This window comes from Hypanus sabinus, chromosome 3 (genome assembly GCF_030144855.1).
Source record: "Hypanus sabinus isolate sHypSab1 chromosome 3, sHypSab1.hap1, whole genome shotgun sequence".
Lineage (NCBI taxonomy): Eukaryota > Metazoa > Chordata > Chondrichthyes > Myliobatiformes > Dasyatidae > Hypanus > Hypanus sabinus.
The window spans coordinates 85006620-85078708 of NC_082708.1; the positions used below are offsets into that span (position 1 = coordinate 85006620).

Consider the following 72089-nt stretch of genomic DNA (forward strand, 5'->3'; position numbering starts at 1 on the left):
ATCAGTCTTGATCCGATGAAATAACAATGGGGAAGCGTATAAGACATGAATGACACTTCACGCGGCCAATGAGGAAGCGGAGTTGCCTGTCAGTCAGGTGGAGCTGCAGCTGCAGGTGGCCGAAGAAGCCAATGAACGGACGGCAAGCGCCGGCGCGCTCTCACGGGTGGGTTAGTGGGAGGTATAAAGCTTTCATGCAAAGAGCAAGCTCATCACGTCCTGGATCGTGAAAGTGACCAAGTGGCGAGTAAAGCGACTTACCCAACACACGCATAACACATAGCGCGATTGTATGCGCGCACATCGTCTCGTACCTCTGTGACAACCTATCGGGTAGACTCGGCCATCGCGAACAGCAAAGGTTAAAAGGAAAAAAAGGGTTGCAACTGAGATTTTGGCTCGTTCTGCTGTTGCAAGCAAGTGCCTCGCTGCAAAAGAGTTGCAGCAATTTACAGGAACACAAGGGGAATGAGGAGGACAGTCTGCCGGGTGTGAGATCCGGAGCCCCCGCTCAGCGAACAACCCCAGTGGATCAGTAGCGACAGGAACGCCAGGGTTCATTTCAAGTTTCGACAAGGCAGCCTCGGATCAAAAGTGTGCTTATGGTAAAAGGATACCGTTGAGACCTTTGCACGGAATCGCGCCCAGGACAAGGACGGACAAAAATATAAATTTATCCCAGTATAATCGGAGACCAGTGATCGGCGACAATGGCGATAAGAAACTCGCTTTGGAAATACTATTTGGGAATTTTGTGCGTTTTCTGCAGGGTGGCTGTATCAAACTGTGAAATTTTGGCACCTATATATTGGAATTCCTCAAATCCCAAGTAAGTGAAGGGTCCTAATCAGGCTCCACACCTGCTACTTTGGTATTTTATTTCTCAGGATTTAAATGTACAGACAACTTGGAGCAGGGTGGAAGTGACTATAGTGGTCCCGAGCTCAGTGCTATTTTAATCAAAACAAAATATGATTTTTCACACATGTGCAATACATCGTATTTAAAGAGTAACTGACGAGGAGGTTTGAGCAGTATTAACACAGTGGTTGCTTGTTTCGACGGAAGCCAGGGGAGAATGCTAGAAGCGGGGATTTCAGGGACACGGTACAACCGTTCACCATAATTTTTTTTGCGGGTGCTGGTTGCTGAAATATTATTGTGGAAAGGGAAGTGTTACCGTGCGTGTGTTGAGAGGCGAAAATTACAAACGTGGTAAAGTACACTAGTGTTTACAGCGGCATAGATTCAGTTTATCGGGATGACTGGGCTGCGAGAAAAGGAGGAGAGAGTGACCAGACAGAATAGGATACAGTTGGGGTCAAAATAGCGACTAGACCCGGAGCGAGCCCAGAGAGAGGAATGTCTGTTCTGAAGAGCGGGCAAACGGTCAAGGAAGCAGGTGGCGTTGGCGCAGTATTCGGGCAGAGTGTTGCGATCTTACCTGCTTGTGTGTTGGGTGAGACTCTGCAGGCAGTAAAGATCAGCATCCGAGGCTTTGCCGGAATTCTTGCTGCAAGGCGATTATCTCCAGAAAATCTAATCTGTTACACAGACTTCATTCCTGATATATTGCAAAGGCAGGTTCTAGTCGGTGTGGAAGTCCCGGCTGAATAGATCACCCATCTCTCCGACAGGGAGAGAGCGCTCGTATTAAATAAAGGGAGAGAATATATTTAATCTCAAAATAAAGTGATCGCCCCTATTCACTCTTGGCCTAAACTCTCCTGTCAGTCTCTCTAAAGTATACTATAATTTAATTCTCAGCTTGTTCTTTTGGTTCCTTTAGTAAAATGTGCAAAACATTTCCTCTAAGGATTTTGACTGGACTGCCAGCCTGTTTTTGTTTAGTAATATTGTTGTCTCATCGGTTCCATCCGGTGAAGAATGATCCTTTTAAATTTTCGAGCACACTTTCTCACTTTACGGTAAGGACAAGCACAAATAATTAAATCTCAAACTCTTAACCTGGGAACTGCCTTATCAATGAATCACCATTTTATCTGGAATTTCGTTAAACCTTTGGTTTGAAACTCATTGAGTAAATGTTTATTTAAACTGTTAGATTAAATGAAGTGTCTCAACTACTAACAACAGGTTAAGATAAGAAGCTTGATGACAAATCTAAATATGCTCAGTTTTGGTCCCATGTTAATTATCCACCCTTTCTTGCTCCATTCCTTCAAAGTTTAATCACTTGTTAGCCTCGCCCGGTCACTGAAGTAACCCATAGAAATTTCCCGGGCATTTTTTGCACCGGTTCACAAATGAGAGTAGAATATTTCATATGTACACAATAAATTTCAAAACACGCGTTTAGTATAATTTAAATCGCAAAGTGTTAAACCGCAGGACGTTATGCGCTTTTAAAGGCCCCCGTAACATTTCATGGTCCTTGTTTTCAAGATACAGAATAAAAGTAAGACGCGGTTAAAAACAAAATATCCTTTGCCACGGAGAGCGGGGGCACCTACATTATCTCGGGGAGTATAAAATGCAACCTGTTCTTTGTTTTGGGGGCTCTTTCTGAAACAGGAGGCCGTCGTTTGCTTGTTTAAAGAAGCATTCAGGCCGGAACGAAGTGGGAGAGGAGAGCTGCTGGTTACGGCCTGTTCGCCGGTGTCGATCAGCCATCAGACTCGCCCACATTTCCATTCGAAGTGGGAGCCGTATAAAACACTGCAATTGATAGAGAAACAAGTGGCACTTTCGTTCAATAGCAATTGCGTTTTCCTAGGCACGTTGGAGTGAAATAGTAGTGGAACTTGCCATTTATCGCGCCATATGCTCCAAATGAAATACTCATAAAATCCGGAGAAATGGGTATTGCCCGATGTGGCATCAGTTTAATTTGGGAGCCAGCCGGCAGGTGCAAATTTTTGCTGAGATTTAGCCGGGCGAAATGGTCAATTAAAATGCAGGGACATATTGCGAGCAGAAGGCGCGAGCTAACTAACTTTGCTCCACAATTCGCCAGAGAAACGTTTGTGTTTGCCAGTTAAAGGGGAACGTTTCTATCTCGAAGTCAACCCAACACCCTCTGCTCGGTGGATTTGCAGTGAGCTTCATTCCGATTACCTGCCCACGGATTTTCGCCGGTTATCGTAAACAAAACTGTGAGGGCACTGCTAGTGAATTATTCTTCAATCTCCTTCAAGGTCACCCCAGCCAGCGATCACTGATTTAGAAAGTCGGCAAGACCAGTGGTGTATTTCTAACCCTCGGTGGTTAAAGGACACCATTCGTTAAAAAGACAAATACGACTAAGCTGGTGCAAAAACTGCTCGAGTCAGCCAATACTTTAAATTTTTCAGTTTCTATGTTCTGGGACAGTCTGTGGGATGTAAAGCATTCAGCTAGATTTGGAACAGTTTAGGTTTTTTAAAAGTCTGTAATGAATGTAGCAGACCGCTGTGTGGGCCTAACACAACAAAAGGGGATTGTGATAACTAGATAAAATTCTCAGTTCTCTTTTTAAAATAAATAAACCACAAATCATTGCCAGTAAGGGTTTTTCTTGAGTATGCAAGGGACATTAAGCAAGCCTTTTTTTTGTATTGTACTTACAAAATTCAAAATGTAGCTTGTATTAGTATTTGCTGTTAAATATTCATGTTCGAACCTATCTGGATATCCACTTTTAGTTCTGTAAGTTCAAGCACACAGTATAAGAAGCAGTAACGTTAGGCATAGGTGACGCAGCTCATATCAGTTTGCAAAAATGAAAATTAAACTTGTGTTTTGTAAAGTTTTACATTTTCTAATATTTTTATTCAAGAAGTACTGAAATTGTGGCACAAATAAAGAAAAATCTAGATGCCTTTTTGTGAAAAAAGTAAGGAAGATGTTCATCAGAAGGCAGATGATTGTTTCTAAGGTTTAGCTTTTAATTTACCATAGGAAAACATAATCTCTCCAAGCGCAGTAGTCCTACAGAGGTCACTCTTCAGATGCTTAACACAGCCAAACCAGAAAGACGTCTCCATGAGTAGCTGATGGGAGCTTTGATTTTCTTCATTGTGGTTTATTTTGATATTTTCTAGGTTTTTCTAAAACTATATTTTCTGAAGTTTGTAGGTGAAGTTGACTCTGCTGTAATATATTTTGCCATAGTTTGGAATAATCCACAATCTGATTGTGGATACAGTCAGAATCTATATAATGTTACGCCTGATTGCACATGGTTGTTTTCAGTATATTGCTGTGTTCAGTATGGAGCCGTTGAGAGGTGCATTGTATTGGTCAAAGATAATCATTGTTAACCGGTTAACTTACTTAACTTGTATAGGAGACACCCCTCCAGCTTTGCCCCAGAATCTCACAGAATTGAGAAGTAATCTGGACACTGTTCTAGAAATTTAGAAGAAATATTTTGGAGCTTTGAAATAATATTTTCTCTTTTATTTTAGTAATCTGATTTATTAGTGAAGGTGAGTGTGGCAGTTTATTAGTCTGGTAGGAGATGGGAAATCAGATAATGAAAACTCCAAGAAATGTCTAACAAGACTGCAAACTAAAGGACGTATAAACTTTCTTTTGCAGTTTTTAATTTTTCCTAAGATACAAGTGTGGCAGTTTACTGGACTTTTTAACCTGCCTGACAAGGATGTGTCATGTCTGGTTTCTGAGGTGTCAAAGTGTTTTCACGCATTTCAAGGAGCTGATCGTTTGCTACACCTCATTGGGTTGATGCAGTGAACTCTCATCGGAGAATATTCGTGCGGCATGTTGAGATTAATGAGCATCCTGCTCATAGACACATTGGTTTAGATGGCACATTTGCTCAAGAATTGCTTCATTGCCTGTTCACTCACAGGTGAGGAGAGAGCGGCACAGTTTTGCTCGCTTGCTGAGATATTAATCAAGTGGTCTAGTGTAATGAAAGCAAGTATCAATCTAAAAAATTCACTGATCAATCTCGGTAAATCCACTATTTAAAAAACAATTTTAAAATTCATTTCTTGGGACCCGCCAAGACTAGTATTTATTACCCATCCCTAGGGTGGTGTTGACACCCCCCCCCCCCAAACTGCTACACTGCTGACTGTTTTAATATCCCCAAGGTGTTGTTGAGTAAGAAATTTCAGGATTCAGTCTCAGCAGTGCTGAAGGAACTGCAATATAAAGTATTGTACTTTAGCTGGTAAAATCTGTAACTCTTTTGGAACTCCAAAGGATAAAAATATGTTTCTCACTTCCAGCCCACACTGTGATCTGATGGTTTACTTAATAACATAGTAGAACAGCATGCATAAAATTGAACAAATCTTCCTTTGCCTCAATTGTTTATTTTAAATTTTACACATGGGGGGTTTATGACAAACTGTTAATTTCACCCCCACTTAATATTTTCTCACTTAAGCCGTAACTCAATTTACAAAGAAATGATATACCATAGCAGTAAGGTTAAAGATTCACTAATTCATGAGCACCAATATTATTAAGTGCTCAATGTTAGTTGAAAGTAAAGAATGATAATATGTAGGGTGTTTCAGTGAGTGCTGCTCCCAAAGCTGTACCTAAGCAGAAGTCCTGTGCCATTCAATTGCTTATTTTTGCAACAGCTCTCTGGTCAAGAAATAGGCTAAGTCCATCTTCTAGAACATACGGCAGTTATTTTTTTCCAGACAAGCATGCACCAAAAAAAAAGTTTTCTGATATAAAAAAAGGCATGAATGTGATGGCAAGTTGTTGTTCATACAAAGCCACAAAGATACAAATTTTATTTCTGTCCTTTCAGTTATGCTTAAAAATAAGTTATTCCATTCTAATTTGTTTTGGTGTACTGTTTTGGTGTAATGGATTATAGAACTATATACAATTGCCCCATTACCAATGTACTTGCTATTCTCTTGGGGCCATTTATCCTAATCTAATTTCTATGCCTGTTTCTCATATCCTTTGATTACTTTCTTTTCTTGTCCAATTCCCTGACAACTGATATTATGACCTCTGTTTCAATGGTTATCTTAAGAAGGCTATCCATGTTCCAATAACTATCTGCTTAAATATTATTTAGGTAAGGTGTTTCCTCCTTGTTATCCATTCACCAGTCAGTTAAAAGATTGTTTCCTCACAAAACCTTTGTAATTCATTGTCTCTGTTAGATTCTCTGTTTAATCTTCTCGGTCCCAAGGAGGAAGGCGGCTCTTTTTCATACATTACCTTTCATTTCTGCTGTCATTCTTTAAATTCTATTGTGCCTTGAATATCCTCTCCACGATGGGGAATGATAATAAAGAGGCAGCGTCTATTATCAAGAAATATTCTTTCATTTTCCCTTTGAAATAAGTTTTTTTTACTGCAAAATGTGTTCCTGGTGCTGATCACTGTGTCCAGGAAGTAGATGAATGAAGAAAGCTCAGTGACAAAGTCATTCAATTATGATCAATCAAAAGGGCTGTAGCAGTTATTCACAATTTCTTGAAATGAAAATATGTTAAACCGTAGGTTATTTTAGGAATGGTAGCATGCTTTGAAGGCAAGTATATTGAAAAATGAGCTTGATAGATTTATAGAAATTAAGGCAGCAAGGGAATATGGAGTTGGTAAAGACGAGTGGTGCTGAGGTAATAGGGCTTGGTGTTTTTGAACAGCAGCATAGACATGAAGTGTTAAACGGCCTGTCTTTGCATCTGCTTCTTAGTGAGAGTTTTGAAAGAAGTTGCTCTGATAACACTTCTGAATCTGACTTAATTCCTTAAGTTATGAAAGCTACTTCGTTCAAGATTTCTGTCATGAGAAGTGTGTGAAGAGAATGCTGTAAAAATTGATCTTTTTCTGTTGAATTTTGTTTTACTTTGAAGTCTGATGAAAATTCAGAGATGAGAAGATTTTCACATGTATCAATGCTGAGCAGATAGCATTTCAGCCCGTTTGTTCAAATCAAATAAAGAAGAAGAGGGGTAACAGCCCTATAACTCGTGAGAAAAGTTAGATTCAGGGCATGGTCCTGTTTACATGATTATAAACCTAACCGTAAAGAAATAAAAGGCTGGCTTGTATTTTGGACTATTCAGCCTTTTTCTTTCAAAGGGTATCAGAGCAATGAGCGAGCCATAGCAGCTGAAGGCACCTAGAACATGAGAAACAGACACACCTACCCTGGTGCTGGGTCAATAGACCGTGTCTGCTCACATAACCCGAATGGTTAGGAAATTTATTGTACTTCATTAAGAAGCACAACACTTCACAGAAGGGATAGTTTTTGGATGATAAGCTATTGCGCTTGCAGTTTGAAGACAGGTTAGCATCTGTGCTGTCGAGTCCTTTTTTAAGTCGATGGGCATAATTCACTCTGTTAATGGTAGGGTTCACAGCATAAAGGTTGGAAAACCCTGATTTAACTAGAGTGTGTCGTGTTGTGATGTGGTTTCTCAGTGGCAGAATAAAACACTGTTTTGGTTTTGGTCAATGAATTACCTCAGTTACCTCACGCCGACCAGATGATTCATTCCTACCCGTTTTATGTTTAGCTACTGGGCAATAAAATGTTTTTGTACTCTCGTGCTCTGGTGGTTTGACTAAGTAAGTAAAGACACAACAGGGCACAGGTAGAGCAATGAGATGTTGCAATTTGTTCTGTGCCACAGGGTCAGGAGGGAGAGAACCAGAGTCCAACTCTTGGCAAAGATTAGACTATCAGGGTCTGCACTTGAAGATAGGTTACTTAAGCATGTGACTAAATTGAAAAGTGACATCCTACTTCTGCAATTTACAGATGTCTCTTTATGAATGGAGATGTAAAATATATCAGCTGGTTTGGGATATATAATTTTTTTAAAATTGCAAGTGTTTGATGCACATGTTTCTAGTTTTTTGAGAAGGTTCCTTTCTTTGCTGTCTTAATTAAATAAAAGTTCGAGTTCCTGAATGCTAATAACTTTTGTACTCGATCTCGTTCTCTTCATCAAATGTTGTTACTTTGCTTCATTAAAAAGTTGCTTAAGGTACGAGTAGTTCACTGGGCAAGTGAATGGGCACGTGACAATGGTCTTCATGGATAGGTATCCTTTTGAACTTGGAGTGAGAGGGGACTCCATGGAAACATAAAGGTGCCAGAGATTCCTGATGGAATAAATGTGGTGAAGATACTTTGTCTGATGAGAGAATGCAGAATTAGCATCACATTAAAATGAAGGACTCACCCATTTAAAACAGAATTGAGAAGTTTTTTTGCAACACACACAAAATGCTGGTGGAACACAGCAGGCCAGGCAGCATATATAGGGAGAAGCGCTGTCGACGTTTCGGACCGAGACCCTTCTTCAGGAGTTGTAGGGTCTGGGCCCAAAACATCGACAGTGCTTCTCCCTATAGATGCTGCCTGGCCTGCTGTGTTCCACCAGCATTTTGTGTGTGTTGCTTGAATTTCCAGCATCTGCAGATTTCCTCGTGTTTGCCGGAGAAGTTTTTTAACCACTTAGGAGGCTGTGAGCGTTTGGAACTTTATTCATCAAAGAATATTTTTTAAAACAAAAACCCAGAAGTACCCAGAAGTAGAGTTAGATTACATTAAGATCAGGTATGATTTTATTGCATGGCAGTGCAGGCTTAAAGAGGCTTAATTAGCCTACTCCTACACCTGACTATGTATATTGTGCTTTCAGTAAAGCCCAGAATTGAGCTTTGCAGTCATATCTGGGATTATCTTACTTTACTATTTTGGAAATGGAAAAAAGAAGAAAAAGTTGCATTTATCTGGTATAATTAGAACAGCCCTACATATGGACATTACAGGCCTGCATATGGAATTTTAGCGAAATTGAAAGTTCTGGGAGGTAGAATATGGCAAGATAAATTCCTTAATTTTTTAAAATGAGTGATTTAAGTTAAACTGCAGGTGAAGTCATGTTCAATATGTATTGAGGACTTGGGCATTCGTCAGTGCCCCGTTAGTGTGTAATAGTTTGACATACATTTAGATGTAAAACAGCATTTTATTGCCTTGACGCTTTTTGATGGTCTCAGAGAATGACAGGTTTTCCATTCTGCAGAGACTTGCATTGTATTTTGAAAGTTGTGCTTGTTAAAATCAGGTTGATGTGTTACTGTCAGGAGAAACTTAAATTATTGTACTCCTGTGAAGAAGGCAATAATTTGATAAAAATAAATTGCTACAAAGTACTGTACGTGGGAATCAGTAGGAAGTGTTAGAAGTAGTCATGAATACTAATTAAAGGAGTATGACAAACAGCCCTGTACTTGCTAAACTAAAGCCTCCTTGCAGTGGATTTTGTCCCATGTTCTCTGTCAGACTGCATGGGAATATAGAACATAGTTAATCTTAAAGCAAAAGAAAAACAAGAGAAGCCTGTTTCCAGACATTGCACCCCCACCTTTATGTTTAACCCCTGAGGAATTTTAATGTTGGCAAATATGAAAACACATTTGTCAATCCTACCTACCTGAGATCAGTCATGGAAAATTAATTGTACCAATCTGCTTACTGCACCAGATGTAATCTGCATATATTAAGCTGTCCCCAACAACCTGTTGATTGATGAAGTTTGTCTACTGAGCTCTCATTGGGTGCTGCACCAGGTAGTTCCTTCTGACACAACCCCCTACCCGATGAAAGAGTCCATCATCTGAATGTATGAAATTAATATAAAGTACCCCATTAACTTAATCAAATTTAAGTTCATGCACACAACCCTGTTGAAAAGGAGAACTTGTTAGTCAACTTTTTACTGACGAGGTTTGCTTATAATTTGTGCATCAGGGTTGGTTCTGATTGTGTAATACTGAAGGAATGCAGACAGTACTTGTATGGTGCAGAACATCATATAATTTTGTTTCAGCTGACAAGGGAGAAGAGAACAAAGGAAAGTGCAACTTCAGTAGCTTCATTGTTGAATTTAGATTTGGCTAAAACTGTCTTTTCATGTTGGGTCATTTTGTACGTGAGTGATGAACAGGAACTCTTTGGGAATGACAGCTGAGTCTTCATAAACTGGCGATTCTTGATTATCCATGTGTGTATTAAACATTTTGTTGAAAGTCTGTATTTCAAACCAAATATTTATCTGCAAGCCTTGTACAGTAGAAGAATTGTTGCAGAAGCACTTGAAGAATCTGGGAGATAAATAGGAGTAATTCATCCCTCAGTCCCTGCTGATGTACTTTATTTTCCCTTCTATGACTTACTGAAGCAGGACTGAGAAATGTTTGACTAAAATATAACTGCATACATAGAAACATATAAAACCTACAGTACAATACAGGCCCCTCGGCCCACAATGCTGTGCCGAACATGTACTTACTTAGAAATTACCTAAGGTTACCCATAGCCCTCTATTTTTCTAAGCTCCATGTACCTGTCCAGGAATCTCTTAAAAGACCCTAACGTATCTGCCTCCACCACCATCACCGGCAGCCCATTCCATGCACTCAACACTGCGTAAAGACAACAACAATTTACCCCTAACTTCTCCTCTGTACCTACTTCCAAGCACCTTAAAACGGTGCCCTCTTATGTTAGCCATTTCAGCCCTGGGAAAAAGCCTCTGACTATCCACATGATCAATGCCTCTCATCGTCTGATACACCTCTATCAGGTCACCTCTCATCCTCCGTCTCGCCAAGCAGAAAAGGCTGAGTTCACTCAATCTATTCTCGTACAGCATGCTCCCCAATCCAGGCAACATCCTTGTAAATCTCCTTTGCACCATTTCTATAGTTTCCACATTCTTCCTGTAGTGAGGCGACCAGAACTGAGCACAGTACTCCAAGTGAGGTCTGACCATGGTCCTATATAGCTGCAACATTACTTCTTGGCTCTTAAACTCAGTCCCATGGTTGATGAAGGCCAATGCATCATATGCCTTCTTAACCACAGAGTCAACCTGTGTAGCAGCTTTGAGTGTCCTATGGACTTGGACCCCAAGATCTCTCTGATCCTTCATGCTACCAAGAGTCTTACCATTAATGCTATATTCTGCCATCATATATGACCTACCAAAATGAACCACCTCACACTTACCTGGGTTGAACTCAATCTGCTACTCCTCAGCCCAGTTTTACATTTTATCAAGGTCCCACTGTAACTTCTGACAGCCCTCCACACTATCCACAACATCCCCAACCTTGGGTCATCAGCAAATTTCTAACCCATCCCTCCACTTCCTCATCCAGGTCATTTATAAAAATCACAAAGAGTAAGGGTCCCAGAACAGATCCCTGAGGCACACCGCTGGTCACCGGCCTCCATGCAGAATATGACCCGTCTACAACCATTGTTTGTCTTCTGTGGGCAAGCCAGTTCTGGATCCCCAAAGCAAGGACCCTTTGGATCCCATACCTCCTCACTTTCTCAATAAGCCTTGAATGGGGTACCTTATCAAATGCCTTGTTAAAATTTATATACACTACATCAACGTGTTTAGTCACATCCTCAAAAAATTCTATCAGGCTCGTAAGGCATGATTTGCCTTTGACAAAGCCATGCTGACTTTTCCTAATCATATTAAGCCTCTCCAAATGTTCATAAATCCTGCCCCTCAGGATTTTTTCCATCAACTTAAGTAAGATTCACTGGTCTATAATTTCCTGAGCTATCTCTACTCCCTTTCTTGAATAAGGGAACAACATCTGCAACCCTCCAGAACCTCTCCTGTCCCCATTAATGATGCAAAAATCATCGCCAGAGGCTCAGCAAACTCCTCCTTCATATCTGACAGTAGCCTGGGGTACATCTCGTCCAGTCCCAGTGACATGATCCAACTTGATGCTTTCCAAGAGCTCCTGCACATCCTATTTCTTAATATCTACATGATCAAGCTTTTCAGTCCATTGTAAGTGATCCCTACAATCACCAAGATCCTTGGTATGGCTTCCGTAATTCAAAGGTCAAATACTGGAAATAGAGTAAAAAAGCAATTAATGATCAGTCATCATTTCTAAATTTTACACTTGTCTTTCCTACTTTGATATGGATGTGAATTGTTTGGCACATTGTATGTTTCCTTGTAGATACATATGTGTGCTGCTTCAGGAAAACTTAAATATGGAGTAGAATTAAAGAGACAGTCGTAATATAGTCGTGTATTTTATATAACATTGAACCAAGTTATTTGACAATAAAATATTTATGTTGAAACTAAACTGGCAATGTACAGATAGAGTATGGAAATTCAGTCCTAGCAGAAATCAGGTCTGCTACCACAATATTTTTTCCAAAAGAAAAGCACCAGTCCATTCCTCTCGGAGAAACGTTAAGGTGATGCAGCCATTTTGTGTACAAGGTATAAGTGGGAACTCATGTTGCCAAGGCAACACATAGTTCATGTCCAAAATGACACATCTAACACTGTGATTTGAAAAGGAAGGGAGGGAAGTGGTGTTCAGAGTTGCATTTTGCTCTGTGGAGGGAGGTTAGGATTGGGGTATATAAAGGGCTTGTGTTTTTGGGCTTGTGCTGAAGGATGGTAAAGAAAAGCTGCTCAGTCCTTGTTCATTCAATGTGTGTAATATATAAATAAAGGTAGATTTAATTTGCTGCTTTATTGAAGTTCCATATGCCTGAACCTCTAGCTTGTAAGATGGGTTAGTAAAGAGACTTTGTTTTCTTCCCCTGGCCCAGCAGTAGCTATTCTGTTGGCTTAAGCTCACTTTGAGATTGTTTCTTTCATCTGTTTATGCCACAGGGAGATACATGCTGAGTATCAACAGAACATCGGAGAACTGGTGGGCCTGAGGTTATCAGAAAGGAAAACACAGTGCTTTTGATGCAGCCATCTTTCAGGCTCAGGGTCCGGTCTGTCCCTCCATGAGAAAGGCAAAGATAAACAGACACATTGTCCCTGTGCTGCTCTGATAACTATGCCCTCTGAGTATTACTTCCCCCCTGACTGAACTGCACTGATCTTTGGTATTCAAACCAATAATTTCTCCCTATGATCCTCAAAGGTATGCCCAGCTGTCTCAGGAAATGAGGAAAAAGACTAAATGACAATTGCATTCATAAAATATATTTAAATTCTGTAACAAATAGATTTTGAAGTTCGGGAAGTGCATGAAATCTCTGTGGGAGAAAAATGTCCTTTTGATATTGCTTAAGTTTTGTCCCTTGTTTAATCAGAGGAAGCTTTCGAGAAAATAAAGGAAATACAGCTGGGTTTTGGTAAGTAAAAGCTGCTGTTGTATTGGCTGATAATGAGTTTATCTGTAAGATGATCCTATCTTGTGTCAGTTGGATGGAGGTTTGTAGAATAAAATTTTTAAACAATCACATCATTTATTTACATGAATATTCACATTTATAAGCAAGTTGGAAACTAGTACAGCTCAACTGTTTATCTAATAATGAACCACTTAAGTTAGAATCAGAACACTTCAAAATTTCTTAACAAATCAATCTCAAGAAGTAATATAACTATAGCAGTTTGTTATATATAAAGAAAGTTGTTCAGACTATTCTGTGAATATACCTTATAATTAGAACAGTTTGAAGCAAAACCCATAAAGCAATTTCTGTAAACCATTGCACAAACAAAAAGATTTAAGTTCTCTGGTTGTTGTTCTGAAGTTTAGAGGTTTGAGGATAATGTTGGAATCTGACAAGAAAGTGCTAACCGGTAATATTGCCTTTCTGATATTGCTCTTTTTTTTGAAAAATCTAACAGAAATATAATGCCGTTGTGAAAATGACTTGTGAAGTGATTTTATTAGGAGCAATGAGGATAGGGCCAAAAAATGTCATTGAAAATTACAGAGTAAGTTGGTTTCACCAGAGATTTTCTGACAAATTATTATCACAGGTGTAGATGGAGGCTTAGCTTTTGATTTAGTTCCATAACTTCAAATCAGACATTGTTTTCCAAAGGAGCTATAAAATTAAGCATAAGAAAACTTGTAAGCATTTGTGATTAAGTCTGTTAGTGAAGTGTTTCTGGTTGATTTAATGTTGAAGACTGCTTACTTCTAGAGCAGAATTACTTTCCTGCTCGATAGCACCCAGACAGCAATTATTTGGAACTCTCCTTTAAACATTATAGATATTAACAGTTAAGATTACAGTGTTCCGGAGAAGTATGTATTATGAATTGGATGAATTCTTTCTGTGTTAACTGATCATCCACTGTAGAACCTCTCCCAAAATCCATCTCTAATCTGAACTCATTGGAATCAAATCTTCCTTTTACTCAGTTTGTTTCCTGAAAGCATTATAAACATCTTTCCCATTCCGAGAAAATCTTGTCCAAATTTTATTAACCATATTGACTGCAATTCGGTCGGGGCAGCTCACATGATATTCAACTTGTACAGGGAGCAAACTATAAAGATTAACTAATTTTACTTCTTGAAGTGGACATATTTTAGCAGGGCAGTTTGAAAGTGTAATCTTTGAACAGCCCGACTGCAAAGGTTAAAATAATTATCAATAGACTGCTCCCCAGGCTTTGTTTGATTATCTTCAACAGATATATTATCCTAAAGTATCACTCTGTGATCCAGTCAAGGAAACAATGGAGATAACATTATGTACATCAGTGCTATCTCGGTGGCCCTTTGTAACCAAAGCAGGTGATTTGCAGATGCTGTGTATGTATAGTTTGAGTTGATAGCATCAGCATGTTATCAGTAACAAACCAATTAAACTTGGCATATACAACATCCAAAATCTGAAGTAATCTAATTCAATGTAATTTGGCCAGAATGCTATTTGAAAGATAGTAGTCATTATTTTTAACTTGTACTCATCAACACTATAAAGAAAAAAATGTTTGTACCAAACGGAAAGTTTACCCGTTTAAAGTCAAAATTAGCAATTATGATTCAAACTTTGTTTTATGTGTCATTCAGTTATTAAAATACACTAACAAGCAAATTGTAATTGAACACTAATTTTGGAGAGTAGAACCCCCCCCCCCGTGAATTCCAAGCATTTGTCCTGATGAGCACACTAGAATGAACAGCTTAGTTTGGTAGATCAAATTAAGAAAGCATCTGCAGGATTTTAGGCGGAGTTATGCCTCTGCTTATTTAAGAGTTTAATAAGTTTGATTTCCTTCATTCCATTTGGCTTTTGATATGCTGTAGAAATCCTGTTGTAATAATTTATCTAAATGATTTGTATAAGTGCATTACTTTGGATTTTGAGGTCTTTTTGTCTCATCACTGGAACTTATTTGTATTCTAACTGTAGACAGTTGATGCATGAAGTAATTGTATCATAACTCAACAAGGTAAACACAGAACCATTTCAGCAACCACCACTTAAAGTCTAGGGCTTGGGACCTCTGCCAGACTTGTAGGAACAGAGTCCTCATATCATGTCCTTTTCCCATCAGCTCAGTAGGCTGATTGTAAGCCTACAGAATACTTTCACTAAAATCCTAGCTCTAGAATACTAAGTTGTTTTTTAAAAAGGAAATCACATTAAAGCTTATTTGGCATTGTTTGCATGTCCACAAGGATTGTAAGAAAGCATCTTTCTGTTCTACTTGTAAACAGCTACATATTTTTATTTGATTTGACAGCAATTAGCTTAAGTGAGACCTTCACTGTGGAATGTCAGATTTATTTCAGAACCCCCTAGCAATCTGCTTCAGCTTTCTGGAGCAGTTTTGAGTGGCAGTTGGGTTGATGCGACTCTATTTTAAACCGTTCCATTTTGTTTCACCTTTGTCAGCTCACAGTTCTTACAAACTGGAGCAAACAAAAGGAGCAGGAGAACAAAAACTGGGATGATAGCCAATATAACTTCAGATTCTTGTTTTGTACAAGGTCTGAAAGTCTTTTACATCAAAGCAGTGGCTTTGAAAGCTCCAAATGTACCTGTTGAAGTCTTTTATCATGGTAAGTGAAAGAATTTGGTTGGGTTCTCTCAAAAAGTAGTTTTCAGTGCCTTTTCAATTGGCCTTTGGCCAAAAGGATATCTGAGAACATGACTACCCATGAGATAATAACTACTTGAGAAATGTGTATTTGTGGGTTCTTTTCTGGTTTTGATAGACATAGCTTATAACAGAAATGACATGTATTGCACTTTATTGCTTTATCTTATTATTTTTTTCAATTTATGCACATTTCAAAACTATTTTCAAAAATTTGCTGTCATGGATATTACATAGAACCATTTTACAATTTAGTCATACAGTGAATATGAGTGGAATGCATTAATATATTGTTAGTGCTGGGAAAAGTTTGGTTCTAACCTTTTTAGAATTGGATCCAAACACTCTTCCAAACATTTACTGCCGTCAGTGAACTACTTTGTGGGTTCTGTTTAATTGCACAACAGTGGAAGTTGGAAATGTAATATCTACATTTCTTCTAAATTTAGATTTACAAGCAGGAAATGGTAAGTTAGTGTGATATCAGAACCATGAGTCTGCAAAGCAGAAGTGAGGAAATTTGGAAATTGGGAAATAACTGAGAAATTTGCAGTCTGTGGGCCTCAGTCCTTGTTCGCAGCTTGGAGACAGCTGGGCTGATACAAATAGAAATGTATGCCAAGGTAGATGCTGCATTGTTTGCCAATCTGTACATGTGCTCAAATTGCCTGCGTTTTTCACTAAGATATTGCAGATTATTTATTAGTTGTGAAAATGGGCCTGCGGACCCAGGTCTAGACCAAGGAGAATTGCTCAGGTTTTTCATTACTATAAGACAATTATGGTCTGAAGTAATCAACCCAGTATATTTCTATACCAGTCATGTACAAATAAATGTTTGTCTTTCTTTACACTGAGTGACAGAGAATTAGGCGCTCACATATTTTAGAAAGCAATATAAAATCCTTAAATTTCCTCATTTTAAAAAATAATTGATGGTAAACTTTACAACATTATTTGGGTGTTAGCTCGTAACAAAGCCTGAGCCATTAAGTTTGAGGCGTTATTGCTATTCAGAATCGTTTGTGCTCATGTGTAATGATTGCCCATTGCAAGTACAGTTCATAAACCTGCATTGAACAGCTTTTAGAGCTGCTGATCATCTAGTGCACTGCTTACTTATCACTAACAGAAACGACTGTATGCCTACTCTGCCTGCTAGGATCAGTGCTGAGGTATTTATTGGCTACATTGAAGAGAACGCGTCTGACCTCCATGAATGTAAATGCATAATAAGTGAAATATCAGGAAAGATATTTGAGCACAGTTGAGCACAACTCACTCCTGGTAGCTGTGAATCTGTTAATTTTCCGCAAGAACACTAGCTGTTTTATCAACCAATTCTACAATTAAAATTACTTCATCTAAGATTCTAAAGAAAATGGACATAATAATTATGGATTTTCTTTTTGCCATAGACAAATTTGTCAATTTGATTAAATCAACTAAAAGTAATTGCTGTGTTCAACTTGAATTTTTCAAAGCATCTTGAAAGCAAAAAGGCAGACTAAATTGTCATTGAGGAACAGTTAGAGGAATACTAGGAACGAGAAAAAAAATGACCAGAAATGTATTTTTTAAGTTTGTATCGTGTGAAAATGAGTGTTCTGATTTGTGGCTGGACTGTCACCAAGAAACTGTAAAATGTGATTGGCTTTTACATGTCAGTCTTAAATAACTATAACAGATTGTGATTGTTTAAGTCAAGTCATATGTTGACAGGTTGCTGATCACAAGTGGATGATGTTACTGGGTGAAACAATCTCCCACAAATGTCAGGTTCACTGATCAATCTTCATTTGCTGCAGTCAGAATTTAAATGGAGGCAAATTTTCGCAAATAATTGGTTTGTGCACAACTTACACTGTAGGGTCAACAGTTGAACCTTCTTTCAAAATGATATTGCAAACTACCCAATGAATCAAATCCTTTAAAACGGTCTCAACAATTAAAGGCATCTAGTGATAGTCAAAGGGACTGTGTTGACTATATATTATTTAAAATGAAACCTCCGATAGATTGGTAATCAAATTACAAGTGTTGCTTTAGTACGAAGTGAATATAATAAAGTGATTGTACTTGTCAAGCCCCTAGAAAGTGGTGGTCTGTCAAAAAATTGAACTGAAGCAATCAGAACCAAGGTCAGGAACGTAGAAAGTGATTTGTTTACAGGGTGAGGACCAAACACTGGTACAATTGCACTAATAAGTAGATTTAAGAGGGGTCTGTTAAGCTCAGAAAAATTCTGATCAAATCTAAGTTGACAATCGGATATTAGCAAACCAAAAAAGCATTTCCATTAATGATTTTTTTGAATTTTCCTGTGTAGGATGAGAATGGTGTTATTCAGACTTGGCTAATCCCAACTCCCTTACTCAATTCTCATTCTCTTTGTAACCAAAAATGCTCCTTTAAGGAGTAAAATATTCACGCTGTTGTGTGAATGGAGATCTGAAGGTTAAGTTTTTCACACAGAAGAGTTGCGTTTATGGAATGAGCTGCCCGAAGAAACAGTGGCGACAAATGCTTTTGGAAAATTTTAAAGGTATTTGGACAGGTACTTGGATAGGAAATGAGAAGATGGATAATGGCAAGTAAGATTAACATACTGTAGACGGGCATTAAGTTTTTATAGTATATGGTGGGCTTCAACGCCCCATTTAATTATATCTCACATGATTTCCAGTGAAGTTACGATCAGGTCAAAATCTGAATCTTGCAACCAAAGAATCCAGATGATTATCATCCTCTCTTTGAAGGCCAGTTCTATTTTCTCTTTTTAACTCAAATTGTGCTTTGCCATGTGGTTGTTGTCTTGCAGACCAATGAAATCTAATGCCAGAATCATGGTTCCAAAATTGGAAGCATGGTTGTTTGTAAATTAGGTTACAACTTTTATTTAGTGCCGATGGTCACTTTGCTAGTGCAGTATGAATGTCAGATAAGATTCTTCTACTTATAATGACAGTTTAAATTTTAGCACTAGGATTTTAACTTTTGACCAACTTGTCAGTATGTTAATATTTTGGCAATTGTTTTGCATCAGCCAGTGTGAGATTTGTAGAACACTTTCTCCAGTCCTCTTTGAGTGTATGTAATTCCTGTGCCTTTAAAATATAAAGAGCACTTCCTACTTTACGAGCATGGATTTGACACTTCCCAGAGTTGGTTGTGCATTTTGTTTCCTTAAGTTTGCCAGTTGGCAATTTATTGCCAGTGTGTGCCAGCTCTTAGTTCCATGTCCCTGTGACTAGGTTAAGTGTGTCCAAGCTCTATCACATGCCACTTTATTTTCAGTAGAGACAGGAGACTGTTGAGCAAATCTCTTCAATTTGGTTTTAATCCCAGAATTCATGTATAAAATGTCAAACATTGACAATCCATGGAATCACTCACTTGCTGGAAGAAACTTGTCAGCAAAATAATAAACCAAGAATGATAAAATATAGGTAAATAGAAAATAGTGTGCTTCTGGATATATGTGTGTCTTAGTGAATGAAGGCAATATAAAAGTTTGGTAAATGCAGACATAATCCTGTTAATGTGCTTTTTGGATATATGTGTGTATCAATGACTGATACAATAACTGTGATCCAATTAAAGGAGTTGAGATGTTCCAGTGAATTCTGACAGAAACTTGTAAGCTTTATAAACCCTTAGTTCTGTCACTGCAGCCCCATGTCCCCACCTGGAGCCCTGAATATAATCAGGGTCAAAGGGGAGGTATGGACCGATTAGAACTTCCTCACTCTGATTTTTAGGCTAACACATCCCAGAATTCCTTTTGTCTGAGGTTCTTTGAGTAGTGCAGCTGGCTAGAGTTTTGGTTTGCCATTGTACCATTGACAATCTATGTAATCGAAGTCTAGAAGGAGTGTTGGAGGGAAAAAATTATGCCTACAAATGGGTAAGAAAATATCTTGTGCTGCTATTGTTAATTTATTTTTACTTTGCTTGTTATTACAATTAACAATCTCCAGTGTTATTGAATGAGTTGGATTTAAGCAGTCCGTGACTGCATTGGAAATATTTACAGTCTGCTTCCTGCTTTTCTCATTTTATTTATTTTACTTAGTGATAGAGCAGGAGACAGCCCCTCTGGGCCAGTTAGCCACGCTACCCCAGCAGTCCCCAATGAACCCGGTTAACACTAACCTAATCACCGGAAAAATTACAATCACCAGTTAGCCTACACAGTATGTCTTTGTTCTGTGGGTGGAAACCAGGGCACCCAGAGAAAACCCACTCATTCCAGGGGGAGGTCATACAGAGATTCCTTACAACACAGTGCTGGAATTGAAATGTGAACTCCAGAACACCCCAAGCCATAATAGTGTCACACTAACCACTACACTATTGTCTTAATAGTGTCACACTACCCATTACACTACCATGCCATTTCCATATTTCTGATCAAGGTAGTGCTGATAACTCAATGCAATATATTCTACACAGTTAGAATACCCCTTTCTTATTTTGCTAACTCAGATGTCAAAAAATACCATTATCCAAATATAATTGGTCAAATAGATTCATCCATGTTGTAAGGTTCTATCAGTGGTTTGCTTTCTGTCAGCATGCGAGTCCTATCATCTTTTCAGAAACTGACCTGGAGAAGAGCAGATTATTTCTTCCACATAAAGTACAGGATTGTATCAAACTATGGGAGTAATTAAAGGTGTTATAGAGTTAATGACTTAGTCAATCTCCCACATACTTGGCAAAAGGAGCCTCCCATGTGATATAAAGTTACTGTGTTTGTCAGTGCACCAGAATATCTTCATGTTGTATTGATTCAGGCATTCTCCATTCTCAGTGAAACCTGTTTCAAATGTGTGGAAGGGCAGTGCAATTTTATCCTACAGAGATTATAACTTTAATTTCTTTGTAAATGAACAACAGCAATGACTTTGGCCAAATATATTTGGTAATAATATCTAAAGCTAATTCCAGTTTAGTTCCAAAATGAAAATTAATTCATGAAATGTCATGATTTTCGTGGATGATTTCACAGAAAAAGGATTTTAAGTGGATGCAAAAATGTTAAAATGAGCAAACAGCATTGTATATTTTCAGTGATCAACAGAAACCAGCACTAAGTAGTTTCTGATGGATTTAGACAAGAGTGATTATATCCAGAAACAATATGCCAGAGACAAGGATTTCACCTGGGCAGGCAGCACGTCTCTGTGGTTTGGGCTTCCCAAGCATTATGAAAGAAAATAAGGAGTGGCTTTCAAAAATTGCACCTATAGCAGGGATCCCAGCCTGGGGTCCACAGATCCCTTGCTTTATGGTATTGGGCCATGGCAGTAAAAATGTTGGGGGCCCCTGCTGTAGAAAAATAAAACATAGAAAGGCACTTTACATGAATGTGTATAGTTTCTGAATTGCAAACAGAAATAGTAGGAAATCTTAATCAAAGAGATGAACAGAAGTTAGGAAGGGGTGTGCAGAAAAGTTGCAGTCTTAAGGCAAGCCGCCAATGATTGGGTGGGGGAAATCAGGGAGGCAAAAGTAGGGCACATTTGAAATCAAACATGGTAGTACTGGGATTTGTAAAATTGGAGAAGGTATCAGAAGTAGAGGTACATCTAAATTCAGGCTTTATGTGAAACAATGATGTCACGGAGTGAAATTTGAAATTCCCATCCTCTTGTGTAAAATTAATGATTCAGGAAACAGCAAACAGTTTGTCATACACTGTTGCTGTTGTTCTCTCTAAAGCTGACTGCAGATAGATTAAAGGAAGTGAATCCTTTAGGTTCCTGTCAGAAAATCCCTTGATTTACAAATAAATGTATACGAGAGGTCAATTAAAACTTGACGAACTAGTACACATTTTGCTCCCGAGTAAGTTGTTGCTACATGCTTCAATGTTCAGCCATGTGTTGCTTTGGTTGGTTGCTGTGTAAACATTTACCAGCTTCATGGGGCAAAGACACTTGCCTCTTGGCCTTGGGGTGTGGTATCAGTAGCAGCTTCTGAGTATTAACCGGAGCAAATACAAACAAGTTCAAGGATTAGTGATGGTGTATACATATGAATGCAGCAAATGAAATTTATGGGCATATATCCCCAGACAAATCAACCTGCAAAACTGGATGTACTTCTCTGAATAAAACAATTTGTAGAACACAGGGCCTTTATTGTAATTTATAAAATCCTCTTGGGTTGAATATTTTAATGAAATAATTATGAATAGCGATCTTGTCTCTTGTTCTAACCAAAGATTTTCAGCTAATTGTGTATCTTAAGCTTGCCACCGTTTATGCAGGGAACCTGTCATGATGTCAAAGAAAAAAATAATAATTTTAATTCTAAATTATAATATTTTCATGTTTTATAACAGTTAGCAATATGAAAATTAGAAATGCAGAGCAGTGGTCATTTGTTTTTTGAATGTTATCTTCTTAGAACAGGTCCATGAAGTTGATGGTTTATAAGGGAAGTTGTCCAACAGGGAAGGATCAATGAGAAAAGATTTGCCTTTGTGTCCCTTTGATATTTTATCAAATGAACTGTTTTTGCAGCCAGTACGTATCAAGTTGCAGCTTCCTGGGAAAAATTGTGTGAGTCTGAATATTTGTGTACTTTGGCAAGTGATGTCTTATTTACTTATGTGTTCCTCTCTTGTGCTTTATTTTCAGATTTCTACCGAGCAAAGGACTGGTGATGTACCCACAGATAGGAGACAAACTAGATATAATCTGCCCCAAGGTGGATTCCAGGATCACTGGACAGTATGAATACTTCAAACTGTACATGGTGTCAAAAGATCAAGCAGACAGCTGCAACGCCGTGCCCAGCCCTACGCCATTACTCAACTGCAACAAGCCAGATCAAGATGTCAAGTTTACCATCAAGTTTCAGGAGTTCAGCCCTAACCTCTGGGGACTGGAATTCAAGAAACATGAGGACTACTACATTATTTGTAAGTATTGCCGTTTACTGTTTTTTCTTTGAGTACAGCTAAAGAAATGAACTGCAATCACAGAAGGCAAAAAGAAATGCTTAAAAAAGAGCTTAAGATCTGTTCAAAGTCGCTGGGAGATCAGGAATTGCAGAGTGAATGAAGTTCATTTGAAGTGTAGTCATGGCTGTAACACAGTAGAGTAAGTATGTCAGCTAATTTACACACATCAAAGGCTCTCAAATACTAGTAAATCTTTAGTGATGTTTGAGAGATAAATATTAGCTAGAATGATTCAGCTAATCTTTTCCAACAATATCGATCTAGATGTTGCTAGACGGAGCCTGTTGCCAGCAAATCTACCCGTTTCCCCTATCCCCTGTACCCAGAAAGCTGATTCTCCTGGTCTGAATGGATTTGGAGTTGAGCAGTGGCGGGCATTCAAACAGCATCCCAGGGTGGCGTGGGTGGACCAGCATAAACGTGTTCAAGAAAGTCTGACTATTGGCAGTCTTGTGCTCCCAGCTTTGCTGTTTCTCAAAGCATCCAAGCTTCTCACTGAAAAATATTTACAAATGAAATAATTAAAGCCATTTAAAAAGTAGATCAACTGAAAACACTTTAAAATAGTTTTAAGTACTTAAACACTGAAAATAAAGATGTGAGATAACATACCCTAAATCTTAACTTTCTTTCCTACAACTTTCAATTTCTATTCAAATGGAAGGCATATGCAGGCCTTCTGTTATCAGGAACATTTCTGCAGGCCCTTGTCCTACCATTGGGCTCCATATGGATTTGAGCAGGGAAATACCTCCAGGACATTGGCAGTGGGCTTAGCCAGTAAGTTTGGAATCCTGTGCATGTGTGTAAATCCCAAAACTCAGTGACATTTAAGCTGAAAGTTGCTGGCCAGCAAATGTCAGCTAAATTATCGCCTCAGCAAAATAAGGCAACTTTAAGGTTTCTGATATGTTTGTTTTCACTATATTCTTTTTTTATACCCAACAACACTCATTTGAACTCTTCTGTGTCTGTCAACCCCTCATACCATCCTGCTCTAAAACACGGATGCCTTTTTAAGGAACTAGCTGCAATTTTTCTTCTGCAATTCATCTTGACTTAATAGCTCTCTGGATTTATATAAACTTGAAAGATAAAAGGGGTGCTTTCCTTGTACCCAAAGGAATAAAACAGGCAAGCAGAGCCAAGAAGGATTGTAGTGTATAACTCACGGTAATCACTTAAAGGTGTAAACGGAAGTCTTGGCAGGGAAATGTTGCACACTGAATTTCATTCCTCGTTAAAATGCGAATAGAATTGCTGTCTGCAATTCAGTCTCTAATTGTAAAGGAAAAGCCTAATTATGGCCTTGGGTCTTGGCAATTTTTTTAAAAAGTGTAGCAGAGATTGAGTACAAAGGGAATTAACATACTAATACAAGAAATCTGTAACCAAAAGCAATTTATTATAAAGTACAATAAATCGGCATGGCAATATATGAATGAAAAAAATGAATGGGAATCCTTATTTGTTTGCACATTTCCTGAATTATCTGCATAAGATTCTCAGTTTCAAAAATGTTTCATTCTAAAGCTTTGCTGGAGTTAGCTATTTCTCCACAGGGCCCCTTTGTACATATATTTAGCTGCTTGCTAAAATAGTGTAAAAATTGTAAAGCAAAAGCAATATGTGATTTGCGTTAGAAAGGAATTGACAATTGTAAGACAATTTGTAATTTTTTCCTTAGTTTTTCAATTAATCTGTACTTAGCCATATAGAGATTTTTAAAAATGATTAGTAAAAATTCTGTTGGATAGATTAAACAATGATATTTAAAATATCTGATGTTATTTTCATGTCAGGGAGTTACATTTAGATCTTCTCCCATTTCTTCTAATCAGCAACTCTAGTCAGGATGCAATATTAAATGAATGATCATACAGCTTTAATTAGAATGAAGCAATGAAGAGTTGGATATGGATGTACTTTGTATCATTTTGCATGTCTATTAATAGTGCAGAAGCATTCTCAGGTTATAGTGGATATTGTCGTGTGTGTGAATTCCCGTGCTGGCAAGTTTCATCTGTTTTTCCAATCAATTCGACATTTGTGTAAAAAAAACAATTATATAACAAGTAGGTTTGAAGAAAGCTTGGTCGGACTTGTTTACAGCTTGCTCCAAAAATTACCTTAGAGTCTCCCCAGTCTTGTAGTTAGCGCACCTACTTAATTTGCAATCCTTTTGTTCTCTGGTAGGCCGTGCTTCTGACTCAGGGACTAGAAATGAGAGAATATGCAAATTCTTTGGGTCAACAAGTAAATCTCATTAGTTCAGTTTACAGTTGGATTATGATTACTCGCTATGACAGCATTCAGTGTTCTGAAGTGTTCTCTGTAAATGTGGTGTCTGATAGTGTCTGACTTAATTAGGTAGGTCCAAGTGGCTGCAAAAAACCAAACCTGGGAGTTATGCCGGACTCCAAAATTTGAATCTTGGTCATGGCTTTTGGCATAGCAGACCATCCAAAACTTCTCTAAAAATTATGAGAAATAATCCTGAATTTGGCTCAGAAGCAGAGGTTTTGGCATTCAATAAGATGAAACTTGAAGCTATCGTCTTACACATAAGAGGATTTAAAAGCATACCTCTGGGCCGCAATATGATAGTGTTGTCCTTTACACGATGCACAGACTGCTCATTTGGCCTAATGAGAGGCTTACAACAGGAAATTTTATTAACGATGGCCAGAAAACTTTAAGTAGAAATTGTTGTGCTAACATGAAGTTCATTAACACTTAATAATAGAAACAATCTAGGTATTAATTAAATTGTTCTTGTAAGTAGATTTTAATGTAACTTCATTTGAAATTCAGTGATATTATTTAGATTGATGTCTGCCAGTGCACTTGAAAACTAAGTACAAAAACGAGAAAATACAGAAGGAAAGGCATGTACATGTGTCACTTTTTCAGTGTCAGGACATTAACAAAACAATTTTAAGTTAATGAAGAATACTTATTGTTGTAATGTTGGCTTTTGCTGCAATTAATATAGTGGTTTCTGGATAATTGGTCTATCAGTTAATCACAACAGCCGCTTATTTGAGACAACAAAAATAAATCGAGAAAATAGCCAGCAGTCCCATAACTTATGCAGCTTAATTGGGGCTGGAGTTTCTAACAGTGTCAGACTTGCGTGGCTGTTAGACACTACAGCATGCTTAGAATGAGTAGGTTTTAAATAGTCTTTTAAAATAGTTGTGGAGAAATAAGCAGGAAGAGAAGTCAGAACTGTTTTGCTCACTGCAATGTCAACCATTCACGTTTGGAAATGGTAGAAATGGCCAGGGGTGAAAACTGTTTCATTGTTGCAAAGAATTTTAAGATATTGACAATTGCCTTGAATGTTACAATGAAAATGAAAATTTGGAGGATGTAATGGTGAAAAATTGTATGGAGGCATCCACTATCAGCACGGGCTGATGCACTGATTTTGCTCATTTACAGTCAATCAAAAGAACACGGCAGTGTATTATGACAATTGCACCGTCCGTCGATAACTATAGGGAACTAACTCAGTTTTGTAGTATTGGTAATGTTCTAACTTGTTCTGTATTTCATTTAAGTACATATTTTTACACAGTTAAATGGTAGTTTGCCTTTTATTTATACCATTTAACTATTTCCATGAAACTTTGGCTAATTAGGGCAGTCACTTAATTGGGCCAAAATGTACTGGTTCCGATGTTAACCAGAATGCACTATACACAGCAAAACCCCCACTAATCAATGCTATTGGTTCCAGGGCATGCATTGGCTTGGATATTGGGAAGAAATTTCCTATTCTTTTTCAATGATTGGCTCTCAGATGAAAATTCCCAGAAAGAACATTGGTCCAATATCTCATCTCTAATAACATCTCTAATAACACCTCTAATTTCTGAGGTGAAATTGAACTTGCAGCTTCTGAACTCAGAGCTATGTGAAAGCAATGGCTGACAACAACCTGCTGACCCTCGTATAGGCCACCACTGGCGATCCATAGCAGTTGTATATTGTGCCGATGCATATGGTGATTCTTCTTTGTTGTTGAGGGTGGCTGTTGCTTCGTTCATCCACTCATGAGGACAATGTAGAAATTTGGTAAATGCAAATGTAATCCTGTTAACTTCCACATAAAGGCAGCCACATGATATCAATGGCAGATTGTGTTTTGCAAACATTATATTGTTGCCTTTGATCTAAAAATGCATGACAAACACGTGTTTTATTAAAGCAGACAAGTGGAAAATTGCTGCAGATTCTTACCAAGTAAAGATTCTTCTTGTAAATCAGTAAGGTTCATCAGTGGGACACAACCTGACTGTGGCCCTTTATTGAGTTTGCTGGAGTGCTGTTTGTAGTCAAACCAAATAGCTTCATGTATATCATAGTTTTAAAACCAGCCATTGTGCTGCAGAGTGGTGTTTTTTCTCATTAGTTACATTGTACTTCAAACTGTCAGTTGGCATTATCTCACTGAATGTAGACATCGACTAACCAAGCGATGACCTCCTGCTTAAAACAGTACATTCTGCCTGACTGAAGCCTGCAGGGCAGTCATTGGGTCATTAGTATCATTGCGTGTGCTTGCGATTGGACCGTTTTCAGCAGTGAAAGCCACTGGATTGAAAAGGGCTCAGTTTAATGCTCCTGAATCAGTTTCTATTAACCCTTTAATGGCCTCGCCTTTTGCCATTGCAAATCTAGAATCCCATATATTAGATCACTATTTTTTTAATGCATGGTACGGTACCATTAAATGATAGCTCCTGTACTTACTTTAAAAAGGCAGAAATCTTAAGGAGGTATTTGTGCTGTTGGAAATGTTCAACATGCTTATCGAGATGAACCTGACCACTATTTGTTTTAAGCACAGCAATACCTCCACCTGAAGCAGCAGCAATAGGAAAAACAAATTTATTGCAGTGTGACAGTGCTCTTTAGATGAGAAAGTTAATTTCTTTAAATAGTTAGCTTAAATAATATTCAAAGACGTAGCACCATTGACCTATACATAACATTCATCACTGAAATCAGCAGTCAGTCAGGGGATTAATTCAAAATGGAAGGGAATCAGTCTTTAAATTGGCAGGAAGCTCAGAAATATGAATATCTGTAAAAGGAAATGCATGGTGTGAGTAGTTTTTTAAAAAATCTTAATTCTTTAAGTTCAATCTACTCCATGTTTTTGATCAATCAACTAAATTAAAGTTGAAACTTTTCATGAACAGGTGCAATTTGGATTTTTAGGTCATAACATTCAGTATTAACTGGTGACCCCGCAAGTACTCTTGATAGTTTCAGACACACACTGGCCTTGAGGTATCTGGGCATATTCTTGTTAATTTAAGAACAGTTGGTCCGTATGAAATGAGGTTACAAAGGAGTGAGGAAGGGACATAAGCACACTTGCCTTTGTTGCACAGGACACTGAGTACAGGAGTGGTGGTATGGAGTGGAGTGAGAGGGCATCCTGAATTGTGTGTGCATTTCTGGTTACTGTACAACAGGACAGGTATGATTCAGCTTGAAGCTGCAGAAAAGGTTCACAAAGGTGCTGCCAGGGCTGCAGGCATCCTTGTGGATTTATGAGGAGAGGCCGGAGAGGCTTGGAGTGAAAGATGGTGAGGAGTGACGATATATGACTTTGCCAAATCATGAGGAGGATGGTCACAGTGTCCTTTGGAAAGCAGAGTTAGAGTGCAAACGTTTACAGTGAGAGGGGAAAAGAGGGGTATGTTTTTTTTCCAGACAGAGGGTAAGCTGTCGTAAGAAGTGGTCAAGGTTACATCATTTAAAAGACATTTGGTCAGGGACATGGACACAAAAGGTTTCGAGAAATGTGGGACTAGGTCACAAAGGCATCCTGGCTAGCATGGATGAGTTGAGGCCTAAGCCTCAGCTGATGACTCAGTGATATCAAGTAAGAAATACTGAATTTGATCTGTGCTAACACAGTGTACAAGGCTATGGCAACAATCATTACTGCATCAAGATTGATCTTGTCTAATGAGTTCATTTTGTAGGAAACTATTAGCCTTTTCAGCCAACAAATGTATAGCTTCACAATAATTAGAATTCCATACTAGTAAATTTCCGTATGTGGATTTCATTGTAATATTTTCCTTGCATATTGGCTCTTCTCCCTCTGACAGCCGCCTTCCTGCCGGTGTGGAGCAGTTCAGAATATGGAACCCTGCATTTCCCGAGCTGGTGTGGTCTGGAGACGGTGCATGAATGCAGGAAATAGTATTGCCCTCAACCCTCCCTCCCACTGCTCCCACTTCACTTAGCAGAGCTCCGAGAGCTCATGGAATTTAACCCAGACACTGGAGGATAGTTTGGAATGAAAGGCTCTCCTGACCAGTTTTATGACAGACGATATTTGGCACAGAAAGAACACGTGTCATGGGTAAAACACCATCCAACTGCTGATAGAAAATCTAAAGCTCTAGGTTAAACATTGAATTGAAAGAGCATAGCTGAAGGTTTGTCTTTTTTTAAAGCTTTAAACTCCACTGAAATGTTAAAGGAGAACATTGTAAGTGTGGAATTGCACCTCATTCCTGGCAAGCAAGAACCAAAAAATTCTAGCTTCGTTTGAAATGGTATAGTTGCAGACAGTGGTGGAGTTTGGATGAAATAAATGTCCTACTTAGGTAGTTCTGTGTAATATTTTTAATGCTTTTGTACATAAAACAATGATGTGTACGTTGAGCCACCAGAAAAGTCAGCTGTCACTCCCTTGGCCACCCAGGTGAACATTCCGTTGAATTTTTCCCTGAGTTTGAGGGTTACTGGTAAGCAGTCTTTGTTTTACACTTGCTCATCACGCATGTACTAATGCAGCTCTTCATGTTAGATATTCATCAGCAAAACTCTTCAATGAATTTCTCTCGCTTTGAGATCAGCAGACGCTTTACCACCACAAGTCTTTAAAAATTCCATTCTGTGTCCTTTCTTAAATTTCAGCCACCAGCTTGCTGAATATTCACAATTACCTTCAGTTTTCAGTTTGTCATGATAGATCTTTACTTGTTGCATTATCAGCATACCATTAAGTGACATATGTTCACTTTGAAACTGACAAGTCCACTCTTTCAATACATATTCGAGATCTTCATTTTTTTGCTTTATGCAGTGTTTTTCTATTTTTCATTAACTTCTGTTCATTACCTATGTGAGGTCACTTCTGGAAGCTGCCTGGTGTGTAGAGACATGCTCATTGCTTGGGAACGTTCCCAGCGCCCTGTTGAATTTTCCATTTGTGATGTCACATCAATGCTGAAAAGAATTTCAGATCTTGGAGGTTTTTGAATTTTAGAATTTCAGAAAAGGGGTGCTCAACCTGCATATGTGATGTCACAGACTGTGGAATAAATTAAAATTCCACTGTTCCCATACTACGTGTGACCCAATACCCTTAGTGATGTTGGCTGACTTCCTGTGCAAATGCTGTACAAATTCCAGCTTGAGGCGCTCTCTTTTTTGACACTTATCTTTAGGGTAAATTAAACTGAGACTTGTACCTTTTTCCAGCACCTCTGTTTCAAGTGGCAGTTCAAAATTCCTGTACCAGACAGGGCTCACATTTGTTGCCAATGGTACAGGTCTCCTTGGGAGCTCCATAGGGCTCTTGTATAGATTACCCCATCCCTGCAGTTTTGGCAGAGATCACCATAAGGGCTCATTTCAGTCCTGGATTTTAAAGTTAAGTTGTAGAGTTTTAAATAACATGTTGATATTCCTCTTTATTTATGTGCATAGTAATTGCATTTGCATTCACTATTTATGTAAAAGATTATTGGTTTCAGAGACTCCTTGTCCCTCATTTGGGAAGGTGGTACTGTTTGCAAACCAACAACACACAAAAAGGAAGAATCCAAACAATGCCTTTGAGCTGTGAAGTGCCATTAATTTTGAATTTCAGAAGTCCAGCTCCTTTACCACAGTGAAAATATTGTCAGTCTGTAATGGCTGGTCGCATTCGATCCTTCCTGAGAGCAGTGGCAGATACAGGAGAGTCGGTAAAGGCATGGGAAGTGGCTAGTGTCCTTCTCGCACACTTTCTCTTTGCCGCGGGCAACCTTTGAAGCTCACATTTTGGAAGACAATTGTGGCTCCTAGAATCTGTGCTCATTCAATCAAGACACTCGAGTTTAAAGAATTCCTTGTCGTCCTTGAAGGACTTGGGCATAATGTGGGACAATGACAGCCGAGCTTGTTGCTTCCATTTCAGATAAGTGGCCTTATTGATGAAGGGTGTGGGGGAGGTGAATACTATATTCTCATGCTTACCAATAGAAGGTTAATCTTTGTGAGCTGATTAAAAAAACTTGCCAGTGTTAGGAATATTCATAGGCACCCACCATGCTTTTGTTTCACAGTATACAGAAATCCCCCAGATGGAGAAAGGCGACTGCATAAAACTTGACATGGCAGTGACCTTTCTGTTAGCTAGACAAATCAAATTGCCCATGTCAAGCGACCCACTGTGTTAAAGGCACTGTGGTGTCTCTGCGACACACACAAGCGCTGGAAAATCTTCAGTCCATTTAGTCACCTTATTCTCTTTTATATAACTGCAGGAAGTTTTTCATATCTGATGAAAATTTTTAATGCAATGCTACTTTGAAATACAAAAGCATTCCCAGATATAGTGTAGAAAAGAATTTCTTAAAAGGCATAAAATTGGATCAATTCCAATTTATGACAATTATCAAGTGTCATAACTAAAGAAAGCACATAAAAATAATACTGACATTTGAATGTAGCATAACTAATTTAGCAGGGTAAAACATCAGATTCACTGCTAGTAGATGTTTTATTAGGTACAAGCTAATTAGCGGAAAGGTTTAAACTAGAAATGGCACTCATTCGTGTTTTCTGCGCTTTTGACAATGGTGAATAGGTCCCTGGTTGTTTTTGCCACCAAGGCGGGTTATATTCCTTTTGGTATTCTTCAGCATTCAACAGTTCATCTGTGCTGTGTAATCCAGTTACTCCATGTCTGGTCCCAGTTCCTATAAAATTATTTTTACATCATCGCAGACCAAACAAGAGTGCATTTTGTGGAACATACAGAGTACAAAGAACTGTGTTTTCTTTATTCATCAAGAAAAAGTGAATAGGGATTACAAGTGGTGCAATTCAATGGGCCCTTTTTCCACAGTCTGCTTTACAAAGGAGGGATTTTTGGGGGAGGAGCCCTTGTCATTCCTGTTCCTTGTTGCAGCAAGCTTAAATGTTACATTCAGTTTATTTCAACCTTCCGTGTGAACATTGCTTTCTGCTTAAAAAGCTGCTGTATTGTCCTTGAGATGTCATGAGCCCAGCTGATGTTAGATAAATAAATGTGGTTTTACATTTGCTCTATGATCTATAAGTCAATTTGATAAATCAAAAACCCATCAACCACTGATGTGTGCCATTAGGTTGACTTAAGAGCAAGACTAATGATTAATGAAATACTAACTATTAGGTACAGAATTCTTGGCAAATTGAGATGGACTTTTCTTTTTCTAAAGTTGTCCCAGGGAAGTAAATAAAAACAGCAGTTAGAGGATGTTATCACTGAGCTGTTTTCAGACTTAAATAGAAAAATAATCAGTTGAGATTTTGCTCTTCCACAATAGCAGTGCAGTATTTAAAGTTGTGTATTTTTACGTTTCATTCCTGTGGAACAATGCCAATGCTATGGGCTCTGTTTGCTGCTGATGTGAATGCATGTATCTTTGTTTGCGCACCAGGGAAGTGGGCAATGTAGGCAAGTGATAACGGAAACACCAAATCAAAACTCCAGTTTATGCTTCCACCTGTGTCAAGGACCTTCCTGAAATAACGTGGAAGTGGTGCTTCTGTTAGAGATACAGCGTGGTTACAGGCTCTTCTGGCAAAGATGAGACCTTGCCACCCAGTGACACAAACGTGGCTAGTCAACCCACATAATCTTTGGAATGCGGGAGGAAACTAACACGGTCATGGGCAGAACGTACAAACTCCTTACAGAGGATTGAACCCAAGATGCTGGTGCTTTAATAGTGTTGGTCTAACCGCAGTGTTTCATCTGGCCTAGTATTCTAACTGTGAGCTCCTTCAACGGAAGGAACTTGTCCTGAAAAGAAGTGGACTGTGATAGCCTTGGATAATAAACCCACCCCAGCACTCTTAGGTCAAGAAGGCCTAGCATCAGGCTGCCTCACCTCTGGGCGAGGTGGCTGAGGAACGGCAGCGGTAGCAGTGGCAGGATCTCAAATGGGAGAGGTTGGGAGATCTGAGCTGCAGAAAACCAGTCCTCATTCAAGCCAGTGTGTTGGCAGTCCTTGTGCGGTATTTTGCTGAAGAATAGAATTCTAGAATGCTGGAGCACACTCAAAAAGCCTCTTTGAACATTAGTATCTAAAATTATAATAGTAGATAGCAGAATAGGCGGATGCTGGGCTTGGAGTTTGAACTGGTATGGCAGATGTATGAATTTCCACAGTGTATTCAGTGGAAGCTAAAGCATTTGCTCTGGGTGCTGTGTGATGGTGATAGTCATCAGCAAGTTTTAAGATGGAGCTGCTCATTAGGCTGAAAACAAATGGGATTTATTTCTGTACAAAGCCGAATGTAAAGTTAGAGCTGGTCTGTCTCTATGACATTGCACATAGTCCTCCCAGAGCTTGCCAAGGATTTCATTCTGTATTCCCTGTGCTGTTCATATTGATTAGAGAATGAAGAATAAGCGGATTTGCATTTAAAGAGCGCTGTTCCCATCTATTTCAAATGTCCCAACACCTTTTACAGCAAATTACTTAATTATGAAGTGTATCATCGCAGAAAAGGCTACTAATCCTAGCTCCTAGCACAGTAAATTCCCATAAACAGAAGATATTCATACTTGCATTAATGGTTCTCAGTGTTTCACTCAGCTTCATATCAAAGTGAAGTACAATGTGCAGATGCTGTTAGTTCATGGATGAAATTTAACTGTTTTGGAAATGCTGATGGAGGAATCACTGAAGGGTTAATCTTTAAACTATGTAATGGGATCGTTTACAACTTGAGAGCAAAGGCATGGCCTCATCTGAAAGGCAGCATTTCAAAGGAGAAATCCTTGCCTAGTACTGAATTCTGAATTAGTCTTAATTTTTCCACCCAAGTCTCTAGAATAGAGCTTGAATTTAAAAAAAGGTTTTGACTGCAAGGTGGATGTTTTACCAACTGAAGCCGGTGATGTGTTTGAATACTGCACGATGTATCTGGGAGATGTGCCTATTGTGGTTGCGCAGCTGGCAGTGCGTTGAAGCTTTAAACAGTGTGAAGCTCCGAAGAGCGCATGTGTGTGGAGCTTGGTCGAGTACATTAAAGTGAGTTTGAGTCGCAGTTGATAGCAGTTCTGGTGGGGATGTTGTGATATTTGCATCTTTAGATTCAGTATTCACTGACCTTGACCACTGATATGAGATCATGGAACCTCTTGTACCATTGCATCAGATGTCCATGAGGCTGCATTATGGACGTTGATGCCCTCTGCAGGACGAGGATTTCTCTCCTCTCCTTTACCGCCAGTACAGCAATGGATCCACTCTGTCTGTGTATTGCTGCAGCTCTTCATAAACCACTGGTTTCATCTACTGATAGCATTCATCGTCAGAGGCTTCTAACTCTCGAACTGAAGCCAGAATTAATGTGCCAAGGCTACCTGGTCTGCAAAATCATGGCAATGAATGGAGAGCTTGAGCTGAATGTACGTAGACTGATCTGTTAGTTACCATCCTAGGGAATGTATTCCAACATGGCCTCAATAGCTTTAACACGCTGGTGGTTTATCTTTCAGTACTGGATGAGTAGTTGAAGAAGGAGATGCCTTTCACTAGCTTCCAGCATTGCTGCAGATTTCTCCGTTTCCAGGCTGAGGCTAGCAAGACATGACATTTTCTCTCTGATCTAGTGGAATCAGTTGGATCTGGGCCTCGTTTGAAAAGTGAACATGTGAACTACTATTCTGCTGTTCAGACTTCACCACTGTGTTACATATCAGAACAGCCGACGGAAGATAGCGGCCCCTGAGTCTTGTTCAGAGAACAAGGAAATAATTGGGCATGATGGCAGGGCTATGGTCCCAGTGCAGGACAATGGGTGTAGGTGGTTTCAATGGTTCAGCACAGATTAGATGGGCTGAAGGGCCTTATCTGTGCTGTACTTTTCTCTGGCTATATACTTGAAATGTTTTTTGAAATAAAGCATAGATGATACTGCAGGAGAGTAAAACTGAAGTTTCTGTTTCTGGTAGCAAAATGAAGAAAACAACACTGCAGGCAGTGCAAGTCTGAAGATTATTGAAACATTTGGTGAATCAGACAGCAGCTGTGGAAAGAGAAACAGTTAATGTGTCTGGTCCAAAAACTTTTGTACAGTCTCGGTCTGATTGTTTCTTTGTCCTGATATACTGACTGTTTCCAGCATTCTCTGTTATGCTTGGCAATCTTGTGTTTGAAATATTTTTACTTGCAGTGTGTAACGTTTATCTAAATCACATTATATGTTAAAATATTTTTATGTACAGCACTTCCCAAGGGTTTAAATTTAGAATAATGGTTCACTGATTTAGATTGTCATCTGTTGTGATGTGAGGCAGTACTTGGTAAGGTTAATTCCAACTAGAATGGGCAGCATCATATTAACACATCCAAAGAACCAGCAGCACGTGGTTAGCAGCTGGAGAGGTATTACCACCAGTGTCCAGCAGCCTATAATTGACTATTGGCAAATGCACATCAGTGCATGTTCCAGTGGAGAAGAGGTGATGTCTTGATCCATGAAGTATCTATAGTGAAGGGAGAATGGATTGTGATGTGTGTGGAAAATCTAGCACTTGTACCTAAAGTTCACATTAATTCACCAATGATGTACTTCTGTTTGAAATGTAACATATGAGATCTAGAAGCCAACTTGTACACAAGCTCCCAAAAATAGCTAGAGGATAATGAGAAAGTTGTCTTTCATTGAGGGATTGGTGTTGGATAAGCTAATGGGGAAAAAATGGCCTGCTTTTCTCAGGGTGACTGTTGATCTTCAGTATTTACCTGAGAGAGCAGCCAGTGCTGTGGTTTAGTGGTTTAATTGCAAGGTGGGCCTTTATCTGTACGGTACTCAGCCTGGGTTTGTTACTCCTGCCTGTGGAGTAGGAATTGATCATAATCCTATTGATTCTTCATTGAGGCATAGCTGAGACCTCTGGCAGAATGCAGCCATCTCGATGTGTGCTCGTTAGGTGTAAAGACAAGATGTACAAATGCTCCAAAAATCTGTGTGGGGAAAATTAAACGAATGTCAGTTTCAGAAGGCAAAAACACAAAAAATGTCAGCGTGCAATCCATTCACCTTCTGATTAAGTGTCAGTAACCCATCGAGTAGATTCTTTCTGCTGTTCAGAAAGTAACAAGCACAGATTTCCACAGCTGGCTCTGCAGCTGGACTTCCAGAAGTCTGTTTTTTATTAAGAAATTAAGATTTGGAATGCAGACCATCTCCATTGAATTATTTTACCCTCTCCCTCCCCCGTTTAATTTCCTACTGTGAATTAGCTTGAGCTGCTGATTCATTCTGATAGAAACCAAATGCTCCCCCGCAATTTTTTTTTTGAAGGGAGTGTGAGAAGCTCTTCAGCATGGATCATGACCTTTAATAATTGGCAGAGGCACGCTGAATTCAAGTAATGCACCTGGCTTTGACCAGCAAGCTGCTGGAAAATGGAGGCCTGCGTTCAGGCTGAGCCTGGAGTGGTGTAGAAGTCACAGATGCAATATCCTGACTAATCTGAGTCAAGTAGAAAAAGTCAAAACATTATTTTGCGTTTGCAGGGATATTGGAAATGAAGTGCGATTGGGTCAGCTCAGATTGCTGACAGTGAGAGCAAGGATCCGGGCACAAATCTAAATCTTCATTCGCCCAGTGATTAAACAGCACTGCTGACCCAAAAGCCAAGTGTACATGTAGTGCAGTTAGTTTATGAAGCTGCCTCTGGAGAAGCAGAATAATAATAATCAAATGAAGATGTGATATTACTTGCCTTCCATTGGGGATGGGGAGAATTCAAGAGTGGCACTTGTATAAGCCTATTCCCTTTCTGTTCATTAATTCATATAATCATCCTATTTTAAAATTGTGTACCATTTTGACAGGAACCTTGTAACAGCGGCTGTAGTTGTTGCAGTTTCTGACAGGTGCAACAGCTAGATAAAGAGTAAGGAGCTGGCAGTAATATTGTTCTCATTGGAATTATGATGTAAAACGCATCCTTCCTTCTCTCCATCACAATGAACCTCCCTGCCCCTCCCGCACCGACTGAAAACCTCCAGCACCTCTCCTCAATTCATTTGACCCTTGCGCAGACCAGCAGCACCGTTTCAGTGCAAAATGGTGCAATCTGGCCAAAAGGAAATGTAACTGTTATTGTTCAGATTACTTCCGTTATCTTTGTTTGTTAGTTTTAACACTGTTGTGGCTCAGTCTGTTGTGGGCCTACTCGATTGTCAGAATACCTGCAGTTAATGTTGCAAGCTGTTATTATACAAAATTTTTCTCCATTCACGTAACACTGCTGGGTTTTGATTTATTGATTAAAAACTTAACTCTGTGGAGTAGAATTGTATTGCTACTTAGCTTTTCTAACCTCTTAGCATCTTTTTACCAATGAGAAACTTTAGGGATTTAGTTGGATGAGCAGGCGAAGCCCTCAACCTGAGAATCTTACATTAAGCTGTTTGTGTTGTGAATGCTGAATTGGTGAAATACTGAGATGTTATTTTGGGATTTCAAGTGTACTGTAGTACTGTCTTTTACAACTGATAGCTTCCCATAATGTTGCTCAAAGAATTACGCAGTTGAAGGATTTATGATCAAAAACTGGTTCAAGTTTATTTTGTCTGTCTGAATGTTCAGGCTGCTGCCAGATCTCTGAAAAATGGAATTGCTTTGAAAAGCCAATTGACTTTTTTCATGAAAGTGCTATTTTGCTTTGGAAATGCTATGTAAAGATCTACTGGGGATTTAAAATTCAAACCCATAGATAACGTTTCTTTCCAAGACAGTTAAACTATTGACTTGGGAGCAGGTTACTGCTGAAAGGCTGAGAAACGGAACTTAAAAGGGAGGGGCACAGATGATGTTTCTTACAAAACTGTGGTCTGTTGGGAATACTTTGCACCTGCTCCTGTACTTGAGCGGGACACGGACACATGCGCATGATGCACATGCACACACGGACGGACACGCATGCAGACGTGGACGCATACACACACACAGACAGACATGCACAAGGATGGATGGATAGACATACACACCCTTTCAAAACAAAACTGAGATGAACCTGGTATCCTGAGCAACACTGGATGATTTGTCTGCATTACCAAACACAGAGCCGAGCTTGGGTCATACCTTGAGCCCATGTCGTCACATATCTGAGGCAATGCTTAAACAGTCTTCATTAATTTTTCAAATAATTCCCTCAACACCCCTGTGGACAGCATTGCAACGTGAAACTGGTGAAGAGAGTCCGATTACTTCCAGAAATTTTTTTTTATTATTTCTCCAATGCAAGGTTTGAATCCACCCCAGTTTACAAAAACCCTCCCACCCCAGAACTGAGAAAGCATCACCATCTCAGCAAATGTAGAGAATTAAATGAGTTCTTATTTGTAGATTGCTGATTGCTTTGTTGCTTGACTTCTGTCACATGCGGCAGTCATGGATTTTGAGTGGCGTACATTCAGGCTGTCTTGCTGAGGTAGTCACTTTGCGTACTGACGTGTTGAGCAAGCCTCGTCCTGTGCCTGACCCTGTTTCAGAGCTAACAAATGATGCGCAGATCAAGGCACTGACTTCCTTCTGATAACCATCCAGCCCAGGTGGTGTCACTGGAACAGCTGGAAAAAGGGACCAGCATTCCCTGTTAGTCATTACTTGGGAAAAGCAGGCAGTGAGAGGCATGGGGTGACATGGGCAGGGAGCAAAGAGGAAAAACAAAAGAAGCTGATTAGCAACTTACAAAAATTACAGTGAAGTCTGTAAAGTCAGTGCTCCTGGTGTGGCCTCCTCTACATCGGTGAGATCCGGCGCAGATTGGGGGACCGCTTCGTCGAGCACCTCCGCTTCGTCCACCACAACAGACAGGATCTCCCGGTTGCCACCCACTTCAACTCTGCTTCACATTCCCATTGGGGTATGTCCATATATGGCCTCCTCTGCTGCCATGATGAGGCCAAACTCAGGTTGGACGAGCAACACCTCATGTACCGTCTGGGTAGTCTCCAGCCTGGTGGTATGAACATTGAATTCTCCAACTTCCGGTAATTCCCTCCTCTTCCAGCTGCCTGTCACCTCTCTCATGATTCTGCCTTCTACGACCCATAGTGCTTTCCCCTGCTTCCCCTCCCCTGCCCCTTGATCTTTACTCTGATTGTTTTTTCATCTGGCACCAACCACCCTCCCCCCCCCCCTTTCTTTATGGGGCCCCTCCGCTTCAGTCCTGACAAAGGGTCTGGGCCCGAAACGTTGACTACTCGTTTCCACGAATGCTGCCTGACCTGCTGAGTTCCTGAGACCTGTTGTACGTGTTCCTTTGACCACAGCATCTGCAGTGTACTTTGTGTTTACAGTGAAGTCTATAATTTGTGTTTGTGATAAGATATTTGGCTCAGTGAGAGTCTGCACTAAAAGAATTTCAGACAGTCCGATTAAGTGTTTACACAGAAGGTTCCCACAATATAACTCAAGAGTCAGCAAATTTTAAATCAGAAAGAAGCTACATGTACTATTTGAACCCTGTTTAGAATTGTGAGGCCTCCGTTGACCAGGGATATTGCGTTCCAGCTGTCTAGATCTGCAAGCCTGGGCAGTACGATATGGAGAGCAAGCTGTTGCCCACGCAGCAAGCTCCCCTCTCCACAAATCTGATGAACCCAAAGGAACGGCAGAGACCGAATACAGTTTAGCACCAGCAGCGTCACAGGAGTTGCCAGTCTGTGTTAAACTCAACATAGGGACTCCGGCTCTGGACTTTTCTCTCGGGGTTTATTCCCGAAGCCTTTCCCATGAGTTGGTGCAGCCACAAGACAGTGGAGGTTTGAGATCAGAGTTTTCCTTCTCCTAGATGAGCTGCCAACTATGGCTGATGAGCTCCATCTGCCTGAAGTGACTGGTTTTAAGGTGCCAGTGACCCACCTTTACCCCTTCTCCTGTTAGTAGGAGCCATTCCGTTGGGCTGAGTAGTTAAGCTGCCTTTGCCCCTTCTTCTGTCAGTAGAAACAGTTCTGCCAGGCTTCGAGGCTAAGCCACACGTGAATGCCAGGAGCTGGACTTGGTTGTCAGAGGCTATTTGAGACACGCGCCATTGGGAGCATTGTATAAACTTATTCCCCCCCCCCCCCACCCACTACTCCCGGCTATAACAACCTTAAGAACCAATTTAGATTAAAAATGATAATCACATTTTTCAATTCTATATCCTTTATATTAATTACTTTTTAACTGAGCTGTAAGGTCCGTTATAATTCATGTCATTTTCCTTCAAATATTACTGAAATCTTGTTCCCATTTAAGGGTGAATTGTAAGTTTTCAATATTCTTAACTGAGTAGATACAGCCTTGAATGGCTTGGTTCATATAGTTAATCCTTAGTTAAGAATGTCCCTCTTCTCAAGTTATCCCAAAATTGATTTAATGCCGCATTGACCCAAAAGGCATTTTTGGAGTTCATCACTGCTGACTGGTGGGGAGAGTTGAGCTGTCATCAAGTGGGAATGGAAGTTACTCTCCCGCCAGCTTTGTAAAGTAGGTTTGTTGTAGCTTCATTATTGTATTTCATTGGCCTCGTCACATGCACACAGTTTGCAATGGTGGGCAGTGTTCAAGATGCAGCGGTTAGCACTTGTTAATAAATGGGCCAACACTGATAGAAAGGGCAACACAGCACTGCACTCGTGAGTTTCTTGCCTCATTTGGTTAATGGGAAATTTTGATCTATAGAATAATTTGATCATTTATCGCTCATAAATGTTTTATTTGAGTCTTCATTTTTTTTTGTTAAAGCAGTAAACAGTGATATGGTGCCTTGGAGGAGTTCCTGTATTGGTAGCAAAATTAATCCACATAAATAGACATGTTTATTAGCCCCGGGTGGTCTGCAAAGTTGTAATTTCAACTGTATGCATTAATCCAGGAGATTTACACTCAGGCCCACTAACACCCTTGCCTGCATTATACACTTAATAGTGTGTTTGGTACTTGTCACTAATACGGTAAAATTCTGTTGTTCTCTCAGGGAAGAGATCCCATGGCATCATTCCAAGATGAGCAGGGCAGCTTTCCCCAGTGTGCTGGCCAACATTTAGCTTGTAAACAGAAAACTGAAAGAAAATTATCTATCAGTTCTATGCATTTAAGTGGCTTCCTTTTTGCAATATTAGGGCTATGAGTACATTTAAAAAGTATTTGATGTCAAGTGCTTTAAGAGATGCTAAAAATTCGAATGGCACAATATAATGGAAAATTCCTGTTAAACTATCATATGTTGGAAAAATTAGACGTGAAGATTTATTAGCATGCCTAATGTTTAAACACTAGCCTTTTTTAGAAGCAATACAAATGCTAAGAGAAAGTTTATTTCATGATTTCTAACGTGTTCTGCAGTGTTTTATATTAATTATTCAGGTTTTGTAGTATTTGTTCCACCTTCTCCAGTTGCCGTTTCAAAGGACGTTAACCTGATGTCTGATCCTGTCTAGATAGATTCCCAGGCCTGGCGTATATTGATTTATTAGCTTGTTTTAGTGGTCAGCCCACTGAACAGATTACATTACAATAAAAAAAGCTAACTTGGTACCTGGAAGTTTGTTTTCTGAAACACACCTGAAAGCTCATGGTTTTGGGAAGCAGCTTCCCATCCTGAGCCTTTGTAATGAAATGACCTGATGGAGTGAGAGTGATAACATCTTTATTGGCTATTCCTGTGCTCGTAAGTTTGTTGTTCCATGTTTGGGTACAGTTTCAGCAGAGATGTCCTTACTGTTGTCATCTAATGGGTCATAAAAACACTTTCAACATTGACAAATCTGATTTACTCACAGAATTGCTTCATGCTATTGATTTTCCCATCTAAAAGTGATATGTCTCCACAGTTCTCCAAATCTGTTGATGTGGTGCCATATTACAGACCTATTCTTAAGTGTCTTTTAAAAGATTGGATTTCAATCACTGATAAATTACCATGTTACCTTATGCCATGGGGGGAAAGGGAAGTGAGCTTATTGGATAAAGTGTTCCTGTGTTCTGATTTGTTAGTGTATCTACGTTGATGCTTAGTGACCTAATTGAAATAATAGGCATTTTTGCTGATGCAGTGAATTCTAAGGATTTAACAGTTTGTTTCTTTTTTTCCCAGCAACATCAAATGGTACTTTGGAAGGACTGGAAAACCGGGAGGGAGGAGTGTGTCAGACCAAAGCCATGAAGCTTATAATGAAAGTTGGACAAGGTAAGAGTCAGCAGGATTGTTTGGGAGATGTGAGCAATTGTTTTTTTTCCTCACTTCATTATCAAGTCTACGTAGTCATAGTGACAATTAATGATACAGTCTCATCAATGTGGTAAAAATCTGCTGGTTCTCTGCAAGTGTCAGAACTGAAGAGAATATATTTAATTGTTTTCTGTAATGTTTTTGCAGTTCCTGGGTCATCATCTGTTACATAAAATGATTACAAGTAGTCTAAAAGCTTGTCATAAATTCTAATTGAATAGTTGTGAAATAAATTACATTACAGCAATCTGTTTGTATTTTCCTTAAGGTCAGTCAACCAAGGGATAAGCATGAGTACTTTTTAATTTCTGAGAAAAAGAATTTCCCATTTTCTGTTATGATTGAAGAAAATTCAATTAGCATTTCTAAATAATTATACATGCTGAAATGTTTATCTTTGTTTTACTCAATAATGAGAAATTTATTTTGTATAAAACTGCTCATTTGAATGTAAAGGTTGTCAATGAGAAAGAAAGCTTCAGTAGTTTACCTCGTATCACATGTTGACGATAAATGGATTCTAAATTGGTTTCATTTAACACAATTTTAATTTTGAAATACCATCTATATTCTCATGAGTAATCCCCCCATATCTCTAGAATTTGCAAAACAAAAACTTGCTTTATTCATATTTTATGTCGCCTTTCCAAATAGTGTGTACTGAGCATTCTGACAGCATGCTTTGAGCTAGAAAAACTTTTCCTGCTGTTGGTAAGCATCTCAATGGCTGTTATAGATGGCTTTTGAGTGGTCGACCTAATGTTTGCAGTTTCTTTAAGCTGAGCTAAAGCCCAGGAAAGGGCAGGTTTAGACAGCAATCATCTATTCTGCAGAGAATACACATATAAACATCAGCTAAACCAAGTGGACCAGGGCCTCTGTAAAAATGAAAGTTTTAAATTGCTTGTTTTTCCAGAACAAATGTATGCATTGAAATGAAGTACACTTCACCTCACACTCGGAGAGAACCGACCAAAACATTGTTTGACTGGTTCATTTTGTTAAGTCCAAATCCCTAGAATTTATAGTGACCATTCTTGCTGATTAGTGACATGCACATTTTTAGGCAAATAAAACCATACACAAACAGACTTCATTGCAGTCACAGTGCTGGTGTCCTCAGTGTGTTGCTCTTCGAGTAAAACATCAGTGTTGAGGGATCTTCCACTTTGTCTGACTGATGAAGGTATCTCAGCGCAACGGCATCTAACTGAAACAAACTTTTTAAAAACTTTTTAGATGCAAATTCTATGGAACGAAATGAAAAAGCAACCAGTGTTCCTGGAAATGGACGAGATGGCACCACAAGCAAGCCCACTCAAAAGACTGAGAATGAAGGTAATAGAAGCTGAGTATAATGAAGATACCTCATCTTTGAGCTGGAGTTGTGGAACTTCATTCATTTGTCTGAAAGGCCCACTTTATGGGCAAGTAAAACACCAAGGTCATTGACACCAGTAAGCAAATGACAATTCTGAGAGGAACTCGACTTCTTTTTGAGACATAAAGTGTCTTTATGTGAGCCACACTCACTTGTTACTTAATTTGGCTCAACTTTGCATGACAGTGAAGTGCTGATCATGTCGACATCTTAGAGCACAGAAGGAGGCAATTCAGGCCCTCACTGTTGTGCTGGATCTTTGAATGAACAGCCAGATTATTCCTGCTTTCTATTTAGGCCCACAAAGTTTCTATTTCAAAAGTACAGACAAATCCATTCTGAAAGTCACTGAGCATTCTGCTTCCACTGAAATCCATTTCAGATCTTAACAAGTTGTTATATATGTTTTTAAAAAAGACTGCTTCAATCTTATTCTTTTGGCTCTTGTTTTAAATCTGTTCTCTGGTCACTAAACCACATTGCCAGTGGAAATAATTTCTCCATTTGGCTCTGCTAAATTCAGCCAATATTTTGATCACCCCTATTCAATATCCACTCAGTCTTCTCAGCTCCAAGAGGGAAATACCATCTTCGTTAGTCTCATAACATACCTGAAGTCCCTCATGAATAAAACTTTTAAATCTCTTTGATATCACCCAAATTGTCTTGATATCCTTCTAAATAAAAGCACCAAAATTCAATTCCATGCTCCAGCTGTGAGTTATAAAGGGTTAGCATAACTTCCCTTACTTTTATATTCTATGCCTCTGCTCATGAATCTAAGATTCTCGCATGTTTGCTAATCAGCTTTTTCAACTTCAGAGATTAACCTTGGGTCTCTTCTGCACCCTTCCTAAAACATCTCCTTTATGTTGCCCTTTCTTCGTCTCACTCCAAAAATGCAATCTATAATACTTCTTTGCATTAACTAATTTTGTACACTTCATCAGTTTGTTTCAAGTACTAATGAAGTCTCCTGCCTTCTTTAACCGTTTACTACATTTCTAAGTTCTGTGTCTTCTGGAAACCTTAACATTCATAACTACCTTTTTTTGACAATTGTTAACTGATTCTTTGGAAAGCAACCGGAATTCTCCACTTCCATAAGATATGCACAGAGTTCCTGCTGGAAACTGCAGCCGGTTGATGCAAGCATAGCAGCTGGAACTTACATTGATTAGTTGCAGTTTTATTTTGCATTTGGATCAGAGTAAATGCTGTAGATATTTCTCCCTATTACCTAAATCTTGACTAGCTCTGCTCTAATCCTTTTGGACCTTCTTGCTATCTTTCCACTTGGTGAAAAGTGAATTTCAATGTGGAGTTGTGATTTGGCCAGCTGAAAATTAGGGAATCTAATATTCTGATTTGCTTCCAAAGGGAGTCTGAGTGGTGAGCAATTTCAGATGTTTGACAGATAATGAGAGCTTGTATGCACTGTTCTTTCAAGAAAGCAATGCTTTTAATTTCTTCCTGTGCTGCTTCCTCACTGTGTCAGGCTAGCATTCAGCTGCAGTTTACAAGAATTACATTAGTGTTAATGTGAGTGATTCCATGATCTTTATATGAGTGTTCTGCTTTGCCTCCGATTCAGAGGACGACAACTGCTAAGTAGAATTTCTTCACTGAAAAGGAGGGCTGAAATTATAGATGTTTTTCCAGACAGTGCATCAGCATGTTAATCTGTTTATTATTTCAAAGATTTAAATTTATCTTGTAGAAGCACGAGTGAGCTTTACATCGACTCAAGAGGAGATAAATGAGAAAGATTTTTAAATAAAGTAACATTCTGTTTCTGTGAAGGGTAACGATCCGAAGAGATCAGTGCACATTTAATATCTACACTATAGATTGATTTTTGTTACAGATAATGAATTTGTCAAATACGTGTGAGTTTCCGTGTATAATTTTACCCCTGTATGGCAGTAGAACTCCATTCCCCATGGGCATCTCAGAAAAGTAGATTGCTTTGTGTGAATAGTGCCTTGTTCCAACAAAGCAATAGTCAACCGATACTACTCCCTTGTACTTAATACCTGTGCTGCATCTATGTAAGGTGACTCCTGATATATCCACAAGAATTGATACAAACAGTAGCTTAATTTGTCCATTTTTGACCACAAATCTGATTTTTATTATGTTTACAATAAATCATGGTAAATGAACTTACTGGCCACCTTCTGGGCTCCAGTTTATCAAAATATTTTTTATCTTGCACAATATATTTCAATATATAGTCCACTACTTTTTCTCTCTATTCCTATTAAGACCTTCGTGGTCTTAGCTACACAGAAACTATAGTTAACCCAAACCTCAAACTATTGGGGAATCAGATTGCAAATTTCTATTTCAGTGTGTGTGAAGAAATAATGTCACCCCTGAATAGCCTGGTTTTAATTTTGTTTTGCCCTTGGTTCTTCATGTTCTTATGAGGAGAAATGGTTTCTATTTGCTTGCATTGTAACACCTTGACTGGGACACCATCTGCCTTCTATACCCAAGCAAATGCTGTGAGACTCCTTCACCCTCTCGGTTTTGTTTTTCAAGCTTTGGTTGTTTAAAAACTGATTCATGATTTAAATTGCCCTCTGCCCTTCTCTATTTAGTCAGAAATTCCAACAAGGTTAATTGACACAATCTGTAGGGAAGTGTCACGTAGATTCACCTTGCAGCTCTCCACATGGAGCATTTCTCAATATCCGCAGAGCCAGTGGGAAAGTTGAAGCAGCTCACTGGCCAGTAATCGTAACCCGGTTAATGGCGCATAATGCCAGGATTTCTGAAGGCCCTCGAGTGGAAGTACTTCTTTGTAGAACTCTGCCAGAATGTCAGGAAACATCCAGATTCAGCTAGTCATGGTGGTGATAGTTGAGATTAGTGTTTTTATGGAGATGAAACATCATTTTTGCTCATAACATTTCAATTCCCAAATAAGAACCTGTCATGCACTTTATTGAAATAATAAATCAGGTAGAAGTTGTAAACTAGATAAAATCCAATGTTTTCTGCATATGAGGGCACAGGTCCTTTGTAAGTGAATGGGCTTTCTCATAGAATGACCAACGCTAAAGGCAGACAGAATGACTGGGGACAATCGTCCTAAGGCTTTTCATTTTCTTACTCTTACCAGTGCTGCCCCAGGCAAGTCTACATCTGTTTCAACTGAAACTGTCGGTTTCATTTTTGCTGGTGACTGACAGAGATTTATTGATTTTTTTTAAGTAGTCTGTGGAAAGCATACCTGGTTTCAACGTTCATTGCTGGCCCCTTGTACTTGCATTTGGATAGTCAATAGATAATCTCATTTGTCATTTAGAAATGTATCTAGGGTTGAAAACAATCAAACATGAATTTAATATTTTAAGTTATTTAAATCTAACGTATTTATTTGAAATCAAAGTTCAAATTAAATTTATTATCAAAGTACATATGTCACCATTTACAACCCTGAGATTCATTTTCTTTTGGACATTCCTAGTAAATCAATGAAAGTCCGCCCCTAACAAGACAGTGTGCAAAAGACAAACTGTGCAAGCACAAAAGAAAAAAGAAAAACATAAGCAATATATATCGAACCTGAGATATAGTGTCTTGAAAGTGAATCCATAGGTTGTGGGAACATTTCAGTGCTGGGGTGAGGGAAGTTAACCCCTCTGGCCAAAAGCCTGATGGTTGAGGGGTAATAACTGCCCCTGAACCTGGTGGTGTGAGTCCAGAGGCTCCTGTACCTCCTTCCTGATGGCAGCAGAGACAAGAGAGTGTGGCCTGGGTGGTGAGGGTCCCTGATGTTTGCTGCTTTCCTACGACATTGTTTTTGTGCAGGTGTGGTCAATGGTGGGGAGGGCTTTACCCATGATGGACTGGGCCGTATCCATTACTTTTCGTAGAATTTTTCATTCACTGCCATTGGTTTTTCCGTACCAGACCTGATGCAACCAATCAATGCACTCTATACCACGCATCTGTAAAATTTTGTCAAAGTTTTAGGTACCCTGCTGAATCTTTGCAAACTTCTAAGGAAGTAGAGGGACAGCCTTGCTTTCTTTGTAGAAGCAGTTTTGTGTTGGACTCAGGACAGATCCCCTGAAATGATAACACTGAAGAATTTAAAGTTGCTGACCCTCTCCACTTCGGATTCCCCGATGAGGGCTGGCTCATGGACCCTCCGTTTTCCTGCTCCTGAATCAATAATCAGCTCCTTGATCTTGCTGACATTGAGAGAAAGGTTGTTGTGGCACCCCTCAGCCAGATCTTCAATTTCTCTCCTACCTGCTGGTTCATCACCATCTTTGACTTGGCAAACGATAGTGTCACCAGTAAGCTTAAGCATAGCCTTGGAGCTGTGCTTAGCCTCACAGTCACAGGTACTTAACCAGTGGAGTAGGGGGCTAAGTACACAGCCTTGTGCTGGGGGAGATGGACTGGGCCGGGTCCAGTCGCTTCGACATCAATGAGTCTTTGGCAATATCACTCAAGCAAGCAATGGCAGAACATGGCATGCACCTCACAAACAGCAATTGATGCTCTGTCGGTGGTCAATTTTAGATTTCAGATCGATAGAGCTTTTGAATCAAACTTTAAAGAAATGGGAAAATAGGCAAAAGGTTGGCCAGAGATCCCCAGTGATATTAAATGTGGACTAGCTCAGGCGGGCATTCAGGCCTACTTCTGAACCACATCCCTCTTCTGGCAAATCTGCAGCAAGTAGAGGTTGTAAAATGAATTCTCAACTGCAATCTCATGAAAACACTAACTAGATTTTCTTTTGATGGAAGCAAGGTTTTATTTACAATGTTGGGAATGAAATGATATTGCTCTGTAAAATGATTTTAAAAAGCTTTGGTCGTGAGCACATTATTCACCCAGTTCTTCTGTTTCCAGGTGGGACACACTCACAGAGTAGTGACAGTAAGTCTTCCACTACACCCAGGGATTCGGGTAAGAGCAAGTTCCTCAACTCCGATGTGGCCTTATTTGCTGGCATTGGATCGGGCTGTGTGATCTTCATCATCATCATCATTATGTTGGTGGTTCTGCTGCTGAAATACAAGAGACGTCACAGAAAGCACTCTCCGCAGCATACCACCACTCTCTCTCTCAGCACGCTGGCCACCCCCAAGCGGGCCGCTAATAATAATGGCTCTGAACCCAGTGACATTATCATTCCATTAAGGACTGCAGACAGTGCATTTTGTCCACATTATGAAAAAGTCAGCGGAGACTATGGACATCCTGTGTATATAGTCCAGGAGATGCCACCACAGAGCCCGGCAAATATATACTACAAAGTCTGAGTTCAGAGGACAAAAGGTAGTTTGGGATTCTGAAGAATACTCTTGGCCTGTTGCAACCTGGGTCTTCTGCTGAAATTAGTGGTGACTCTTACTCTTTGCACCAGGATTGACTTTAAATATGTAGGAGAATTAAAAGGGGAAAATGGAAGCTCTGCAGGAAATTCAGCTGAAGAGAGAGTTGGTTAGTGTCTATGGTTTGTGTAGGAATCTGCTTAAAGTTAAATACCAGGAGCAACAAGTTGGAGGAGAGTTGAGTCAGGGACTCAATCGAACTGTTCCACCTTCGACTTTCACCATTCATTTATGGACCACGTGTTACAAACATACCAGGAAGCAAAAAGCAAATGGATGTTTGAACTATCTATCACTGTATTTATGACCAATAAGGTTTTACGCTTTGGATATTCAGCAATAGAAAATAGTCAGTCTGTACTTTCCCTAGACTGTTAACTTTTATATTAACCGGATTTCATAAATCCACTTCAGTCCTTGTTCTTGTGCTCTTCGAGTTTTACTCCCTCCTATTGTTTCCCTGTTACAGTATTACTTATTAACCTGAAGGCCATTTTGCCTTCGAACACAATCACTAGAACTTCAGGAGCTTTGTGGAAATTGCCACAATGTTAACCTTTATTAACCATCCCAGTCACCAGGTGATAGTAGACGCACAGCAGCTACATTCTAATCAGTTACACATAGATGTGGGGACACATTACAGATAAGCAGGAGACTGCAAGTTTACCTGTGACATTTAACTGCATTTGCAGTTGTATGCTGCTGTCTTTTGAATCTGAGAAGGAAGTGTAGAGATAGAGATTATTAGGGAGCACTTTGGTACTAAAAGTTCCAAGATGTAGACTGGTAGGACATGGTGACAAGCACAGTGCTGTAGGACTGCACTTTAAATGAACTAAAATAATTATTTTGAGCAAAATTGATAGAGTGAAATGCCTCTTTTTTTAAGGGAAAGGGCCAACATCAACGAATAAAGGCATCAGTGGGGATAGCTTATGATGCTCTGCAGAACAGTGCAACGATGGTGTAGACACACTAAGGGAATGTACTGCCTTCCAGTTTGAATGCTTTATATGAATAGACTGTAGAGCAGTCTCTGTATTACATGGTACAGCTTCTGATACTGTAGCTGGAATAGCTCTGCAGCTTGAATGACCTTTAAGGGATATCCTTGAAATACTCGTTGGACACACACACAAAAATACTCTACATAAAATGGACAATAGAATAGAAGGGACCAAGTGATGAAATGCCAGACACAGTCATTGGGTTATTATGGGTCAATATTTCTGGTCAGAATTGCTCTGCAAGTATATATTGTGGATAGAGAGGGCCATTGGAGCATTAGACTATCTGGATGAGTGAAACCAGCCACAAAATGTTTGGACATTTGCCTCTGGGAATGAAATTTAGTTTCGATAAATAAATGACTGAAATAAGAGTCTCATAAGAAAACAACAGGTAAAAATAAATACTGCTTCGTACTTGCAAAAAAAGGAAGGATTTTTTTATCTGTGATCAATTAATGTACACACAAGCCTATATTTTAGAAAATATCTTTTAAACAATAGTGCCCTGGCATTGTTAGTCTGTTTGAAAATCATCTTCAGCCTTGGGGTGAGCTGCAGCATAGTGTGATATTAATCACCATCCTGTGATATCTGGCAGCATAAATTCAAAGATCACACAGTAATAGCTGCACGAAAGGCTGGTCTCAGGAATCCCAAAAGGGAACCTGCAAAATGGTTGCCTAACCTAATCCTTGAACCTAAAAATTACGTTAGCAACAAAAGTGAAGCACTTTTGCATATACTTAGACTGTTGCCATGGTGATGAAGTACATTACATGTGCATCCGATTCTCTACCATTTCCATGCAAAGTGTTATTTTTGTGGGCCTTTGGGATATGCAACATTTTAGCAGAGACACTTCTTGGTTGTACACAATTGTGTTTGTTCTTTAAGAATTATTTTATGGATTATCTGCATATGGCTGTGTTGTCATTTTAAAGCAGACTGTGTAAATGGCAGGTGAAGTTCAACATTGAAATTAAAACTCGTATGGCGTTGACGGGATTGCTGGTTGTGTCCAATGTAGAGTAAGGCACTTTAAACGGTTTGCTTATGGTTTGTCTTACTCATCCCTCCCAAAACTAATGTCACTGTAACTGCCTTGCAGACACAATCATCCTCTCACCTGCTTTTAGAAGTTGCATTGCACAATAAACTGATGTAAGTTGTGAAGCTGTAAATGCGTGGGATATTTTCATGTGTTACGATTTGGGCAGGGCAGGAGAAGAGAGTTAAAATAGCCTTATTCACCTTTTTAGTAACAGAAGTTCACAATAGAGCATGAATCTGATTTTTTTCCCTCAAGTAAAATGTTTTGTGTAAATAGAAGATTTTTTTAAAAACAAATTCTAAGGAGGAAGTTTTGTATAAAATCTGAATTTTTTGCAACGTATTTTTAGCTACAGCTTGTTTTCAAGGCAGTGTCATTCCCCTTATGCACTGTTTCAAAATGGAGAAAAAAGAAAATTGGTAAATTTATCAAATTGACCACTGCATTTTTGTGCCATGAATATTTATTTAATTGTTCCTTTGTCCAGTTTGTACACACAGTATTAAGCTTGCTTTATAAATATTGACTGTTGCCTTTACATACGTTCCCCACTTTTTGTAATCTCTTCTTTCCATCATCCTTTTCGGAAGTGTTTAATTTTCACCTACACTCCCCTGCTGTCGAAGGAAAAACAAACAAAATTAAAATCACATTCCACTAGTCTGTTACAAACTGAAATTGTTTTTAAATAAAAGATTTTTTCCTATGGAAAGCTGGCTGGGATTCTGTTTTTATTTCTTCCTCCTTGTGCTTCCTGAAATCTGCCTAAAAACAAAATGACTTGTTTGAATAAAATGTAAGAGAATCAATAACTTGGAAGTTCTCATTTCCCTTTGGTGAGGTCATGCAGTGTTCCTACCTCCTGACTGCTGTCACTTTGGAGAGGGACCTGTAATAGTCAGGTGAGAAGGTTGGCTTGGCTGCAGTGCCTTATCAGCCCAAGTTCAACAGTCCTGCTGGCACCCACTGGCGTCAACAAATCACATCTCAATAGCATTTAAATGGGGGGAAATGGGTACATTTGATGTAATCAAATCTGAAAACAAAAATAGTAATTGATCCAAATGAGAAGAGATCAAAGCTTTAAGGAGGCAAGCAGAAAGATAAAAAGAATGTAGAGTCAAAATTATTGCAAAAACTGAACAGGAAATTGAGGGGGGTAGGTTTCTGAACAGGAGCACGTTGTGGGATAAAGCAGTAACCTGTGAGAGCAAGTTTAGTAATCAGGATAGCCTGAGGGAAAGGTTAAACTGTTAAACTGCATTTATTTCCATGCTCAAGCTTTAACAGGTAAAGCAGCTGAGCTCAGAGTGGGGATTGGGCCTGAGGACTGGGATCTTATAGCCAGAACAGAGAGACATGGCTGCATGGAGGCCAGGTCAGGCATCCAGGTGCTGCAGGCCTGACAGGGGTTTAGGTGAATTGGGAAGTGGTGTAGCCTAAATGGAAGGTGTAACAGCAGCGCTGAGCAATGATACTCTTGGGGGATCATCAGTGAGATTATGTTACCCGTCTAAACCCAGGCACACTGAGGCCGGTAGTTTCACTGTCCGTGATGTCGGATGTTACCCGTCTAAACCCAGGCACACTGAGGCCGGTAGTTTCACTGTCCGTGATGTCGGATGTTACCCGTCTAAACCCAGGCACACTGAGGCCGGTAGTTTCACTGTCCGTGATGTCGGATGTTACCCGTCTAAACCCAGGCACACTGAGGCCGGTAGTTTCACTGTCCGTGATGTCTGACTTGCTCATCAGCTAACAGCATGTAGGCTTCTCATCCTGCTTAATCCAGCTGAGGTGCTGCACACCTTCTATAAATGAAATAGTCCAGAAACAATTCTAAAGCATGGACAAAGATAATCAGATCTGGGAATTTTCTTTTATTTTTCTGAAACATCTAAAAATAGTCCTGCTGTATGCATGCTTGTCCTCGAGCTGCATTCTTTCATAAGTAATGATGCCAGACACTTAAATTGCTACCATAGCAATTTTGAAGGAAATTTCCAGGATAATTTTGCAGTGTCATTCTCATTATGACAACTGCTAATATGAATAACCTACATGAATATGAACACAGTGCTCCTCGCTTGAAGTTGACAGTTCAGTAAATGTCGAGTTTGTTCAGGAGCTGGGGCTGGGGGTAGGATGGGAGTACTTGAGTCACACTGTGAGGCACTGATTACGTTTTACCCATTATATCACTTTCAGTTTGAGTCAAGTGTCAATAGAAAGCATGTAGAAATGTTGCTAATCATGAACTGAGGGATTGCTAAGCTTAAAAAATGTTTATTTTCTATGTAATTAATTCATGTTCTCAATTTTATTCATGGTCAGTAATTGATTTCCATGTGTTAAGAATATTATGCATAAGGCTTAATAAGGCCCAAACCTGAGCCTCTGTACCTCCCTCTGCAACTGGATCCCTGACTTCCTCCTCAGGAGACCACAGTCATTGCAGATCAAAAATAGCATCTGCTCCTCGCTGACAACCAACACTGGCACACCTCAAGGATGTGTGCTTAGCCCACTGCTTTATCCTCTCCTAAACCCATGGCTATGTAGGCATAGTTCAAACAGCATCTATAATTTTGCTAATGACCATAAGACCATAAGATATAGGAGCAGAATTATGCCATTTGGCCCATTGAGTCTGCTTCACCATTTTATCATGGCTGATCCATTTTCCCTCTCAGCCCCAAACTCCTGCCTTCTCCCTGCATCCCTTCATGCCCTGATAGATCAAATTCACCACTATCTGGCTAAAGAAATTCCTCCTCATCTCCATTCTAAAAGGACGTCTTTCGATTCTGAGGCTGTGTCCTCTAGTCTTAGATTCTCCCATCAAAGGAAATATCCCCTCCACATCCACTCTATCAAGGCCTTTCACCATTCGAAAGGTTTCAATTAGATCACCCCTCATTCTACCAATTTTTAGTGAATACAGGCCCAGAGCCATCAAACACTCTCCTTATGACAAACCATTCAATCCAGCAATCATTTTTGTGAACCTCCTTTGACCCCTCTTCAGTTTCAGTTAGTCCTTTCGAAGAAAAGGGGACCAAATCCTGCTCATGATACTCGGTGAAGTCTCACCGGTGCTTCATAAAGTCTCAGCATTACACCCTTGCTTTTATGTTCTAGTCCTCTTGCAATGAATGTAACACTGCATTTGCCTTCCTCACCACGGACTCAACCTGCAAATTAACCTTTAGGGAATCTTGCAAAAGGACTCCCAAGTTCCTGTGCACCTTAGTTTTTTGTATTTTCTCTCCATTTAAAAATTAGTCAACCCTTTCAGTTCTTCTACCAAAATGCCCATTCTCCTAATGTATCTAAGTCCTTCTGTAGCCTCTTTACTTCCTCAAAACCACCTGCTGCTCCACCTATCTTTATATCTTCTGCAAACTTTGCAACAAAGCCATCAATTCCATCATCCAAGTCATTGACATGTGATGTAAAAAGCTATTGTTGACAAATTCTGTTGGCAGAATTTCAGATGGTGATGAGCAAGTGTACAGAAGCAAGATAGGTTAGCTGGTGAAGTGGCGTCACTCACAAAACAGCCTTGCACTCAATGTCAATTAGACCAAGGAATTGGTTGTTCACCTCAGATAGGGGAAGTCAGGGCAACACACACCAGGACTCATCGAGGGAACAGCAGTGGAAAGGACGAGCAGTTTCAAGTTAGAAACATAAAAAACCTACAGCACAATACAGACCCTTCAGCCTACAATGCTGTGGCAAACATGTCCTTACTTTAGAAATTACCTAGGGTTGCCCATAGCCCTCTATTTTTCTAAGCTCCATGTGCCTATCCAGGAGTCTCTTAAAAAACCCTATCGTATCCGCCTCCACCACCATCGCCATCGCGGGCAGCCCATTCCATGCACTCACCACTCTCTGTGTAAAAAACTTAACCCCGTCATCTCCTCTGTACCTACTTCTATGCACCTTAAAACTGTGACGTCTCATGTTAGCCATTCCAGCCCTGGGAACAAGCTTCTGACTATCCACACAATCAATGCCTCTCATCATCCTCTACTCCAGTTCTTGGAAGCCAGTGTTTGAGGATCTATCCTGGGCCAAACACGTTGGTGCAATTACAAAGAAGGCACAGCAACAACGATATTTCATTAAGAGTTTGGAGAAACTTGGTGTATCACCAAAGACTTTCACAAGTTTCAATAGATGAACTATCAAGAGCAACTAACTGGTTGCCTCACCAGCTGGCATAGAGGGGCATAGGATCAGAAAAAGCTGCAGGAAGTTGAAAACTCAACCTGCGCCACCATGGGCATTAGCTATCCCAACATTAAGGACACCTTCAAAAGGTGATGTCTCAAAAAGGCAGCATCCTTCATTAAGGACACCCCTTCATCCAAGACATGCCCTCTTCTCATTGCTGCCATCAAGAAGGAGGTACAGGAGCCTGAAGATCCACACTCAACGATTCAGTACCAGCTTCCTCCCTTCTGCCATCTGATTTCTGAATGGACAATGAACCCATAAATAATAAATCACTTGTTTTCTCTTTTTTGCACTACTTAAAATAATTCTAATGTATATATTCTTACTGTAATTTATAGTTTCTTTATTATTATTATGTATTGCATTGTACTGCAGTCGCAAATCAACAAATTTCATGACAAAGGCCAGTGATATTAAACATTCTGATTCTACTTTCCAAGCTTCTTTAAAAGTCTTCTCATTAACCGCACAGCCTTCCATTTACCGAGTCAGTCAGAACCATTGAGAAAGAAAAGGGATTTTACATCTTAAGGAAGATTAACTTTCTAATTTTCTTTTATGTAAGGAAACATGCAGTGCTATGAAATCACCATAACATTTTCATTGTAAGTACAGTCTTGTGCTGCTTTGTGAGAGTTATCAGGGCTGGAGAGTCAGGAGTGGCAGGAGAAACTGCTCCAAATCTCGAGTCTGGATGAATTCCACTCTGCACATCGGAGTTTGTACTCATCACTATTGTTCTCACCCAGCACGTAAATGTACAAAAATCCCACAGCAGTAAAGGGCTGACTGAGACTCCCTGGTCACCCTACCCCCACCCATTCACATACTCTCCTCCAAACCCTCTGCTCACTACATTCCAAAGAGGCAAAAACACACTTTTGGACAATAGGGCAAGATTCCATGAGCTTCATTTATGATCTGTAAAGAAAGAAAATCATTCCCACTTCTTCCTCCATTTAACACCAGCCTCCATCAGTATACATCGTCGAGCAATTTTAGGGAGTTGTCGAGTTCTCTTGCGCATTTTATGCCAAGTTACCAAATGTTTATCTCCCAGATGATGTTATAATGGGAAATGTCTTCTATTCAAAAGAAAAAGGATAGTTAAAAGCATCCTTAGTCCTCAAAGTGTTATTAAAATGCGTGAGTGTATAAAAATAATGGAAAGAATCAATAACAGAAAAGAAATGCATGAACATTACCTGCCGATTGAATGACAGGAAATCCTTTCAAGGTATTAAATATCTTCTCAGTACTCTATTCAAAGCATTTAATTTGACTTTGGAAAACACCAGTTGGAACAAACTTACATAATTTAGATTCTGTCGTGGTGGTAAGTCAGCGGAAAGTGTTCGGTTTTATGAGTTGCAGCCTTAGTAAACTCGTCTGCTTGGCTATATGGGTTTTGAAGTACAGTTATTTGTTGGTAATTAGTGAAGTTGAGGATTAGATATTAAACCTATTCTGTTTATTTGTGCAGCTGAGAAAGGCCATATAATCTAATCAAGGAAAAACTTCTCACATATCTTGGTCTATGTATCAGGACTCCCAGCCCTTGTATTCTGGATTATAAATCCCTTAACTAGCTCTTATCAGCAGCAGGTTATCTGGCAATTTATCTCATTGGTCTTACACAAACTCTCTGTGTTTAAATTACTTGGCCCATTGGACAAATTACACTGTGGCTACATTTCATAATTACATTGGTTGTAAAGCACTGAAGGATACCTTGAATTTATAAAAGATACCAAGTGTAAGTTTCTTCTTTTTCTGTTAAATTAATAGGTTTGTTGGTGGTACACTGGTCAAATTACCAGATAAGTAATCCAGAGACCAGACTAATTATATAGACACAAGATCTTGAGACTTTTAATGTATGTTATAGAATTTAACTTCACTTTAATAGATAGGAAAGGTTTACAGGGATATGGACCAAATGCAAGCAAATGTGACTAACTCAGAAAGACACAAAGACACTTCTATATATCAGTGAGACCCGGCGTAGATTGGGAGACCATTTCACCGAGTACCTACATTCTGTCACCAGAAAAAGTGGGGTTCCCAGTAACCATCCATTTCAATTCTACTTCCCTTTCCCATTCCGACATATTAGTCCATGCCCTCCTCTATTGTGATGAGGCCACACTCAGGTTGGAGGAACAAAACCTTATGTTCCATCTGGGTAGCCTCCAACCAAATGGTATAAATATTGACTTCTCAAACTTCTAGTAATTGCCCCCCTCCCCTCACCATTCCCCATTCCCATTTCCCACTCTCACCTTATTTCCCTACCTGCCCACCACCTCCCTCTGGTGCTCCTCCCCCCTTCCCTTTCTTCAGCCCTTTATCTCTTTCACCAATCAGCTTCCCAACTCTTTACTTCATTCCTCCCTTTCTCCCGGTTTCACCTATCACCTACCGCCTTGTACATCTTCCTCCCACCCCTCACCTTCTTACTCTGACTACCCAACTTTCTTTCCAGCCCTGGTGAAGGGTCTGAGCTCGAAATGTTATCTGTGTACTCTTTTCCATAGATGCTGCCTGGCTTGCTGAGTTTCTCCAGCATTTTGTGTATGTATACACCATTGCTAAACACCCTCAACACACCACTCCAAGTGCAGAGGCACTCAATGCTTCCTCAGCACCAGTGCCTCCCCATCTCCCTCCTCCCTCTTTCCCTTGTTTAATTCAACTTGTGGATGAACAACTTGGGAGTTGTGTGGAGTCCTCCAGCACATTTTCAGTCTGAGTCTTAGCCTGGAAAGGGTCCCAACTGTGTGGGAAACATCATGTGTGGTCCCACTTCCCAAGAAGGCCCAACAGAAAGTCTTGAATGACTACTTATCACCTATCTTGAATGACTACCGTCCAATGGCCCTGACCTTACACATCATGAAGACCCTAGAGAGGCTGGTCCTGACTCACCTCTGACCCCTGGTCAGATCAGCCCTCGATCCCCTGCAGTTTGCCTACCAGGAGCACATTGGAGTCGATGATGCTGTCATCAACCTGCTGAACAGAGCCTACTCCCATTGGATAAGCAGGACAGCACTGTGAGGATCATGCCTTTTAATTTCTCAAGTGTCTTCAATACCACACAGCCCTCATTGCTGGGGGAAAAGTTCCGTTCAATGCAGGTTGGCGCTTCCATTGTATCCTGGATAATGGACTACCTGACTGGCAGACCACAGTTTGTGCGGCTTCAGAGCTGTGTGTCAGACATGGCTATAAGCAGCACTGGGGCCCCACGGGGGACTGTATTGGCTCCCCTCCTGTTTACCCTGTGTACCTCAGATTTTAGATACAACCCTGAGTCATGTCATCTGCAGAAATTCTCTGATGACTCAGCAATAGTTGGGTGTATAGAAGGAGGACAGGAGGATGAACACAGGGACCTTGTGGAGGACTTTGTCAAATGGTGCAAGCTGAATCTTCTGCAGCTCAACATCAGTAAGACAAAAGAGATGGTGATGTTCTTTAGGAAGACTAAGCCCGCACTGCTTCCTGTTACTATTGATGGTGACAATGAGGATGTGATGAGGACCTACAAGTACCTGGGGTTGCACCTGGATGACAGACTTGAGTTGAGCACTAACACTGAGGCTGTGTACAAGAAGGGGCAGAGTCACCTCCAATTCCTGAGGAGACTGAGGTCCTTTAGAGTATACAGGCCTCTCCTTCACATGCTGTACTAGTTTTTTGTCTCCAGTACAACCGTCTATGTGGTGGTGTGCTTTGGTAATGGTATCAACACGGGTGATGCCAACAGGCTCAATAAACTGATAGAAAGACTGGCTCTGTTATAGGATACAAACTGGACACACTGGAGGCTGTGGTAGAACAAAGGACCTTACGGAAAATCCTGTCAGTTCTGGACAATGTTTCTCACCCTCTGCATACCACTTGGCTGAACAGAGGACCACATTTAGTAATAGACTGAGACAACTGTGCTGCTCCAAAGAGTGCTATATGAGGTCTTTCTAATCCTCGGCCATCAGGCTCTATACTGAGTCAACCTATAGCTGGGGAAGTGATGACCCCCTCCTGTTAGACTGTTTGAGGTAACTTATATTTTATTCTTCCTACTTCTATTCTAATATTTATATCTGTGCACTTGTAATGCTACTGTAATTCCCTTTGGGATCAATGAAGTATCTTCTATCTCAAAGAGTGCAACAGCACTTCTCCTGTCTCAGAAGGGAAAGAAATTTGGCATCTCCGCCTTGACTCTCACAGATTGTTATGGGTGTACTATAGAAAGCATTCCATCGAGAAGTTTCACGGCTTGGTATGGCAACAGTTTGCCAAGTCTGCAGGGAACTGTACAGAGTTGTGGACACGGCTCAGCACATCACAGACACCAGGCTCAGTTCCACAGACAATGTCTATACATCACTGCCTTGGTAAAGCAGCCAACATGAGTAAAGGCCAACCCACCCCTGATATTCTCTCTCCTGCCCCCTATCATTGGACTGAAAGCACATACCACCAGGCTTGTAACAAAGGTCTGTTCAAATCACAGCTTTGTGCGTGGTCGGTCATGTTTAACCAATCTATTAGAGTTTTTCGAGGAAGTTACCAGGAAAGTGGATGAAGGGAAGGCAGTGGATGTTGTATACATGGACTTCAGTAAGGCCTTTGACAAGGTCCCACATGGGAGGTTAGGAAGATTCAGTTGCTAGGTATACATGGAGAGGTAGTAAATTGGATTAGACATTGGCTCAATGGGAGAAGTCAGAGAGTGGTAGTGGAGGATTGCTTCTCTGAGTGGAGGCCTGTGACTAGTGGTGTGCCACAGGGATCAGTGCTGGGTCCATTGTTATTTGTCATCTATATCAAAGATCTGGATGATAATGTGGCAAATTGGATCATCAAATTTGCTGATGATTCAATGATTGGAGGTGTAGTGGACAGTGGGGAAGGTTTTCAAAGCTTGCAGAGGGATTTGGACCAGCTGGAGGAATGGGCTGAAGAATGGCAGATGGAGTTTAATGTGGACAAGTGTGAGGTATTGCACTTTGGAAGGAAAAACCAAGGTAGAATATACAAGGTAAATGGTAGGACACTGAGGAGTGCAGTAGAACAGAGGGATCTGGGAGTACAGATACATAATTCCCTAAAAGGTGGCGTCACAAGTAGATAGGGTCGTAAAGAGAGCTTTTGGTACATTGGCCTTTATAAATCAAAGTATTGAGTATAAGAGTTGAAATGTAATAGCGAGGTTGTATAAGACATTGGTGAGATTGAATTTGGAGTATTGTGTGCAGTTTTGGTCACCTAATTACAGGAAGGATATTAATATGGTTGAAAGAGTGCAGAAAAGGTTTACAAGGATGTTACTGGGACTTGAGAAACTGAGTTACAGAGAAAGGTTGAATAGGTTAGGACTTTATTCCCTGGAGCGCAGGAGAATAAGGGATGATTTGACAGAGGTGTATAAAATTATGATGGGTATAACCATATAACCAAATAACAATTACAGCACAGAAACAGGCCATCTTGGCCCTTCTAGTCTGTGCCAACGCTTAATCTCACCTAATCCCACTGACCTGCACTCAGCCAATAACCCTCCATTCCTTTCCTATCCATATACCTATCCAATTTTACTTTAAATGACAATACTGAACCTGTCTCAACCACTTCTACTGGAAGCTAGTTCCACACAGCTACTACTCTCTGAGTAAAGAAATACCCCCTTGTGTTACTCTTAAACTTTTGCCCCCAACTCTCTAATCATGTCCTCTTGTTTGAATCTCCCCTACTCTCAATAGAAAAGCCTATCCATGTCAACTCTATCTATCCCCCTCATTATTTTAAATACCTCTATCAAGTCCCCCCTCAACCTTCTACGCTCCAAAGAATAAAGACCTAACTTGTTCAACCTTTCCCTGTAACTTAGGTGCTGAAACCCAGGTAACATTCTAGTAAATCTTCTCTGTACTCTCTCTATTTTGTTGATATCTTTCCTATAATTTGGTGACCAGAACTGTACACAATACTCTAAATTCAGCCTTACCAATGCCTTATACAATTTGAACATGACATCGCAATTCCTATACTCAATGCCCTGATTTATAAAGGCCGGCATACCAAAAACTTTCTTCACCACCCTATCCACACGAGATTCCACCTTCAGGGAACTATGCACCATTATTCCTAGATCACTCTGTTCTACTGCATTCTTCAATTCCCTACCATTTACCATGTATGTCCTATTTGGAATATTCCTACCAAAATGTAGCACCTCACACTTATCAGCATTAAACTCCATCTGCAAATCGTTCAGCATAAATTCTGTCATAAATTTCTCCGCAAGCTTTGAAAACCTACTTCATTATCCACAACACCTCTTACCTTAGTATCTTAGTATAGATAGAGTGAATGCAAGCAGGCTTTTTCCACTGAGGCCAGGGGAGAAAAAAACAGAGGTCATGGGTTAAGGGGGAAGGGGGAAAAATTTAAGGGGAACATTAGGGGGGGGCTTCTTCACGCAGAGAGTGGTGGGAGTGTGGAATGAGATGCCAGATGAAGTGGTGAATGTGGGCTCACTTTTGACATTTAAGAAAAACTTGGACAGGTATATGGATGAGAGGGGTTTGGAGGGATATGGCCCTGGTGCAGGTCAGTGGGACTAGGCAGAAAAATGGTTCGGCACAGCTAAGAAGGGCCAAAAGGCCTGTTTCTGTGCTGTAATGTTCTGTGGTTCTAACAGCTCATACTATTGAACAGACCTCTTTTATGATAAGATGGATCCTGCTCTTACAACCTACTTTGTCACGGCCTTGCACCTTTCTGTCTGACTGCACTGCTCTTCCTCTGTAACTGTAACACCACACTCTTCATTCCTTCTTTACTTTTCTTGTAATAACTCAATGTAATGACAGGATGAAATGGTTTCAAGTGTACATTTAATGTATACAATATACATCCTGAAATGCTTTTTCTTTGCAACCATCCACGAAAGCAGAGGAATGCCCCAAAGAATGAACAACAGTTAAACATAAGAACCTCAAAGTCCCCCCCCCCCGTTCCCCTCCCTCCAGCGCATAAGTGGCAGCAAGCGACAATCCCCCCTCCCCCCACAAGCAAACAGAAGTATTGGCACTGCCACCGAGCACTCAGGCGTGAGCAAGGCGATAGCAAAGAGACAGACTTGCAGTTACCCCAAAGATCTCACCTTTCACCTGGTATTTGACATACTACAGGCTCTCTCTCTCCCTAATAAGGGAGAAAGAGGTGTCTCTGTTTCACAGCGAGGGGAGACATAACAAACAACTCGCTGGTCTGCGATGTTAAAAGTCCATTACATTGCTTTTTTGTTCAAGCTCTGTGCCCAAAGATCTGGGCACACAGCCGTAGATATTCCGACTCCCCCGACGACACACAGCTCTCCGGCCGTGACACTGACCTTCGATCCGCCCGTCTCCAGAGCCCCGAGGTCCTAGGCCTCCAAAGCCAAGCCAGACTCTTAGGCCAAGCCCAACAGCAGCCGGTCATGAAACCCTGAGAGCCTGTCCCATTCCCACATAGAACTGTAGTCAGCGTGTAACTCCAGGTCACGCTCTTCAAAAGAACCCTGAAAGGGAAAAATAAAGATATTAGAGATGAAAATAGAGCTGTTTCCTAAGATGCAAGCAAAGGAGTCACTGTTTAGCACCATCATCACCTCCAAAAATGGTCTGCATGCATAGCTTACAAACAAAGTCTTTCATTGTACCTTGGTACGTGTGGAAATCATGAACCAATTCACCAGTTTCACCTCAGTTGACATGGACATGTTGGACTCTATAACTCCATGTCTCTACAAGTTAATCATCTGAAATTTATACTGAATTATTTATAATAGTTATGTGTGACACTACAAAACCATTGTTAAAAACTATTCCATTCATCAACGTCCTTCAGTGAGAGAGACCTGTTCACTCTTGCCGTGGGCAGACAGTGTGACTCCAGGCTACAGAAATGTGGTTGACTCTTAACTGCCCCAAGGAAAGTCCTGGCAATTTACATCACCCATCTGTGTTAAAACAGGAAAATAGATGAAATCTGTTAACCTTGGCAGAATGAATTTACTTCCAACTCAGTCAAATCTTGCAAAGTTTTCCTGATAAACACTGAGAACTGCTAACTACTGTAAATTATAAGGGTTGTTCCACAGACTAGTCAAGCCAGTCCTAATCAGATTCATGGGATCCTGCTTACAATGTGTTGAGGCTCCTTTCTCACAGTTGAACAGACAGCCACAAAGAGACGGTGGGCAATGGTGTACAGATGAGAGGGTGTAATCCATCTCCTGGCATCAGATGAATCATGAATATAAAATTCTGCCTCAGCAACATCTTCTGACCTTCCACCATGTTGAAGGAATTAGGAAGTACTCGGGGTGAGTGACTCCAATATCCATCACTAAATGTGGCTTGGTAGTATCTGTACAAGGGCTAAAGCTACTTCACATTATCCTCGCTTGTCCATGACAGCATTGGTAGATAAATGTCATAAAGTCCTCATGGAGATATAGTCCTGTCTTTACACTGAGAGCACAATCCATTCTATTGTGTGGTACATATTTAATGGATTAGTGTCTGGCAGTTCCAAACTGAGTATCAATCAGGTCCTATGGACCAGCAGCAGAATTATTCATGGCCAAAACCGGTAACCCCATAGCCTAATATATCCCCCACTTTACCATTTCTATTAAGCCTGGGGACAACAATGGGGGTGTTGAAAGACATGTCAGGAGCAGCACCAGTTTATCTAAAAATGAAATGCCAACCTGGTGAATTCATGCTGAATATCAGAAGCAAGATGCCATGGAGCTCATCTCAGTCTGGCTGCATCTGGTCATGAAAGGCAGTAGACAATTGGACAGCCAATAGAGAAGGAAGCTGCAAAAATATTCTCATTTGATGATGGGCCCAGTCTCTGAGTCCCAAAGGCAAGGCTCAATCATTTGCAACTCTGTTTGGCCAGAAGTACCAAGTATATGATCCATTTTGGATTCCTCCTGAGATCCCAGTATCACAGTTCCTAGTTTTTAGTCAACTGGAATTATTTCACATGAGAGCACTTGGCTGAATGTACTGGATATGAAAAAGGCAATGAGATCAGACAACATTCTGGCAATGATACTCTAGACCCACTCATCTAGCCAGGCCACTCCAGTGCAGTTATAACGTTGGTCCCTACATGACAAAGTGAAGTATTGCCAAGCAAAAACAAGACAAATCCAACCTTGCTGCCTGTGTTCAGTCTATCTACTCTCATTCTCAGCAAAGTGATGAATGGCATCATCAACCATGCAACCTACTCAACCATAACCTGCTCACCAATGCCCGTTATGGTTTACAGCAAGGTATCCTCATCGTATTTGTTCAAACATGGACAACATCACTGCTGGGATGAGGGTGACCGTCTTTGATATGAAGATGGCAATCCACTCTCAAGAATCTCAGTGAAGCTGGCTCAAAGCACATGAAGGGGGAAATGACCGGAATAATATAGGCATGAGTTAGAGTCCATAAATCCCTTCAGCCCACACTCTGCATGCTGACCCTTAAGTGCACAGCGACAGTACTATTGTTCTTGGATTACTCTTGGAGATATACTGTTCTTCATCGTTAATTACCATTTCAATGCCAAAAAATTTAGGTTGGTAGCAAATGGTCATCGGAGCTTGAAAAGAAAAACTGCGGATGGCACAGAGGCAAAGGCATAGCAGATAGTTCTGTTGTCTCCGACCTCCGGAAACCCAGGCTTGGTCCTCACATTTATGTTATCCATGGGTAGTTGATATCTTCTCTGTAACTGTGTCGGTTTTCCTAGGCACTCCAGCCTCCTCCTACACTGCAAAGGCATGACATTTAACGAATTGGCCAACGTAAATTGCTCTGGTGTTGGGGGGAGGCATGAAAAAGAGAATAGGTTACAGGGGAGTAAGTCAGGGAAATGGGACGTAAGACCACAACACTACAAGATATAGGAGCAGAATGAGGCCATTTGGCCCATCGAGTCTACTCCACCATTTCATTATGGTTGATTCATTTCCCTCTTGGCCCCAATATCCCGTCTTCTCCCAGTATCCCCTGACTAATCGAGACTAAACAACATTCAATGTACCCAGTGACTTGGCCTCCACAGCTGCCTGTGGAAATGAATTCCATAGATCCACCACTCTCTGGCTAAACAAATTCGTTCTCAACTATGAAAGTCCCTGTGTTCTGAGGCTGTGCCCTCTGGTCTTAGACTCTCCATCCACGCCAAATCTACCATACTGAAGCCTTCCAACATTTGATAGGTTGCACTGTGATTCACCCCTCATTATTCTGAAATCCAGAGAGTACAGGCCCAGAGCCATCAAACAAACAGATAAGAATGTCGTCAGCATTGTCATAACCTCAACAACACAAAGACATAATGAAAGAGGCATGATAAATCCGGTGTATTCATCGCACACCCCAAGGCCAGCACTGGGAATTAGGGAATATCTTGCACAAAGAAAGGTGTTCGAGGTCACACAGCCCAAAGAGAAGTGAGGGAACAGTAGAAAGGAAGCTGGGGGGGGGGTGTGAGACAGCATAGAAAGAGTGGCAGAGTGGGCTACATGGAGGAAAGAGGGAAGTGGGAGGCAATAAAGACATAAAGAGGGGCAGTGAGGGGCAATTAGAATGGGGTGGAGGAGTAAGAGAAGTATGAGGGACAGGAAAGAGCAGTGAGAGGTTTTTGATGGGACACTGAGGGAGCAATGAGGACAATTCAGGGGGATGGAGGAAGCAGCATGAGGCAATGGTGGGTTAGACTGAGTGGCAGTGAGTGTAGAGTAGGGAGATTGTGTTGTACAGTGACAGTGAGTGTGGAGTAGGGAGATTAGGTTGTACAGTGACAGTGAGTGTGGAGTAGGGAGATTGGGTTGTACAGTGACAGTGAGTCTGGTGTAGGGAGATTGGGTTGGACAGTGACTGTGAGTGTGGAGTAGGGAGATTGGGTTGGACAGTGACTGTGAGTGTGGAGTAGGGAGATTGGGTTGGACAGTGACTGTGAGTGTGGAGTAGGGAGATTGGGTTGGACAGTGACTGTGAGTGTGGAGTAGGGAGATTGGGTTGGACAGTGACTGTGAGTGTGGAGTAGGGAGATTGGGTTGGACAGTGGCAATGAGTGTAGAGTAGGGAGATTGGGTTGGACAGTGACAGTGAGTGTGGAGTAGGGAGATTGGGTTGGACAGTGACTGTGAGTGTGGAGTAGGGAGATTGGGTTGGACAGTGACTGTGAGTGTGGAGTAGGGAGATTGGGTTGGACAGTGACTGTGAGTGTGGAGTAGGGAGATTGGGTTGGACAGTGGCAATGAGTGTAGAGTAGGGAGATTGGGTTGGACAGTGACAGTGAGTGTGGAGTAGGGAGATTGGGTTGGACAGTGACTGTGAGTGTGGAGTAGGGAGATTGGGTTGGACAGTGGCAATGAGTGTAGAGTAGGGAGATTGGGTAGGACAGTGACAGTGAGTGTGGAGTAGGGAGATTGTGTTGGACAGTGACAGTGAGTGTGGAGTAGGGAGATTGTGTTGGACTGAGTGATTGCGAGTGTGGAGTATGGAGATTTGGTTGGTTGAGTGACTGTGAGTGTGGAGTAGGGAGATTGTGTTGGACAGTGACAGTGAGTGTGGAGTAGGGAGATTGGGTTGGACAGTGACAGTGAGTGTGGAGTAGGGAGATTGGGTTGGACAGTGACTGTGAGTGTGGAGTCGGGAGATTGGGTTGGACTGTGACACAGAGTGTGGAGTAGGGAGATTGGGTTGGACAGTGACAGTGAGTGTGGAGTAGGGAGATTGTGTTGGACAGTGACAGTGAGTGTGGAGTAGGGAGATTGTGTTGGACTGAGTGATTGCGAGTGTGGAGTAGGGAGATTTGGTTGGTTGAGTGACTGTGAGTGTGGAGTAGGGAGATTGTGTTGGACAGTGACAGTGAGTGTGGAGTAGGGAGATTGGGTTGGACAGTGACAGTGAGTGTGGAGTAGGGAGATTGGGTGGGACAGTGACAGTGAGTGTGGAGTAGGGAGATTGGGTTGGACAGTGACAGTGAGTCTGGAGTAGGGAGATTGGGTTGGACTGTGACCGTGAGTGTGGAGTAGGGAGATTGGGTTGGACAGTGACAGAGAGTGTAGAGTAGGGAGATTGTGTTGGACTGAGTGATTGCGAGTGTGGAGTAGGGAGATTGTGTTGGACTGAGTGATTGCGAGTGTGGAGTAGGGAGATTTGGTTGGTTGAGTGACTGTGAGTGTGGAGTAGGGAGATTGTGTTGGACAGTGACAGTGAGTGTGGAGTAGGGAGATTGGGTTGGACAGTGACTGTGAGTGTGGAGTAGGGAGATTGGGTTGGACAGTGACAGTGAGTGTGGAGTAGGGAGATTGTGTTGGACAGTGACAGTGAGTGTGGAGTAGGGAGATTGGGTTGGACAGTGACAGAGAGTGTGGAGTAGGGAGATTGGGTGGGACAGTGACTGTGAGTTTGGAGTAGGGAGATTCGGTTGGACAGTGACAGTGAGTGTGGAGTAGGGAGATTGGGTTGGACAGTGACTGTGAGTGTGGAGTAGGGAGATTGGGTTGGACAGTGACAGTGAGTGTGGAGTAGGGAGATTGGGTTGGACAGTGACAGTGAGTGTGGAGTAGGGAGATTGGGTTGGACAGTGACAGTGAGTGAGGAGTCGGGAGATTGGGTTGTACAGTGACAGTGAGTGTGGAGTAGGGAGATTGGGTTGGACAGTGACAGTGAGTCTGGTGTAGGGAGATTGGGTTGGACAGTGACTGTGAGTGTGGAGTAGGGAGATTGGGTTGGACAGTGACTGTGAGTGTGGAGTAGGGAGATTGGGTTGGACAGTGACTGTGAGTGTGGAGTAGGGAGATTGGGTTGGACAGTGGCAATGAGTGTAGAGTAGGGAGATTGGGTTGGACAGTGACAGTGAGTGTGGAGTAGGGAGATTGTGTTGGACAGTGACAGTGAGTGTGGAGTAGGGAGATTGTGTTGGACTGAGTGATTGCGAGTGTGGAGTAGGGAGATTTGGTTGGTTGAGTGACTGTGAGTGTGGAGTAGGGAGATTGTGTTGGACAGTGACAGTGAGTGTGGAGTAGGGAGATTGGGTTGGACAGTGACAGTGAGTGTGGAGTAGGGAGATTGGGTTGGACAGTGACTGTGAGTGTGGAGTCGGGAGATTGGGTTGGACTGTGACACAGAGTGTGGAGTAGGGAGATTGGGTTGGACAGTGACAGTGAGTGTGGAGTAGGGAGATTGTGTTGGACAGTGACAGTGAGTGTGGAGTAGGGAGATTGTGTTGGACTGAGTGATTGCGAGTGTGGAGTAGGGAGATTTGGTTGGTTGAGTGACTGTGAGTGTGGAGTAGGGAGATTGTGTTGGAGAGTGACAGTGAGTGTGGAGTAGGGAGATTGGGTTGGACAGTGACAGTGAGTGTGGAGTAGGGAGATTGGGTTGGACAGTGACAGTGAGTCTGGAGTAGGGAGATTGGGTTGGACTGTGACCGTGAGTGTGGAGTAGGGAGATTGGGTTGGACAGTGACAGAGAGTGTGGAGTAGGGAGATTGTGTTGGACTGAGTGATTGCGAGTGTGGAGTAGGGAGATTGTGTTGGACTGAGTGATTGCGAGTGTGGAGTAGGGAGATTTGGTTGGTTGAGTGACTGTGAGTGTGGAGTAGGGAGATTGTGTTGGACAGTGACAGTGAGTGTGGAGTAGGGAGATTGGGTTGGACAGTGACTGTGAGTGTGGAGTAGGGAGATTGGGTTGGACAGTGACAGTGAGTGTGGAGTAGGGAGATTGTGTTGGACAGTGACAGTGAGTGTGGAGTAGGGAGATTGGGTTGGACAGTGACAGAGAGTGTGGAGTAGGGAGATTGGGTGGGACAGTGACTGTGAGTGTGGAGTAGGGAGATTCGGTTGGACAGTGACAGTGAGTGTGGAGTAGGGAGATTGGGTTGGACAGTGACTGTGAGTGTGGAGTAGGGAGATTGGGTTGGACAGTGACAGTGAGTGTGGAGTAGGGAGATTGGGTTGGACAGTGACAGTGAGTCTGGAGTAGGGAGATTGGGTTGGACTGTGACAGTGAGTGTGGAGTAGGGAGATTGGGTTGGACAGTGACAGAGAGTGTGGAGTAGGGAGATTGGGTTGGACAGTGACAGTGAGTGTGGAGTAGGGAGATTGTGTTGGACTGAGTGATTGCGAGTGTGGAGTAGGGAGATTGTGTTGGACTGAGTGATTGCGAGTGTGGAGTAGGGAGATTTGGTTGGTTGAGTGACTGTGAGTATGGAGTAGGGAGATTGTGTTGGACAGTGACAGTGAGTGTGGAGTAGGGAGATTGTGTTGGACAGTGACTGTAAGTGTGGAGTAGGGAGATTGGGTTGGACAGTGACAGTGAGTGTGGAGTAGGGAGATTGGGTTGGACAGTGACCGTGAGTGTGGAGAAGGGAGATTGGGTTGTACAGTGACAGAGAGAGTGGAGTAGGGACATTGGGTTGGACAGTGACAGTGAGTGAGGAGTCGGGAGATTGGGTTGAACAGTGACAGTGAGTGTGGAGTAGGGAGATTGGGTTGTACAGTGACAGTGAGTGTGGAGTAGGGAGATTGGATTGGACAGTGACAGTGAGTGTGGAGTAGGGAGATTGGGTTGGACAGTGACAGTGAGTGAGAAGTCGGGAGATTGGGTTGTACAGTGACAGTGAGTGTGGAGTAGGGAGATTGGGTTGGACAGTGACAGTGAGTGAGGAGTCGGGAGATTGGGTTGGACTGTGACAGAGAGTGTGGAGTAGGGAGATTGGGTTGGACAGTGACAGTGAGTGTGGAGTCGGGAGATTGGGTTGGACAGTGACAGAGAGTGTGGAGTAGGGAGATTCGGTTGGACAGTGACAGTGAGTGTGGAGTAGGGAGATTGGGTTGGACAGTGACAGTGAGTGAGGAGTCGGGAGATTGGGTTGTACAGTGACAGTGAGTGTGGAGTAGGGAGATTGTGTTGGACAGTGACAGTGAGTGTGGAGTAGGGAGATTGGGTTGGACAGTGACAGTGAGTGTGGAGTAGGGAGATTGGGTTGGACAGTGACAGTGAGTGTGGAGTAGGGAGATTGGGTTGGACAGTGACTGTGAGTGTGGAGTAGGGAGATTGGGTTGGACAGTGACAGTGAGTGTGGAGTAGGGAGATTGGGTTGGACAGTGACAGTGAGTGTGGAGTAGGGAGATTGGGTTGGACAGTGACAGTGAGTCTGGTGTAGGGAGATTGGGTTGGACAGTGACTGTGAGTGTGGAGTAGGGAGATTGGGTTGGACAGTGACTGTGAGTGTGGAGTAGGGAGATTGGGTTGGACAGTGGCAATGAGTGTAGAGTAGGGAGATTGGGTTGGACAGTGACAGTGAGTGTGGAGTAGGGAGATTGGGTTGGACAGTGACTGTGAGTGTGGAGTAGGGAGATTGGGTTGGACAGTGGCAATGAGTGTAGAGTAGGGAGATTGGGTTGGACAGTGACAGTGAGTGTGGAGTAGGGAGATTGTGTTGGACAGTGACAGTGAGTGTGGAGTAGGGAGATTGTGTTGGACTGAGTGATTGCGAGTGTGGAGTAGGGAGATTTGGTTGGTTGAGTGACTGTGAGTGTGGAGTAGGGAGATTGTGTTGGACAGTGACAGTGAGTGTGGAGTAGGGAGATTGGGTTGGACAGTGACAGTGAGTGTGGAGTAGGGAGATTGGATTGGACAGTGACTGTGAGTGTGGAGTCGGGAGATTGGGTTGGACTGTGACACAGAGTGTGGAGTAGGGAGATTGGGTTGGACAGTGACAGTGAGTGTGGAGTAGGGAGATTGTGTTGGACAGTGACAGTGAGTGTGGAGTAGGGAGATTGTGTTGGACTGAGTGATTGCGAGTGTGGAGTAGGGAGATTTGGTTGGTTGAGTGACTGTGAGTGTGGAGTAGGGAGATTGTGTTGGAGAGTGACAGTGAGTGTGGAGTAGGGAGATTGGGTTGGACAGTGACAGTGAGTGTGGAGTAGGGAGATTGGGTTGGACAGTGACAGTGAGTCTGGAGTAGGGAGATTGGGTTGGACTGTGACCGTGAGTGTGGAGTAGGGAGATTGGGTTGGACAGTGACAGAGAGTGTGGAGTAGGGAGATTGTGTTGGACTGAGTGATTGCGAGTGTGGAGTAGGGAGATTGTGTTGGACTGAGTGATTGCGAGTGTGGAGTAGGGAGATTTGGTTGGTTGAGTGACTGTGAGTGTGGAGTAGGGAGATTGTGTTGGACAGTGACAGTGAGTGTGGAGTAGGGAGATTGGGTTGGACAGTGACTGTGAGTGTGGAGTAGGGAGATTGGGTTGGACAGTGACAGTGAGTGTGGAGTAGGGAGATTGTGTTGGACAGTGACAGTGAGTGTGGAGTAGGGAGATTGGGTTGGACAGTGACAGAGAGTGTGGAGTAGGGAGATTGGGTGGGACAGTGACTGTGAGTGTGGAGTAGGGAGATTCGGTTGGACAGTGACAGTGAGTGTGGAGTAGGGAGATTGGGTTGGACAGTGACTGTGAGTGTGGAGTAGGGAGATTGGGTTGGACAGTGACAGTGAGTGTGGAGTAGGGAGATTGGGTTGGACAGTGACAGTGAGTCTGGAGTAGGGAGATTGGGTTGGACTGTGACAGTGAGTGTGGAG

At 41.1% G+C, this 72089-nt stretch overlaps 1 protein-coding gene across 2 annotated transcripts; it reads left to right on the forward strand.

Moving 5' to 3' along the window:
* The first annotated feature begins 227 nt into the window (after positions 1-227).
* LOC132391490 (ephrin-B2-like) lies at positions 228-55819 on the forward strand. 2 transcript variants are annotated; one of them, XM_059964752.1, is made up of 5 exons: positions 228-829; positions 22490-22773; positions 42224-42316; positions 43598-43696; positions 48621-55819. In XM_059964752.1, the coding sequence occupies exons 1-5, from the start codon at positions 711-713 to the stop codon at positions 49031-49033; spliced, it is 1008 nt and encodes a 335-aa protein (XP_059820735.1). In that variant the 5' UTR covers positions 228-710; the 3' UTR covers positions 49034-55819. The 2 variants fall into 2 exon arrangements, with proteins under 2 accessions (XP_059820735.1, XP_059820736.1); XM_059964753.1 differs by lacking the exon at positions 43598-43696.
* The last annotated feature ends 16270 nt before the right edge of the window (positions 55820-72089 follow it).

What these genes read in the sequence shown, in the direction of transcription:
- LOC132391490 (XM_059964752.1), top strand. Translation starts at nt 711, where the DNA reads ATGGCGATAAGAAACTCGCTTTGGAAATACTATTTGGGAATTTTGTGC. An exon ending in TGAGGACTACTACATTATTT is followed by an intron (nt 22,774 to 42,223) that starts GTAAGTATTGCC and finishes TTTTTTTCCCAG; the next exon opens with CAACATCAAATGGTACTTTG. An exon ending in TATAATGAAAGTTGGACAAG is followed by an intron (nt 42,317 to 43,597) that starts GTAAGAGTCAGC and finishes AAAACTTTTTAG; the next exon opens with ATGCAAATTCTATGGAACGA.